The 72089-nt window shown below is 32.2% G+C and overlaps 3 protein-coding genes across 5 annotated transcripts; all 3 read left to right on the forward strand.

The window, feature by feature from the left end:
- The first annotated feature begins 2429 nt into the window (after positions 1-2429).
- Positions 2430-22456, forward strand: LOC134277291 (monocarboxylate transporter 10-like). Of its 3 annotated transcripts, XM_062759608.1 has the most exons (8): positions 2430-2610; positions 2815-2849; positions 11611-11897; positions 15857-16464; positions 19315-19681; positions 20740-20846; positions 21225-21306; positions 21588-22456. In XM_062759608.1, the coding sequence occupies exons 3-8, from the start codon at positions 11624-11626 to the stop codon at positions 21827-21829; spliced, it is 1680 nt and encodes a 559-aa protein (XP_062615592.1). In that variant the 5' UTR covers positions 2430-2610; positions 2815-2849; positions 11611-11623; the 3' UTR covers positions 21830-22456. The 3 variants fall into 3 exon arrangements, with proteins under 3 accessions (XP_062615592.1, XP_062615594.1, XP_062615593.1); XM_062759610.1 differs by lacking the exons at positions 2430-2610; positions 2815-2849 and adding an exon at positions 3902-4191; XM_062759609.1 differs by lacking the exons at positions 2430-2610; positions 2815-2849 and adding an exon at positions 11109-11365.
- A 4185-nt stretch (positions 22457-26641) lies between these two features.
- Positions 26642-32297, forward strand: LOC134277282 (monocarboxylate transporter 10-like). Its single transcript, XM_062759597.1, has 7 exons — positions 26642-27022; positions 27681-27967; positions 28177-28648; positions 28730-28784; positions 29982-30230; positions 31068-31434; positions 32185-32297. The coding sequence occupies exons 2-7, from the start codon at positions 27694-27696 to the stop codon at positions 32295-32297; spliced, it is 1530 nt and encodes a 509-aa protein (XP_062615581.1). The 5' UTR covers positions 26642-27022; positions 27681-27693.
- Positions 32298-54619: 22322 nt separating this feature from the next.
- Positions 54620-58204, forward strand: LOC134277283 (monocarboxylate transporter 10-like). The gene is made up of 6 exons (XM_062759598.1): positions 54620-54893; positions 55116-55723; positions 56552-56918; positions 57348-57453; positions 57580-57656; positions 57992-58204. Exons 1-6 carry the CDS (start codon positions 54620-54622, stop codon positions 58180-58182), a joined length of 1623 nt encoding a protein of 540 aa, XP_062615582.1. The 3' UTR covers positions 58183-58204.
- Positions 58205-72089: the final 13885 nt, after the last annotated feature.

Consider the following 72089-nt stretch of genomic DNA (forward strand, 5'->3'; position numbering starts at 1 on the left):
CCGTAAAATAATAAGTGTTTTTAGAGACTTCTTTTGTCAGCAAATTAATAACCTACGAATTTCTGGATGAGTTTGATTGACAAACCTCCCTACACTTTCTCCTAGTCAACAATATCCTTAAAATGTAAGGAAAAAAGATTATATATGTCGTGCATCAGAAAATTCATAGTACATGTACTTAGTATTTGATTCGAGAAAGTGAAATCAACTCACCAGTATTGTCTGTCTGTGCTCAGCAATGTTATGATCGAACAGAACTCGAGCCCATGTTAAATTTACAAACACTGATGATGTTTGACATGTTCCGAAGAATGGCATTGTACATGGATTCAGTAAGAATATAATTTTCATGAAGTTAGATGTTTATAAAAATAAGGTTATTTTTAATTTCAAAAGTTGAAATTGAAAACTAATAAGCAATGCAACTGGAATGAGAATTCTTTTTTTTTTTTTTTAAACACATCATTGCACATGCACCAAAGAATTGATGCTATGCGCGATAACTCCGTAAATGTGAAAAATATGCAAATCCACCTTGCAAAAATAATGTGATAGTTTTTTGCATTCTTCAACCATTTACGCTTCTTCTGATATACAGTGTATTACTTGTAATTTTTGTTTTCCTATGTTCTCTAATTCTTGCTTTTTACTATATAATTCATCAATATAATTTTCACGAACATTAGCGTGATTTTCTTCCAATAATTTAAAACTTTATTAAATCAATTCTCTCTTCTTGTTTTCTCTTTTCTTTTTGATTTATACGTATGATGCATACGAAGTATTTCTGAAAGCAGAGTTTCTTAAAATAACTGATCATTAACAGTAAAAGAAACATATGCATCTGATCTGGAATATTATCTATGTTGCCAAAATTGTACATGCACACTGGAATTGCATATTGTTTCTCAACCTCTATACATTTTTAATACATATATAATCTATAGACAAATCTCGTCATGAAGTAAAGAGTCGCATTAACCTTCCATAACTCCCATAATAGCCATTAAAGCTATACAGAAAGTTAAAAGAACATTATGGAGTCGTCTGATCTATGATACATGCACTTTTAATTTCTGTAATCCTGGCAAGAGGGTACGTGAATCTCTAAGTTCACGACTTTGTTTCAGTACTGTTTACAGTGTTTCTTCTCCATGAATATCTATATATGCTCTTTTTTATGTCAAGCACTGTTTGAAATAATAATAATATATGAATTCATAAAGCGCTAAATATTAATATATGGTAAAAATTATTTAATGAAAGGGTCAATATATCAATTATTTTCGATTATTTCCAAAAAAAAATCTCTCTCTCTCTCTCTCTCTTTTTAAATTTTTTTTTCTCTCGGGTATTTGTAAATTTACAATATATATATTATTATATAATAATACAAATCTGGATTTAAAATAGATTGAATTCACAAAATGATCAAAATACTCTGTAATGCATTTCTTTGAAAATTGACAAAATACATGCATGCATGTATGATATGTATATTTTATCAGTTATATAGCATATCATCAATATGTTTTTGTCAATTTTCAAAGAAAAGTGGTGTTTCAAAATTTGGATCATAAAAAGTACATGTACATATCAATACTCCTTTAGACAGCATGCTTTAAGAAAAGTAAAATTCCCATCAACATCTCCCTTAAGTTCTGCAAGAGGTTTAAAATCAAAGTTTTTGTTGACTGATAAGTTTTTAACTGGACACGCATTCATCAATAGTTTAGGTTGGATGTTTTATTCCCCTTTGCTCGAGACTATGGTGGGCGGTGTGGATGAGGGATGAGGCCAAAATCATAGAAACAATCCAAATTCTGTTGAGGTCCTTAATTGCTTTTTGGTACATGTGCACTCAAATATGTAGATATATCTGCTATATTTTGATTTTTTTTTACTATGGGTATAAGGAATTCATTTAGATTTTAAGAAACTGTCCCCACGTACATGTATCTCTTTGTATTAATCTCATGTAGAGGCTGGGACCCGTGCCAGACGTCAGTACTAAGTACTGATTACTTGAAGTGTCCATTTCTGTTCATGTCAGTATAAAATCTTTACATGCAGTTCGTTGACTATCACTTTTTTATCCATGTGTTTGCATATATATGAGACCCAAATTGAGATTAAAGATTTATAAACAGGCAAATCACTCTTTGAAGTTATATTATTTCTGCTCAACATTTCATGAATTATTAATGAAGTTTATTAATTTACATTTTGTAGCTTTACTGGCATGGACACTTTCCCCCAAATCATTTTTGACTTCGCATGCATTTAAATTCAAGTAAAGCACTGGAATATTTTTTTAATCACATTTTTGAAGATTTATTTGCTATACATATCTAACTTGTAAGTGTTGTAATTGAAACATTTTTCCTCCGATTTTTTTTCATTACGTCGGGATCGAAATCCTTCTTTTTGCGTCTTTTGCGATATGAGCTGCAACCAAAGAAAACAAACAGAAGTGGGTCAAGATCAAGAGATGCTGAAGGGGAGAAGGTACTTTGGTGCCAAGTGTTTACAGAGCGTTAATCAACATACTGTCCCGAATTATTGTTGTCACATGACAACGCAAAATAGTCGCCGCTTCCGCTGTGAGCAGTAAGTAGGCACGTTTTGTTTTCATGAATCATATAAATCAGCTGATTCGCGTCGATTTTTTGTATCCATTGTTCTGTCAGGAGTTTTCATATTAGGCACTGTAGAATTCCATTCATGTATATACTGTTTTGAAAAGAAATTATTTCTACACCTCTGAATTTAGCGTAAAATGGAGACTAATATATATTTCATGAATGATTTCAGGCCGCAGCTGATCTAGTGCTAGCAGACGATTTTGGGTAAGTGCAATCGTTACATTGGGGTATTTTTATAGGTCATTTAAGGACAACAGTAGGTCTATTTAAAGTACACGTTTAACGGTAAAAAGTATCACGATTATGTTGCATGCTCACCATATTAACATATATGTTCATTTTATTTTTCATAAATTTATTCGAAGAACTTATAAAATTGTGGAAATGATATAGTTATAGTAATAGAAAAAGACATTTATTTGATAATCATATTTTTTTCCCTGTCAGATTTATTTAACATTCAGCAATAAATGAGTTAAAAATGTGTCATTTGAATTTAGATAAAAGGAAAAATGCATAAAAATTGATATTTTTTAAGTACTCTAGCTGTTTATGTTTATAAATAGCTTATCTTTTTATTTCCTTGTTTTAAAATGGGGAAAACAAAAGGGTTCATGCTATAGTATAAAATTACGTCAATTCTTTGGTACACATATCACATATAAACAACTGTTTATTGACCCACTGCTAATTAAAGTAATTGGGAAATAAAATTTTTAGTCATCAATAGTCTTCACAGAATAAAATGTGTATTTTTGTTAATCGAAAGGGGGGGGGGGGGTTGTAGCTATCATGTAGCTTTTCAAATTTATGAACAGTTTATAAAGTATATAGTATTATAGGTATTTTTAGGTATTATAAAAGCTTAACAGCATTTTTTTACTATCATGTCCATTTTGCAGCACTTTTGACACCTTTTTTCAAAAAAAAAGGACATCATTCATGTTAAGATATTTGTACCAAATATAAAGACTTGAAAGCACAATAATGGCCATTGAATGTCTATGTATGTGGGATTTAATTAAATATTCACATCAAATAATGGGAAAAACACTTTAAAACATAATTGATAATGACAAATGCAACCAGACTATGAAAAAGGCATGTGCATCACAATGTATTTACATATTGTAAATTTGGTTACTAAAAATGATATATACTAACAATTAATTTGCTCCAGGAAACTTGAAAAGCAAAGCAATTTTGAATAAACGTAGATTCAAAATATGTTTTTAACTATGAATATTATGCAAACAAACAACATACAATAATTATACTGAATGACATGAAATAACTGTAATGCTGTCAAGGTTAATATCTACAGTTACTGTAGAAAATTATGCACGAAACATTTATAGAGTAACATTTATGATAAAAATTGCTCGAAGATAATTGCCTTGTTATAAAGAAATGTAAATAAATATGCAATCAATGAATGCAATATTACAGCTGTATATGCACACATGTAGTAAATAAGAATTGATGGAATTCAAGGAGTGGGTTTGATAATATGTGATTGTCACCTTGAAAACTGATTTAATTAAAGGTATGTGCTAATGCATACGAGGGTTGTCCCAAAATTTCGTAGACTGAGCTCATATCTTTTAAAGAAATTAATGTATCTTTATACAATTTTCAGGGTGGATAAAGCGTATTCTTGGCAGATACATTACGAAGTTTTATCATGTTAACTTGAAAACTTTTCCAGTTACAAAATTTAAAGTGATACCAGTTACAAAATTTAAAGTGATATAGTTCTCTAACACCCGGAGCAATCTGCAACGTCAAAAAATACAAATGTCAATGCTTCAAATTTTTTGAGAAAATATTTCAATTACCAGAATCAAATTCTTAAATTAAACGAAACGGTTATAGTTATAAATGTAAAATATCTTAATTACTATGATATGATCAAACATTAAAATATGTAAACAAAGTATATGCATGAACAGGTATGAAATAATAATAATTTGAAAACGCTATATTTCTACGGGCTTTTCGTCTATTTTCTCTAATGGATTTGCAAAATGGAACTCTTGCCCATTTCTTAGCCCTGTCTTTTATTTTAATTACTGTTATTGACATGTACATAGAGAAACCGTTTTAGTCTTTTTAAATACTAAGGAGGAGAAAAAGTTTCCTAGTCTACCAAACATTTATGACTGCTATATTTCTGTAAGAGTGAATTCAGGATCAAAACACTTGATCATAGTCCAGTGCGCCGCCTGGGCCAACGCAGCCGCCATTTTTCAAAAATTCGGATTTTAACCCCATGTATACAAAACGTTATAAAATTCATATTTATTGAAGCATACACACCAAAATTTGAGGAAATATAGTTAATAAAACAATATTAAGAATTTTTATTTCCATTAAAAAAAATATAGGGTAGTAATTACTTTTCCGTAGGATTTTAAATATAATATATCAAATTTTAATTGCAACTTTTGGGTATTGCGCCGCCTTCCTACACCAGACAATGAAATGTGTCTTTTAAATTGGAATAATTTGTGTAGTTACCCCATATTTGTCCATAAATTTATTAGATAGTGTTTGTTTAATCTATATACGAAGTTTCATTCATGTATGACGTAGGGTTCCTACAAAACAATGCTTGTCTACGGAATTTTGGGATAACCCTCGTATATTTTATTGACAGATTAAGTCAGATAGATTATATTAGATTTATACTGCATATATACAGAGAAATTTTGCATTTTATTTTGGTTATATTTGCTCCTTTTGTCCTTGAAACAAGTAGGCGAATTAAGATTGGTTGAATTCAAGATTTTTGAACAGAACTTTGAGATGGGACGAAATTATTCATACAAGTGCGAAAGGTCAATAATAATATGGGGTAAAAATACTCAATCTGTATACAGTAAGTTCTGATTGTAAGAAATATTTTTTTTAATGAAAACATGCAGCCACACTCATGAAAGACATTTAAGCATGAAAAATCCAGAAAAACTCAACATTTTATACATTTGTAAGGAATCATTCCACCATCACAAATGCCTTTCCCAATGTTTTTACGAGGAAATAGATAAATAAAAAAATGTTATGCATATCGTAGTAATCCACATTATAAGGCAAAAAAAATTAATTTCTTGGTTCTCAGGCCCTCCCTCATCTCTTCCAAGGGTGCCTCATTGACCCTTTTTATTGCTAAATCAATAAAATATAAACACCAAATCACCTCCCTCATCTTTTTTTGAGGTTTTGTACAATGTAAAAAGCTGCCTCATCATGTTTTGGGGGCAATAAAAAAGAAAAAACATGCCTCCCTCCCTCATCATATTTCTTGAAAAAAGGCCTGAGAACCAAGTAATTAACTTTGCATGGCCTAAGATGAGTATATTTCAGGACTTCACAATCTGCTTGAAATTCTAAATTTTACACATTCTTATGCCGTATTTAATAAAATGTAAGTAACTAAGTACCACTAAATGTATTGTTAAAATTTTAGGACACTACCAGAACCATCATGCAAGTGCATTGTTTTCAATAATGATAAAAGCTATGACCTATGAGAATTACATGAACAAGACTTACTTTTGAAATTATATATATTACCTGAACACATGGAAGCTATAAATGTACTCTGACATGCAGATATAAATGTATATACAGATAGTAACTGGATCGAGACACATTCATTTATACATTTAACATGCATGATTAATTCTTTTATTATTTTTTTTAATTCAAATTTTACTTGTTGAGAGATTTTTTAGAATAGTCTGGTCCGATTTATAGAAAATAATACTTCTAACGGCAAATAATTATTATTTGGTCCAGCATAGTTTTTTAACCTATTTTGAGTATGCTGAATCCGAAAAAGTATGCTGGCCTTCATGAAAATGGCGTTAAGGAGGTCAAAATGGCGATTCAAAATGGCGGACATAAAATTTTTCTAATTTTCTCTTAATATCGTTCAAAAAGGAGAAATAATGTGTGAATATCTCACTGAGTGTAATGCAAGTATAAAAATTATAATAGAATGCTAACATTATTAGTTTAACTCAGAAAATTTAGTCATTCCTACACTTAATTCGAAATTTCTCTGATTTTTTGTCTATTGTTCTATATTCTTCTTTGTTCAAGATTTTACATTAGCAAATATCCATACACTGCAGATTTGTAATTTTTTTCCTCTACATCTCACAATTCTACAACTGAATAATGGTGCAGCTGCAAGTTAAAAGTCAAAATGGCGATTCAAAAGAGCATCTTTTTTTCAAATTATTTCTTAATGTCGTTGACATAGGAGAAAGGATTTGTGAATATTTTACTGAGCGTAGTACAACTATGTAAACTGCCAACAGAACACTAATTTGATCACTTTAAATCAGAAAATTTAGTCGTTTAAATTTAAAATGTGTTAATGTTATTTAGCTCAAAATGGCGATTCAAAATGACGTCTTGTACACTTAAATTTCGTAGAAACTGCTTAATTCTGAGTCGTTTAGCAGAAAATAAAGTACAGTTTGTTTTTAATTTATATAGAATGTATAGTAGATTGATTAGTCCATTAGATATGAACAAACAAAAAATACTTGAAAAGATTAATTTTTCTGGAAATAGTTAAAATAAACTCGACTTAAGAGTTTCCAAATTTCCCCCTTCGTATTTGACCGTGTTCCAAAGCCTTTGAGCCCCCGTCCACCTAAAATCACTCCTGAATCCTGTCATTATATGTATCAACTCGCACTTCTACCTCAACATCCCTCGGCACACCATCAAATATAACTGAAGAAATTTTGGTATTTTCAACACTTAAGTAAAATGGTGCCCCGTGTCAAGGATGACAACCCCCTCGGCACGTAAAAAATCGTTTCTCTGTAGTTCGAAAAAGAGTAAGCTCACTGGGGGCCGCGAGAGAAACCAAAATCCTTCAAAAACCAATTAGTTTAACTGATAGTCCGGCGAAACATGGCTGAAAAATTGCCGACTCGGCGTTAAACAATATACAATCAATCAACCAACACTCAAGGAGCAACACATTTATGTTCAAATGTTTAAAGTCTATTTTGTTTTCCAAAACCTTATGCAAAATGAACTAGAGGCACTGTGAGCAATTAGCTCACTAAATGATACCCCCGTCTCCCATATAAATATAATGAAAGTGTCCATGTTTTGCTATGGGAAACCCTCGGATCAAAAAGTAAAATAGGAGGTCACAATGGCAATATGTAATAAACATTCTGTGAAAGTTTCATCCAATTTCATTCAGTGGTATGAGAGGAGTTGCGATAAGAGATAACAGACGGACGGACAGACATACCGATTACTCTATAACCTCCCGCTTTTCAAGCGGGGTATAAAAAATCTCTGATATTCAAGACATTTAGCTCTTTATTTTGAGACCTCTTTATAGATTTGTTGTCTTTTAGGGTAGAAAGGTCATTCTTTTAGCTAGAAAAATCTCAAACTTTATCATCTGGAATCACATTGTGTGCATATTTTGGTGAGAAAACTTGTAAAATTATGCAATTTAAGAGCGCCTGCAGATTCCTCGTGATTCCTATCACTTACAAGCTTTCGTACCAATAGGCCTAAGCCATTCTTGATTTCGATCTAGTCAACACTTCTCTGGACAACATTTTCTTGAACACTTCAATTAAGAACTTTTCAAGGCAACTTGATCCACACTTCTTTTTTAGGATACTTTAAGGTTGTGTCAAGAATCGAGGGGGATTGAACAAAAACATTTTCTTCTTTCAGATTTTGTAAATTTCAAAACTTTTAAATTTATATATACAGTTCAATACAAAATTATCCGTTCACAGCATGTAATATTTGAGAATGCAGTTGAATTTTTGACTGAGAATAACAAAATGCGAATGTAGGGACACGGAATCAGAGCTGGACAATCAAGAAAATCTATGGTTTACGTATATTATACTGATAATTCTTAATAAATATGTTTTTATTTCGATATTATAATATATTCAGATTTATATGATGTAACAATCACTAGCCCTCTAATTTGTCGTGGTCAATCATTTTAAAAATCAAAAGTTATGTTGCACTAGACCTTCCACATAAACATGCACATTTATTTTTTTTTTAAACTATGGACTAAAAATAGATCAAGAATTTCCAACAACTGATAGTTCACTCGCATTAATGCTCGGGGAATACTGCTCTTGGGGTAGCTTAATTTTCATATTGTCCTCAAAACAGCAATTATTGTATGATATTATTAACTTTTTATATGAAGAAGCATGGTGAGACAGGTAATAGGTAAAATGTCTTCGGAATTGTCGTCAAGAATTTATCTAAACAATAGAAGTAACTGAACAAAAATCCGTGTTATAAAAATCCTAAGTCATTAACAAAAATATCATCCAACTTTCATTGCATATTTGAACATAATTCATAACTAAAAAAAAACAAACTGTAATTTATTTTCTGCAAAACGAACCAGAATTAGGCAGTTTGGGTATTTCACGAAATTCGAGTGTATAAGATGGCATTTGAATTGCCATTTTGAGCTAATTAACAAATTTTTTTAAACGACTAAATTTTCCGATTTAAAGTGATCAAATTAGTGTTCTATTTTCATTTTACATAGCTGTACTATGCGCAGTAAGATATTCACAAATCCTTTCTTCTTTGTCAACGACATTAAGAATTAAATAATTTGAAGAAAAAGATGAATATCCGCCATTTTGAATCGCCATTTTGACTTTTACAGCTGCACCATCATTCAATTGTAGAATAGTGAGATGTAGAAAGAAAAATACAAATCTGCAGTGTATGAATACTTGCAAATGTAAGGTCCTGAACAAAGAAGAATATAGAAACAATAGACAAAAAAATCTGAGAAAATTCAAATTAAGTGTAGAAACGACCAAATTTTCTGAGTTAGACTAAAAATGTTAGCATTCTATTATATTTTTTATAGTTTTATTACACTCAGTTAGATATTCACTCATTACTTCTCCATTTTGAACGACATTAAGAGAAAATTGGAAAAATTCGATGTCCGCCATTTTGAATCGCCATTTTGACCTCCTTAACGCCATTTTCATGAAGGCCAGCATATTTTTTCGGATTCAGCATACTCGAAATAGGTTAAAAAACTATGCTGGACCAAATAATAATTGTTTGCCGTTAGAAGTTATTTCTAGCCTTCTTTTTAAAAATCAGGACCAGACTAGAAGCATATCTTTGGATATTAAAAATTATACAGTTGGTAAATTTACTGAATGGTTAACCTAGCTAAAAGTGCAACTTAAAGAAATAATTGCTTTAAATTTGATATTGTATATATGATTTTTTTATGCACATCATGATATATATAAATATATGTCATGTAATTCTAAATAATATTATTCATTAAAAAAAAATAAAACGCTTTCTTTGGTTGTTAGTACTGGAATTAATGTCGCAGCTGTTGCAGATTAACAATACATAAGCCGGGTTATGTATTTTTTTCCTGCAATAGCTGCGACATTAATTACCATGCTAACAAACAAAGAAATACATTTCAAACTGTTTATATTTACATTCGTATGAAAAAACATTCAAAGTAAAATGAAATTTATTGATGAATATGTCATCAAATGCATAATTGATGGAACAGTGCTGTTTATTTCAAAAACAATTTATTAATATCATAATTGATTTATTATATTTTATATGCTTTTTAAATTAATTAAATAACATGGTTAATTGTGTGCACATTTACATGTATATACAAATGTGTTTATTAATTAGACATACTCCTAGAATGTAACACTAGCATGTTTTTCATTGAAGGTATAATTGCACATTTCCATTTTATGATTATCATTTTTTTTAATTTTCTCCCATTTCCTTGCTATTTGTACATTTTTAAACCAGTTAAGTCACAATTTATTAGTTGTTTATTGTCTAACTTTTTGTGACATTAACTTGATTTTTAATGAAGTATCTGCAATAACAATTTGGTTAATTAAAATGAAGCCAAAGTCTTTAAGACATCTACAGGTGTTAAGGTAATTTGAAGAGGAAATAATTTTTTTTTATAAATATCAATGCTAGTATTTGATGGATTTGTTGATTTTGATCCTTTGAACCAACCCCCCCTCTAATATTCATCCTGTTCATATAAGGTAGTTTTTAAACACTATAACAGTAATTTAAATATACATATATCATATGTTGTCATATTGTACAGAGGTACATGTAGAATAAAAACTTCTCATATGCAAGTTTAAATTTCAGATGTAATTAGCATTAAAGTAGATGTTTGATTAACTTGTAATCATACACAACTGCAAATGTTAGAAAAGTTTGTAACTTTTTCTTTTTGAATCAAAGTGTGACTAAATTAATTTTAAGGATTTGTAATTTGCTTCAAAACTTCATGTTTAGAACATAACCAGGTTACAAGTAAACTAAATTTGCCATCCTTTAAGATGTTCTCTGAAAATTTCTTTAAATATTACAAATAGCAGTCCTACAATGGGAACGGGGTCTCTCCCCCAATCCTCAGGTACTGTATGGTTTGTTTGTTATCATTGCTTTATGTACCTATATACTCCGGATACTTGACACAAAAGTGTCAGCAGTATCTACTGTTTGAACAGACAGGTATGTAGCCTTAAAGCTCTCTTTCCTCATTTACCTGAGAACAGAGCAAAAAGCATGAGCCTTCTAAACCTCAAATTGTTTATTTGCTAATGCTGCAGATCACTTTGAAGATTGGATTTAGTTGTAATTTACCTGTAAACATTATTCATCTTTTGAAGCCTTTTGTATGGATGAAGTTTTTCTTTGTCAGTAAGGAAATGCAAAACACGATGACTGTTGTTGTGCAAATATGATTCAAAACTCCTTTTCAAATTTATATTTTAAATTTTGCTTTAATTTCCTTTTTGGAACATTGTGCTAAGTTATTCAGAAAAAAAAAAAAAACTGTAAGAGAATATCTTAGTAGTTATTTTCTAACCAAAAAGATGTTTTGTTGCAGGAAAAAGTCCAAGATGGCCAAGGATGAAAATAAGGAAAAAGATCCAAGGATTGAAATTGAATTCACTCCAAAATATGATACATCCAGAGGTACAGATCAGCCCCCCAGGAAAGGTCCCCATGAAGAGGAGTTTGTCCCCCCTGATGGGGGCTGGGGGTGGGTCGTGTGTTTCACGTCGCTCCTGACTAACGGAACAGCTTTCAGCATCCTCAACACTTTTGGCATAATATATGTTTATTTGGTCAAGGAGTATGCGAAAGGAGATCATGCAATTGCCTTCAAAACATGTAAGTATTAATGGTTTTTATGCAAAGAATTTTTTTTTCTGGATTTTGCGTATTGGTTAACAAATATTGAATTCAAGGTGAAATGGTTTTAAGTTTGCTGAAAATGCATTTATTTATATAATTATATAGGAGTTAAAAAAACTTTTTAAATTTGATTTTGAAATACTGTTTTATTTATTTCAAATGAAGGTAAGATAGTGAAATCATATATATTTGTTTTTTATGTACTCGACTATTGATTCATGTAGTTTTTGTGAAAATTTCTTTAAACTAATCTTGCAAGGTATTGAGCTATTTAATTCTATCTACAAAGGAGTGCAGAAGTTTGATACGTGAATGCATTTAAAGAAGCCAAATGTGTAAATCCCTTTCCTAGTAAATTAATTGTGGAGGATTGGTTTACATTATATGTATGCATTGATTGATGCTTCAGTGCAGCATTTATGATAAACAACTTCATTGAAATTCATATATATAACACTTGATGAGTCATAAACTTCAAAACAAAACTTTATTAAATTAAAGAAGACTCTCTATAAATATCATATTCAAAACTTCTTAAAGTAATCACATGCACAAAGATTGCCTATATTGTGGCTAACAAGTGTTTTTTCATTTCCAAATTTTTATTGAATTTAAGTTGTATTTTGAGTAAGGGCACATGTACACTAACGGCTGTTTTATTTGAATGTTAAAAATTTGGAATCCTTTTGTGTTTCCACTCAACAAGTAACCAAAATTGCATAAACAGATCATAAAGAATGAGTACATTTTTGTAAGAATTTTTTATTCAACACATATTTCTGTCACCTGTGTGGATGTGTTGTGTGCCCTAACTAATAATACTTTTATTTCATATTGGAATCATTTTAAAGTTCTTAATAGTAAATTACTGAAATTTCAGCTTATTTTAATATCAAATCTGTCAAAATTTTCATTGGAAAGAGTCAGCCATACAAACGATCTTAAATAGTTATCCAATGAATACTGGAATATACCTTAGATCTCAAGTGTATTCAGTTGAATAATCTTCAAATAGTTCCCAAGATATAAATCAGTTTTATAAATTAGACCAATGCATATATTTTACATAAAAGTTCAGAAAGAAAGGCATTATGCAAATCACAAAGGTCACTGATCTAAAAGACTTAACCATTTCCAAATTGATATTGTTCTATCAATATTTGTGTAAGGTTGGTTTATATACCTCTGTTTTTCAAGACATTAAATAATTGTTAATATGGCTCTTGGTATTAATGACAAGAAGAGATATGATGCCATTTTACATTTTAATGTGAACATTCGTTTGATTGAAAATTTATGTCAGATGTTTTTTTACATAATAAAAAGATGAATAATGAGGGATCATGGATATGAACCCCATTTAGAGTTGGATGGAGAAAATCAACTTAAAACTTCTACTAATATGACCATGAAATATAATCTGTACGGTTAAAATTACACATTAAACTGACATGTGCTTAATGTTCTGCTCAAGACACAAGGTTTTGAACATACCACACGAGGTGAAAATTTAAATACAACTAAACATTCTTGCTATGCTACAACTTTGTTAAAAATTTCTGCTCAATCAGCATCTGTGACCATAGTACTACATTTAGTCAGATTAGTAACAATATCTAATATGGGGTACTTACTCCCTTATGACACCTGATCCATGATCCTTTTTCAGAGGTCCTTGTTGACTCGACTCTATTTATGTAGATAAAGAGTAAAGAAGAGTTAAAACACAAAAAAAATCAAATTCTAAATAGTCTCTCAGAGAATATTTCAGTGATTTGATAGAATCAAGGTCTTAGTAAGTGAATTAAATGCTCATGTTTTTCTTTAATTTAAACAAAAAAATAACAACAAAAAAATGAATTTTCAATAAAGAAATATGCATACTGAATTAAAAAAAATCTTCAAGGACTTTCGTTATGATATTCAGCTGATTTACGCAGTTTACTGTTGAAACACTTGCATCTATTGAATTATACCAATGCTTTGAGTGATATATGAATTAGTCATTTGAATGTTAGTAGGCTGACAAATATATAAAACTGACACATGACAGTAGACAACCCCGTTTGATACGATATCCTCAGCAAATTTATGATACCGACCCTTTATATGATATGTGAAATTGACATTTGTTCGCAACCGTGAGAAATGTTTTCTGTGTCTTCTGGGTATTCTGCGTCTTTTCCTTCTCTTAAAGTGGATTTATTTTAGTAAATAATAACTGTTTAGATGGTTTTAGTGCAAAGAGGTCATATTAAGTTAAAAATATACAGCAGTATATAGGTTAATAGAGGCACATGCGAAGTGTACTTTGTATTTCATGATTTATATAATATATTACAAACTAAAATACTTCACCTGATTAAATTATTTTTATACACATTTAGGATGTTCCCCCTTTTAGTGCACAAAAGTTACATGTATATTTGATTTAAAATATACCTTTAATTGTTGTTATAATGGAGATAAATTCTATTTGAGTATGTATTGTACATGTATCTTAATGATCAACAATCGAGTTTCCTTTTAGACTTTAATTAATATATTCAGCATGTTTACAATTAAACATGCATTATTTGCATTATTTGTTGAGATTTTGTTATATATATTTCTTCCTTTTTTATGACAAATTTTTATTATAGCTAAGTGTTTTAAATAAACAGATACATAATATACATATAAATGTTTACCGGGTCACTGTTTTAACCACAAAAAAGTTAATAATTTTATTGGATTTCTTGTCTGCTGTGAATACTTTTAATTTCATCCATCAGATTTATTTGCTTCTTCAATAAAGTTAATTTGAGAAAAAAAAGTACCTGCTTTTTATTTAAATTTGTTCCATTTTCGTTATTCACTTTTATCAGTTAGTTGGGGAATTTTTATTGATTAAAGCAATCTATAAAAGAGAAAATATAGTTTTTATACATTATAAAATATTCGAGAATTGGTATGGAACTTTCAGATTTTCAGGAAATGAACTACGGAAACAAGTCAATCGTATTGCACAGTAATATAGCATGCTGAAATCCATAACACGTCAATATGTCCCAAAAATTGTTTGCCAAACTGGTCACCCACATTCAGTGCATGTTGATTATCTTGCAAGGAAAAAAACGTTACCTGCATTCTTCAAGGAACTATAGTTTATTCAAATACTCAAAATTTTTATTTCACACTGTAAATCATCTGCAATCTTACAAAAATGTTGAAAATTATTGGATCAGTAAATGATCAGAAAGAATACATCAGAAATCTAAACATTTGTCTAAGGTCAATTGTTCCGCTGACACTAATCTCACCTGTTAACTGGAGAACAGTTTATACCACTTGGAAGAATCGGAAGCGTCGGTGTCAGAGTTATGTCAACATACTGGAGTGGGTCGTTTGGTCGAATTACTCAGTCCAATACACTAAAAATATCTGAGGGAGGTAGTAAAGTACACCTTTAATCCATGTGCAAAGCATTTGGGTTAATCCAATTAGAGCATATTCTTCTTGTGGAATTTGTTACAGAAAATGATAAAAACAGCCTCTGGCTTGATATTTGCTGATGTCTATCTTGAAAGTTCCAAAGTTAATGTCGCTCTAACTACTCTCATCTTGCAAAACTGAATCTAAAACAATAAAAGAATGGCATTGAACAGAACTATTTTGTATAGAATATTTACAATATTGTAAGTTGATGAATACACAATGTTTTTTCATACAATATTTGGAATTGGATAAAAATACATTTATATTTATTGAAAAAAAATATTTTTTCCACCCATTTAAAGTATGGGTGTACATGGGTCGGTAAACATTCACGAATTAGCAAAAAATGGCTTAGACAAAATATTAATGGGAAAAAAAAATCCTTTTTAACATTTCTTTTCATTGTCTCAAATTTGTTTCATGTTCAGTTACGTATTATATTTCTTTTATTTTTTCAGCATGGGTTGGATCTGTTTGTACAGGAATTACTTTTCTGATGTGCATTTTTGCCAGCATTTGTAGTGACAGAATTGGTATCAGACCAACTGCATTTTTCGGCGCGGCTTTGGGCGTGATCGGACTTTTCTCCAGTGCTTTTATTACGCAACTGGAACTTCTGTATTTAACTTATGGCCTGTTTCTTGGAATCGGTGGAGGATTCGTCTACTCCCCCTCTTTAGTCATTATTGGTCACTATTTCAAAAAGCACATGGGCATTGTGAATGGAATTGTAGCTTTTGGAAGTTCAATCTACACAATCATCCTGTCCATTGTTTTACCGATTGTCCTGGAATCGCTGGGTATCAAGTACACTTTTATGATTCTGGGAGGACTATATTGCATGCTTCTGTTATGTACTTTAACATGGAAGCCGCTTTTTCACAGAGAAACCAACCTGCCAGAATTGGCACTGTCAACAGAGAGCATTGTACAACATGCTAGTGACTGTTGCTCATGGACTAGAAAGTACCTTAACTTGAAGATATTCAAAAATCGAGCATATCTCATTTGGTTTTTGGGACTTGCTGTAGCGCTTTTCGGGTACTTCGTGCCATTTGTGCATTTAGTAAGTATAAAATCATCAACGTTATATTTTCCTGTAGAATCAGTTTGATTCGGGAGGGCCAATGTTCGTGGGCAAGCAAAATTTTTCTTGTTCATGGGGACGTGTAGTTGCGTTGGTAATTCGTGTATACGGTAAATTCAATGAATGAATAATGTTTTTAAACATTCAAGGATATGTACATTTGTGGGTAAGGATGACCTATGAAATGGAAAATTGTTCCCACACGAACACGGGTGATTTCACAGTAGTTTTAGTAATTAAAACACCTGTCATCGGCTGTCCACGGGATTAGCTATCTGCTTGAAACAAACACGAGGTTAACTTAAAATGACTAGAAAGAAAAACAGGTTTGACCCCCTTCTCTATAAGATAACTAAGTTATGCTAATGTGACTCAACTCACGAGATTTAGTCAAGTGATCAAATTGGAGATATAATTGAGATGTGTGTCATTTGCAACATGTTTCAATCATATCAACACCGCCTTTTTTTCTCAAATGTTTTGATGAGTAAGGTATTTATTGGGATCTGTTACCAAAATTATAAGGAGCATCACATTCTATTATTATTTATACCATCAGAATGTTGCCTTATCTATGAATATACGTTTTTCGTCAAACTTCTTTTCTGAACTATACCTTAGGAATTTTTTTTTTTAAAAAGACCATACATAAAGCAGAAGTATTGAGTGTAGCGTTTATACAATTTAAAAGAAATAATGGTTTGAATGCATATGAACAGCATCGGCCTCCAATAGAAACAATTTTGTAATGAAAATTGACAGAAGAAAAACGCATGTCAATTGTCAGACACGTAGTATCTTGTTCAATAGTGACGATGGTGGTGGTTAAACAGGATGCTTGAGAAAATTCTATTACGAGGTGAATGCATATATAAATACTTCGTGTCGTTAGTGTACACTGAGATAGGGCTTATCATAATGAAGTTATAATCGACAGATAGTGAATCAGTACATGTCTAGCAAAGTCAGGATAATCAGCCATCCTAAAGTGATATCATCATTTATTATGATAACGGTCAATTTTTGTCAATGACATTTAGATACAACTTCAAACTATGTTACACTGCATTAATGCGGTGAACGTCTTTATACTCCTGATTTGTAGTGATTGAATGGACCTTTGAGCTTAAATACTCTTTGTTATCTCCATATATACATGTATTTCATATTTATTTATTAAGGTATAATATCCCTTTTATAAGAGAGATAACTTTCCAAGGAAACTATTCCAAGCAATTCGTTAAATTGCCTTGCCAGAATTTAAAAAAATAGGACCATTTTATAGTCAACTCATTCGAATTTGATTTAACGTACAAATATTGGTTTCTATTATTTATTGCCAATATTTATTTTATTAATTACTTATAACATTTATACTCAGTTCCTTTAAACTGTGAAATTTCAATTTATTGATTTATTTTCTTTAAATTAATTTTACTGAGTGAAAGGCTATCTTTGTAAATATATAGTGTTTCGATTTTTTAATGAAAAACATTCGTATATTAAATATACAAGGGCTTAGCTGAAAGAAAATTCACTATTACGTATTTGATTTGTTTTAGACGTAACACTTATATTCAAGATAACATTATTGAACCAATTGAAGTGCATTTACCCGAATTTTTAACTGATGTAACTTTATAAACAACAAAAAGATTATTTGAAAATTCCTGTAATTACTTTTATGTTGTAAAAGGAGGTTATCAAATTTATCTGTTTAAAAAATAGGTGTTGAGCTCTAGATGTTACGAAATGCTTTGTAAGAGGAATGTGAGTTTTATCTGGGTCAGGGCCACTGACCTGATTACATTTGTTTATGTAGCCTTGTCAAACCTACTATAAATTATGAAGTATCCTAATACTCCGTATTTTTTTTAATACTGTTATTTTTTTTATATATGTAAATCTAGATAGTACATTTGGATATTAAAGTGATTCTAATTCAAAGTTAGAAACAATTTCAGGATGCAAGATTTTTGTTCAACGATAATTTCTTCTCATTTTATGAATGTTTTCAATATATTGAACAGTATACAATCAATATGTTAAATATAAGAGATTTATTGAATTTGTGCAGCTCGAAGAGCACATTCAGTCCATCTTGTATATAATTATAAACTAATAAAACATTGAACAAAATATAAGTAAATATTTTTTACATCAATACTTGCTTTTAGACCTTAGGAGATTTATTTTATTTTTTTTTCGAAAATGAAATATGCAGATATCGAACAGTAAGCAAATTTAAACATCAGTTGAAACAAAACATATCGGAGCGAAGCAAACACGGATCTCTAAAATGTTACACCAGAGGTTGATCTGGTGCCATGGGGGAGTATGCATCACTTGTTGACCGGTCACACCCGCCTTGTACTACTTTTTATTATCGAACAAACGAAAAAAGTATCTAGAGAATTAATGTTTAAGTAATGGCTTCAAATTAGTACGGAAAACGGCAGTCAACATATAAAAAAAATGATGCTGGCAATGTCATTTTTAAAAAGATTTATTAGCGGAAGCACCAAACTTCGATGAACATTTGATTTCGTTGATTGCCTCAACAACAAAATCCACGAAAATTGTTGGAACCACAGTATCTATGTTAAAACTTTCTAGCTTAGAAAGGTTTTTATTTATAATTGTAATCAGAATTAGCCGGTTAAAAAAAAATTGACAGGTGAAATTTTGGAATGCAACATCAAATTGCGTATCAAAAGTATGTTATGTACATGAATTTACTGTTTAAAATTCAAAATACTTAAATGCAGCCAAACAAATTATGTAGCAGAGGCACTAAGATTGTTTTTTTTTTAACTTTCTCCATTGTAGGTCAAACATACTCAGGACAACTTTCCCGGTTCAAATGCTTTTATTTTGATCACTTGCATGCAAGTGACTTCTGGAGTAGGACGAATCGTCTTTGGAAAGGTAGCGGATCTGGCATTCGTGAACAGAATCTACATGCAGCAATGTGCATTCGTTGTAATGGGCATAGTAACAGCTTGTATTCCTTTCTCTGCCAGCTTTGAAGGTCTTATAGCTATCTGTCTCATTCTCGGAATCTGTGATGGTATCTTCGTATGTTTATTGGGTCCCATTGCGTTTGACATAGTTGGTCCCCTGGAAGCCTCACAAGCCATTGGTTTCATGCTTGGAGGATTTTCTATTCCATTTACTGTTGGTCCACCTATTGCAGGTACTTTTATATAACCTTTATAAATAAAAAAATATGATATGAGAGAAAATGATTTTATGTCATATATTTATCCACTATGCAATGTAAGACATAAAAGCTATAGATTGAATGAGCTTATGTGTCAGTAACTTGTCTTTCGTCTGTATCTCTAGATGTTTGTTTGTCTGATGTTTTTATTATAAACTATAATATTCTTCTTACAGTACACAATTTTGTATGTCGTGTATGAATTTTATAAAGTACGATGGTCCCTCAAAATTTAAAATATTTGTGAGAATTCATTCTATTTTCTTGAAGTTTAATCTCAATTCATAGAAATTGATTCACAAGTTTAGACATACAATTTTTATGTTTGTTCAATAAATATATATATTATCTGTTTTTCTAATTTGTATGCCTCCACAATCGAAGATTTAGAGGCACATATAGTTTTTGTCCTGTCCGCCCATTTGTCTGTTTATCTGTTTGGTTGTCCGCAAAAATGAAACCTTGCCTGTAACTTTTGAGTGGGTGGGGCTATGACTTTCATATCTAACAGGTATATCCCTTGTGTCAAAACCTTTCTTTGGGTATCACCAAATTTGGCCTCTTAACCTCAAAGTTTGGTGCATTTTTTTCCAACCCCCCCCCCCTCACACACACACACACACTCTTTAACCTTCGCCATAGCAATTGATAACTCCTGAACAGTTGGTTCAAGGACTTTCATACTTCATCCATTTTCATACTTGACCTAGGAAATTGATTGCTTTTTTTTAAATTTAACTGTGCCCATAACATGAACACTATAGTTTTCATATTTCACATGTGTAATGTATCTAATAAGACCTTCTTTTAGATACCAACTATTTTGACATTTTGACCTTGGCCTTTGGAGTGTGACTTGCATGTGAGAAAACCTGACCATCAGCTGCGATACGGGGGCATCAGTGTTTCACAAACACATAAGCACGTGTCTTCAGACAGAGAAGAAACTATTTTTGCCTACTGCTATGATGCGATTTGAATAAATTAGTCATCTCTTTATAAACTGGTCGGTTTTTTTAATATCATTGCAGGGTTTCTTTACGATCATCTACACTCATATGAAATAGCGTTTGTAGCTGCTGGTGTCCCACCAATCGTGGGGGCGATCATGATGTGTTTAATTCCTAGAGTCCAGCAGGTAGGACATTTTAAAACAACACTGTAAATATTACGTTGTTTTCATTTAGAGAGCTCAGCCATGTACCTTTCAAAACTATTTTAAGGAGGAAAATTGCTACTCTTCATTTCTGAATCGTCGGAAGTTAAAATACCGGTATTATGAAAAAAAAGATTTAAATTCTATTGGCAATCTTTTAAGAATTTAAAAGGAGTTGAGGTACTGGTTCGTTAATGAAACTCCTTTACAAATTTTTACATTTCGTAGATGAGGTAACTGCAAAATTTACATGCTATCTAGTCCCCCCTACCAAATAAATGCGAAACGTGCAATAAGATTGATAATATGATGATACTATTGTTGTACATATAACTGTACATGGAAATATATCTATTTCAGAGTTACCCTGCTGCAACAGAAACCCACACATTTGCTTCGATCTCCATGTTAGATGTTTACCATGCTAGTACAAGTAGATCAGGTATGATATATTATAAAAGTCCTGTATCAAGCACTAGGTATCCTATTATCACATATATTTCTTTCTGTCATTTAATTACTTTTGAATTTTTTATTAACTTTCAACCAAAATGATATGACTGTTTATTTTTTAGGTGGACAATTTCAGTCGACAGATTTTTCAGTCTGTTATCAAAATTTGTTTTGTGTTGTCAGACTTAGTTGAAATTCGAGGGGGGGGGGGGTTCTCAGAAATTTGGCATTAATGTATGAATATTAGAAGAATATTTTGTTTTGTTTTAGGTCAGTTGAATCAATTAAATCAAGTAAACGGTGTCAGAGGTCATTCAGGAACTACTTCCGAGCTAGAAGTAGTGCGCATTGTAGAACTTCCAGATCCTGCTGATGTAGGACAAAAACTTTTAGATTCGCAAAACAACGATATCAAATTCAGGAGCAACGGTTCTAAAAGGTCTAACGACAGTGAAGGTGACACATCAGAACAAGATTGTGAATCACTATTAGAGAAGGAATCAAACAGCTGATTAGCGATGTTTGTTGTTTTTGTTAAAGTGCTAGTGGTCCTAGTACATGGATGTTCAAGTGCTATAGAATTGTTAATATGAGAGGCTTAACTGAGTAGATTGGCCAAAAAATAAATGTATACATAATTATGTATACGTAAGTCATGCAAGACGCCAAAGAAAAAGCTTTACATACTTTTTGTTTGACCAAAAAGATAACTGCTATTTTACACATGAAACAGTCCAAGTTTGAAAAAAATTAAGTTTCCAGTATTCAGTCAAAATGGATTTTAGTTGCTAGTATATTGTTTGAAAAAAAAAACAACAAAGAAGTAATGTTAGATTATACAATGTAAGTCTAAATTCAGTTTAGAATTTTAGTTGTTTTAAGAAAAAAATTATTTTAAAGCAATTTTAGATTTATTTATCTAAATTCAGTGATTTTAAAACATATGGTGTGAGTTGTGTATTTCCTCTTTCAGCAGGTCTGATAAATCGTTGTTACTTGTGAAATTGTGTTAACGTTGTCATTTATGACACACAAATGAGTTATAACATTTGAAAATTTTAGAGTTGTTGAATGTTTATAAAGAACATAAATGCACAGACAAGTGTATTGCACATTTATTAAATAGATGACAAAAACTATTTGTGTCTATTATTTAAATCTATATCTTAAGGTTGCTTACATGCATTGAGAGTTAGGAATAGGTTTTATAAAATGTCATTCCTTATTGTAGGATTCTTCTCTGTTTTATGACTAGATGAAAAATTCAATGTGCATTTGCTTATATCTATTATATATTAAGATGTAAGAGATCTAAAAAATAATAGTTTTCTTTTCTCATCACAATTGTACAACTTTGAATAGATATGGTTAACTGAGTTTGAAATCCAGTAGGGAATATATATTTGGCGAAATGCGGGCGTATAAAAAAATCTTCTTTTCTGATTCTCAAAATTATTATAGAACAATGAATTTGATTATAATTTTTACATAATCAGACTTGAAGAATTTTTCATATGTAAGTTAAGGATTTAAGTTCTAAAATATATCTAATGTGATTTTCCAAACAGTCTGCAATTATATTAGCTTTTAAAGGCTTCCAATCTAAATGCAGAAAATCCATAGAGTTTATTTCTGTTATTGTATCAATTTGTATCTGAATATGACTTCTTAACCATATGTAAGAATAAGAAAAATTTAAATGTAAGGTGCTTAAAAATAACTAATATATATGCAGATAAACAGATAAACATTTAATCTTTTGTAATTAGTATCACATGATTGGACGCAGTAATGTTTCATTCTTAGTGTCCAGGGAAAAGTTAATGACCTTGATATGACCTTTCCTCTAATATAAAACGGTCAAAAACAATCCAAATGATACCATCACGTAGTAATATTGTCTTGGTTCTGTGAAAATTTCATTTATTTTTAAATACAAATGTACAAGAAATACATTTTTATGAGAAGAATCCTACACAGTAGAACACATTGTTTTTTTTTATCTTGTTCGAATTGTATATGCTAGATCAAATATAAGCTTTTTGGGAAATTCAAATTCAAATTCATTGACCAAGGGAGAGAATTAGTATTATATTTATTAAAATTATGAATTTTAAGAACAGTAATGAAAATATGTGAAGTGGACAGAAAATTATATATTATAAAGATGTAAATACTGAGACTATAATTTTCAAGATACGGAATCTGCCATTTACCCCAAGAGAATAAATTGAAAGACAATATAAAATGATAAATACGAATCGCTGTAGCTTATTAAAATTGGAAAAAAAAACATGCAATTGAATGAATGTACGATTATCCTTGCGCAATGAAATGTTATAATTCTTTGAACTGATTACGTATATGATAATGTGCTGTAGATTAAAGTTTATTAAATTTAAAATTGAAAGACACATTACTTTTAACTCCAAAAAAGTATACCATAATAAGCAAAACCTTTAAGAGTGCAGTGTTTGATAGTTGTTAAGACGAAATACTAGTAATCAAATTTGAAAAAAGAATAGAACAAGGTATGACTGAATACTTTGTAATTTGCATGCATATAAAAATTGCTGATTTGCTGAACGCAATTCATATACATGGACTGTTAACCCCATGATATGGAATTGGAATCCGTTTAAGATCGGCAATTCAGGTTAAATGCATGAACACGAATAGATTGACGCATTAGAAACAAGTTAATTTGTTTAAAACATCAAAGCCCAGCGTAGATTTTCGAGCACAACCTATGTTAAACCAAACAAAAGGTTCGTGAACGAAGTCCCCCCCCCCCCCTACACCATGCCACTTATACAAACGGTAATTGACTTATGTATTTAAAATTTAAAACCAAATTTCTTCAATTGTCCAATTGATTGGAATACGTTTTTGTAATTTTTTTCATAAACCGTAATTTTCCCCAAGATTCTCGAGTATTTTTTTTTCTTAATCTATGAATGAATTAGTCAGTTTATGCACATGCAGTTGAAAGGATCAGAGTACTAAACCGGTCTTTTCTGGAAACATGTCCAGGTACTAGTATCTCTGTTCTGATTTTTTTCTTTGTCGGTTATTATTTGCAGATTAAATAATGTAAGTTTATTGATTTATGATATCTTATGTCAGAGGCACATCCCCTGTCAATATAAATATTAAAACAGAAGTATGTCCAATTTCTGAACTGTCTGAAAACTCAGGAAAGGGTTAGCACTTTCAACTCATAGTCATCATTTTCGTATGTGAATGTTTTACTACACACTGAATTGTCAACGGATTTTCCATTATTTCTTGATCAAGACATGGAGCACACGGCAGGGGATGCTTACTACTCTTTGGTACCTAATCCTACCTACGATGTTTTAGAGGTCCGTGTGCGTTCTGCTCCTATTTTTTATTGTTTAATGGACTTTTGAGCTTGAATTCTTTAATTCGTTATCTCCATATGTGTCATTCTATTTATTTGACCATCGAATAGGGGTTTATTTTACATCGTTTCATTTACAGGCATATAAATATTTCGTTTTTATTTTGTAAATTCATTTTCTAAATTTTATATAAATTTCTTGCGTTTATTTTACATGAACATTGATCAGTTTGAAAAGAAAAAGTTACAGATGTTAACAGTAATTTAACGTCCTCTAGAGAACTTTTCACTCATATGGAGACGCCATCATCATTTGCCGATGGAGAGCTCCAAATTTTGTTCCATACTCGGCGCTTACGGTCATTGAGCAGTGGGGGATCTTTTTCGTTCTAACATCGATCTACTGTGGCATGGAACTTCGAATTAGGTTTATACAGTCTCATTCGAAGTACCGGTGTCCACGTCCCATATATATAGTGGGATTCCAACCTGTCACATGGAGGATCAACTCCTTAATTCGCCACTCCAGAGCAAATGCTCTAACCACTGCGCTTGTCTTATATTTTTGGAGTTTTTTAAGTGAAAGGAAACATGCCAGTAGCACGTTCAGTTTACAGGTTTTTTTTTTTTTTTTTTTTTTTTTAATAAGCTATTCTTGTAAGATATGCTATTGCAATATTGAGAAATGTCGTCAATCATATCACTGAAGTATAGATACTTAGATCACGTGTAATTTTACCACATCTTGTGATTTAGGTTGATCTAACGCCAAGTTTCCATTCAGATGCTGTTTCAATAAATATCGGGATTAAATTTTCATAAGATATACCTTAACTTTATTGTGAATTAGGTTTTTTTTTCTATTTATGTACATGTTGTTACGGATGCTTTAGGAAAAACAACACGCAACTTTCTGTTTTTCTGATTGGATCTACAGTTTAGTTACCCGAGGATTTTCCTAATTCTAAGGTATAAGCTATGTACTTCTTTAAAAACTGTATTAAGGAATAACTGTCTTATTATTCGATTTCATGATGTGATCAATCGATGGGCTTGCATGATAATTTGCATAAACGCCGAAGGCGAACGCAAGCCAATCGATTGATTATCGTCAAGAAATTGAAAAATCTGACAGTTATTCCTTATATTTACATGCTTTTGATTCCGCGAATCCACGTGCTGCAAGCCCTGCTTCTGTCTAGCTATTTGTCCCGCCCTCCACGTGATTCTTTTTTTAATCGCGCCTATTGATGAACTAAAACATTGATGGGGAAATAAAGTACATTTACAATTTGTAATTTTATCGTGAACAAAGACATTTGAAATGTTAATATTAATTGTTATTTATACTTTCCTACGTACGTTTTAAAATATTTTAAATAGTTACTGGAGTGAAATATTGCATTGCTAGCAATTTTGATACATGAATAACAGTTTTTTCTTTAGTTATGAAAATTGTTTAAAATTGACACGCAATTAAATTTTTTTGAGATAATTTTTATAGAGGCATATTCTGAATGCAGGTTACATAATAATTATTAAATCCGACCCAGTGATGTCTAACTCATATCTTATCTACCTTAGTGTATAATAAAAACAAGGTTACGTAATTCTATTTCGCTGAATTTTGTCTTTTAATTCATGCAAATACAACATTTTTTTGGCAAAAACAGGTTTACGTAATGAAAATGTTGTACATTTGAAGCAACTCAAATAACTTTGTTTTTTTTTTTTTTTTTAAATTTCGTTTTTAGTTATAGAAATGCACATGTACATGTAGTATTAACGGAAAAGTTAAAGGTCATGGAATTAAATTAAATATAATACTTTTCTTAATCTTCCATCGCAATATTGAAGTAAAATCTTTCTACTTCGATACCTTATGTGATGGTACAGAATTTCATTTGAAATTTTTTATTTTTAAACAGGAAAATAATGAAAAAGTGGAAAAAAAGATCTACATTTGACAAGTTAAAGTATAAATTGATAAATATGAATCATAAAAACTCAATTAGTTGTCCTAATCGTTGGTTACCAATAAAATTTTAAATACTGCAGTGTAGACGCTTGCACCTAGAAATAAAATTGTTTAATTTATTCAGGACATTTAAACTAACAATAGACGTAAGAATATGTGTTCCGTGGTGTTCTTGAGTGTAGATGTGTTGGTGTGTGTAATAGTGCATGTTACTCGATCCGGTCTTATAACAATGCTTTGTAGTATTTAAAGGATTTTGAATACGAAATACAAGGTGAATGTACCGAGATTTTAAGGATAAATCATTGAAATGCACATCTTGGGGTTGGAAGTGGAGAGTTCAGTGAAATGGGTTTGAATTTTGTATGAATATGTATATTATGTATATGTTTCATAATGGTTATAAAATATGTGTATTATCAAGGGCAGTTAGATAATAATTATATGCAAATTAAGTAATTTGAATTGTTTACAAGTCTGTTTTACAATGATTGTACACGTGGGGATACCACACTGAAAGATTGAAGACCGTTTGGTGAGTTGCTTAGTCATTAATATTCAACAACTGCATATGTAAAATTGCGCTTAAGACTTAAAATACTATAGGTTATAAAATTTGTACTAATCCATTTTTAGTCTATGAAGGTTAAAATTTAATTCATGTAATTTTGCTTTTCCTCAATAAGGAATATTTATTTGTACACAATTTTATTCTTTGCAAGGGTAAAGGAAGCCATATTTTCTTTTCATAGAGAAGATTTGTTGTAAGACAGACGCATAATTAAAAGAGCAGTAACTCTTTAAGTAGATTGTATAACAATTTTATTACTCTTTTTTCAGATATATGAATATTTTAGGAATGACTCTAATTCTTGGCTAAATTATTCGATTGTAACCTGGTTTTGATCTGTTTACGCTTTACAATCCGCAAAAGATTAGATGAAAAGAAATTAGATTGAAAGTTCTTTTTTCTATTAAATTATATTTGCAACGATTAATATAACATATGTATTCATAGCAGAAGATAGTTCAGCATGTCCAGTAGTGAAGAGAAAAAGGCACCTCCAGAAAATGAACCAGTATCTACACCACAGTTGAATAGCGAGATTAATGAAGTATTGATACCTAATGAAAGGGCCATTGAGAAAGAATTTATTCCCCCCGACGGTGGCTGGGGTTGGGTTGTTTGCGTTACGTCCCTCTTGACAAATGGTACAACTTTCAGCATGCTCAACACTTTTGGCATAATATACGTGTATCTAATCAAGGAATATGCCAGGGGAGATCATTCAGTTGCTTTCAAAACATGTAAGTAACAAAGTTTTCACTAATTAAATTTATAAGCAAATCACATAGCAATTAGGAATCCGATGTGTTTAACCGTTATCGTCAAAGAATAAAATTGGTTTTTCCAACGCTATTTTTATTAAATTCATTCTAATTTTTGTAAACATTTATAACTGTATATAATTTTAAATACAACTTTTAAATTTTTTTTATTGACTTTTATTTCACAGCATGGGTAGGATCAGTCTGTATAGGTGTAACATTTTTGATGAGCACGTTTGCCGGTATATGCAATGACCACATAGGAATCCGACCAACAGCATTTTTTGGAGCTTGCTTAGGGATGATCGGCCTCTTCTCTAGTGCTTTTATCACACAACTGGAGCTCCTATACCTTACGTATGGCCTCCTCCTCGGGATTGGTGGAGGCTTTATTTATTCAACCTCTTTGGTCATTCTTGGACACTACTTCGTAAAGCATATGGGTATTGTGAATGGAATCGTGACGTTTGGAAGCTCAGTCTACACAATAGTTTTGTCTGTTATTCTGCCAATTGTTCTGGAATCGTTTGGAATCAAATATACTTTTCTTTTTCTTGGAGGGTTATATTGTATCCTTTTACCATGTAGTCTAACTTGGAAGCCATTGTTCCACACAGGAAGAAACAAGACCTTTCAGTTAAAACTGAAAGGCGGCTTTCAGTAACTTTTAAGTGGCCATTCAGCAACTGAATGGCACATACATTTCAGTGACCTTTCAGTTGCCTTTCAGTCACATTTCAGATACCTTTCAGTCACCATTCAGCGGACACATTTCCGTCAACTTGAAGAGAAAAAGGCACCACCAGAAAATCAGTGACCTTTCCATCAACTTTCAGTGAAAAGTGACCTTTCTTTCGACTTTCAGTGACCTTTCTGTCGTCTTTCAGTGACCATTCCGTCGACTTTCAATGACCTTTCTGTCTTTCAATGACCTTTCCGCCACCTTTCAGTGATATTTAAGTCTCAATTTAGCAATTTTTTCACTAGCGTATTATTTTATAATCAGATATTTTTCCTTAACAAGGAAGCAATATTTTTAATAAAGATTTATTATTCAATCTTAATTGTGTTTTTTTTTATATCGTGATCAAATCACCTTAAAATATATCTAAGTAATTATTTTAATTTTATAAAATATGTGAGACTTATTCAAAATGATTTTTTAATTTTCTAGTTACATTTAGAAAACAAAAATTCTTCAAGTGATAAAAAATGATGATCCGATAACCGATTAAAAATTTAAATATATGCATAACATTCTGTAGTGCTTATACGTGTATTTTTTCATGGAAATATATAGTTTTGATTGATGAGACAGAATTTATATTATTTAAACCATTTCTGGAAGATGGCAAGTATTACTGACCAATTTCGTTTCTTAATTATGTCATTGTCAAAACTGCAGGATATTTAGTTTCTGAAAGACATTATTTTAAATTCATTTTTAATTACAAGAATAAATAAATCGTTTATACATGCCTCTTGTAGAAAAAAATATAGTAGATTTTAGCTTTCTAAATGATATTGATTTAATAAAATCATTCTACTAAGTTTCTAGATAGAGAATTTACAATGAAACAGGAACAGGTGCCCGTCGCTGATAATTGTCATCATCCCGATGGGAGATGTGTAATTTTAGTCTGTCACACAATCCGCGCAACTAACATAGAATATACAAAAGATATACAAGATATATACACATCGTAGCTCCTCGATACAACAGGTGAACTGATTGTTTCATCGATTTCTATAAATTAATTGATTTTAAATCCTCATTTCTCAGCAAGAAGTTGTAGCGTAATCGATAAGGTCGCGGACACCTAAGCAGGAGATCAGGGTTCCATTCTGGGCGTGGGAGCAATTTTTTTTTTCTTGTATTAATTTTTTTCCTATTTTTTTTTATTCGGAATTAGATACATTTAATGCTATTATGCCAGGAAAAAGTGAAATAAATTTTTTAGGTAAAAAAATAAGCTGATTATTCAATAAAAAGATTCAACTGAATGAGAAAGGGTTATATTGTATCCTTTTACCATGTAGTCTAACTTGGAAGCCATTGTTCCAAAGAGAGACTAGAATTTCTCGTGTAGATACAAACGAAAGAGAGCAACATGGGGATGGATGTTGCAATTGGGCAAAGAAGTACTTGAATTTGAACATTTTTAAAAGCCGTGCATATCTTACCTGGTTTTTGGGATTCGGCATAGCTTTATTCGGATACTTTGTGCCCTTTGTACATCTAGTAAGTATAGTCTTTGTACAGTGAATACTATGTAAAGTACATCAGTGCTTAAAGTCTGTATTTTAATGATTAGTTTTTTTCTAAGCAGATCATAACTAAAGCACAGTTTTTTTAAAATATGACTTTTAATATTGAAATGAGATAATAATATTCCTCTTAAACGAATGCGGTGTTTTGTACAAAGATTTTGTGACCGTTACTTTATGGAAAAAAAAAACGTTCTTAGGCCGACTACATCCCTTCTATATATTGGTTGCAGTGTGGTCAAATTTTCTCACATTACTGTACCGAAATGTGTTTTAGACAGAAAATTAGAGTGGATACCGCTCTTTCTTTGTAAGAATTCGTGAGTTTTGAAAAACTTCTATTTGTCAATATTTTTTGAATTTGGGTTCTCTTTCCCCAACCCCCCTCTCCTCGGAGATTTCTTGGGTGGGACATAATTTCGTAAGTTCCATCCGAGTAGAAGATGTGTCGTCCAGGCATCATTTCTACATTTTTTTCGGACATCATCAGCAAGTTCAAATTATCTTGCTCCTAGAATCTTAAACAGGAGTAAAGACTCTGATTTCAGAATTTAATAATCAATTAAGGTCACTTCACGAAGTTTGAATTTAGTCAGGAATGAAGGACATAATTTTGAGTGAAATAGGAAGTACAGATCTTGTGAAGTTAAGGCTTTTATTTGCCTTTACATGATTGTGTACTAACATAAATTGAGTATCGATGACATATTATCTTCTTTCATTTAACATATAGTCAAAAATAATTGTTGATACTATGTTTTAAGGCCAATGTCTTCACTTTTACTTTTGAAAACCTATTTATTAATTTTATGTTAAACATACTCAAGACGTCTTTCCCAAATCCAATGCATTTATTCTGATCACTTGCATGCAAGTTACTTCGGGTGTTGGAAGATTAGTGTTTGGAAAAATAGCTGACTTGAAATTTATAAATCGAATTTACATGCAGCAATGTGCTTTCGTAGTGACAGGCTTCGTAACAGCATGTATTCCATTTAGTGCCAGTTTTGAAGGACTAGTGGCTATTTGTCTCATTATGGGCATTTGTGACGGAATAAGTGTATGTTTATTAGGTCCTATTGCCTTTGACCTTGTTGGTCCGCAAAATGCTTCACAGGCTATTGGATTCATGTTAGGTGGATTTTCTATTCCGTTTACTGTTGGCCCTCCTATTGCAGGTAAGAAAACATTATGTCTGTAGGTATGTGAATGTATTTGTATTTGTAAACTTTAAAAAAAAAAAAACTCTGAATTTTTAATATTAATAAATTCATCATAAATTCGTTTATTTAACAAAATAAAGCTAGCTTTACCAGGAATAATTTTCAGCCATAACGTTAATCTTTCAATGACCGTCATGCAAACCCAAGCAAAATAATATAATTATTTCTTTTACTTTTACAAAATAAATTATCGTTCTCTTTTTTAACTCATCGAAAGATTAAAATATTTGAAGTGTTACTTAGAATCGTACTCTATATATTTCCATTTATATTTACTTTCTCTGTGATAACTCTTTGGAAGTAAGTGGAGTTTATACCTTGATAATTCTACGAATATGTAAATCAGGCAGATCGATAGGTCAAGAGCTAAGGAGACCTTAAATGAATGTAAAGCTCGTGCACGTCTGTCTTTGCGTCTGATGCTAAGTAGGCAAAATATGAATGAAAATCTCTTGCGGTTGTCTTTGTGTTTGAAGTCAGTGGGTGAAGTCTATTGCAATTGACTTGGGAGTCCTCGTGTAATTTAATCTATTAGTCTAGAATTTTAAAATGTAATTAAATTTTTCCCGTACTCTGTTTTTTAAACTTTAATGTGTGTTTTGATATGATTAAAAATATATGCTTGTAATTTATGAAAAAAAACCAAACGAACAAACACAAACAAATACAAACAAAAATATCACAGTACATGTATCATTCTTGTAGGTTTGCTCTACGATCATCTACACACATATGACATAGCATTTGTCACTGCCGGTGCCCCGCCCATAATTGGCGCGATTGTTATGTGTTTCATCCCAAGAAAGGCAAGATTTTAATATTCAATTAACAAGTTATTAATCTAAAAGTCAATATTTCTTTTCTTTTATAAATATTATGTGTTTCATCCCAAGAAAGGCAAGATTTTAATATTCAATTAACAAGTTATTAATCTAAAAGTCAATATTTCTTTTCTTTTATAAATATATTCGAAAGACTGGTACATTTATGCAATAGTTTTGTATAAAGCAGTTTCTTTTGCAGAAAAGTTCGGAGACAAAAGAAGCACGCGCATCTTTTATTTCCATGGCGGATGTGTATCAGGCCAATATAGATAAATCAGGTGAGATAAATGTACATCAAGAGTAAGGCCATTAGATTCTGTTCTCCTTTTGTATTTATTATCCTATATGTTGTTACATAACATCATATAATCATTGCAATGTTGACCATAATATAAAATGCTATATTTTCTGACAATGTATATCATAGAAGTGAATATATATACACAAGTTCGTATTCAATTTCAAGCATCAAAATAATATTTTGTTGATGAACCTATCCACAAAATTTTTTCTAGAACCTAGAATAATTTGAGTAATGATACATGTAGTGACTGTGAAAGAATTCTCCAAATATATTCTAATTTCACATTACAATATTTATCTAGAATTGGAACTAAAAGTTGGAGCGTCCGATCAGATAAGAGACGAATTGCATGAAGAGGAAAAGAAGCTTTTAGATTCATCAATCAATGATGTAATATTAAAAAGAAAAGGTTCTATAGGATCTAATGAAAACATAGACAGCGCATCAAGACAGAATTCTGAGCTTTGTTTAAAGAATGGATTTACACCTTAATGGGAGTTAAGGGAAGTTGACGAATGAAAATATGTTATTCTGATTTCTATTGCAAAACTTTGCGCATTTGAATCAAAGGACGTCAGGTTTTCAGGTTAGAGTGCTAGTAATCTTAGGACATGGATGTTCAAGTGCTATATAATTTTTAATATGAAATGTTTACAGAATAGATTTGTGAAAGATTAGTGAAGTTGCTAAGATGCATTGAGAGGAAAAATAAAGTTTTATAGAAATGATATTACTTAAATACATGAGAAATAAATTTTGTTTTTATTTGTAAGCTCTCTAGCCATTTAGGAAAATAATTCACTATGTGAAAAAATTCTTGTTATATTGAAACTGGTACATTTATCTAAATTATGAATTTTTTGGAAAGTGACGAAGAAAATGTAAAAGTATTGATAATTGATAAGTAATTAATATTGACAGTAGTGAAGGAAAACCTCCAAGAGTATTGTGCAACAATGTATTCAGGAAGTGGTGTGAATCAGATGTGGATACTCAAAAATTCCAAAAAACTCTTGGACAATTTGAAATCACAAGATTTTACAAAAATCAACAGCTTAAAAACTTACCACTTTTCAACTTTATGCACAACCATTCCCCACGATAAATTAAAGTCCAGGCTTTTTGATATCACCGACAGGTGCTTTTTCAATAAAAATGGTCCTCGTAAATTTACTTGTCTGGTCATTGGTCATTTGCAAAATTATTTTGTTAAAACACATTTTGATTGCACACACAAGTACTGTGAAATTGACATCGAAAAGATGCTCGAGTTTTTGATTGACAATATCTGTGTGGTTTTTGGAGACCAGGTTTCCAACAATCTATTGGAAGGTCGATACAATATATCCTGTTGAGCTTGAAATAAAAGAGGTAGAATAATAGAAGTCTGACACATCTGTTTCATACTTGGATATTTTACTTGACAAAGACGTTAATGGTAATGTATCAACCAAGCTCTTCCTGATAAACGATATGACTTTAACTTTTCTATTTTCAACTTCCCTTACTTATGCAGCAATATACATTCATCACCTGCATTAAGACGTTTATATATCTCAGTTGATTCGATACGCAAGAGCCTGCTCTACACATGAATAATTTCTAAAACGAGCTAAATTATTGACAAACAAGTTGATGAAACAAGAATATTAGCAGTCTCCTTTAAGGTCATCATTACTCAAGTTCTTTGGTCGATACAATGACCTTGTTCGCCAATACAATTTATCATTGAGTCAAATGCTGAATGACGTTTTTCATACTTATTGTTAGTCAATTATTTATTCCTGAACTGACGACGAATTTTTCCGTTATTCCCCGATCATGACAAGGAGCACACGGCGGGTGTGACTGGTCAGCAGGGGATGCTCACTACTCCATGGCACCTGATCCCGCCTCCGATGTTTTGGAGGTCCTTGTTTGCTTTGCTCCTGTTTTGTATTGTTTTATGGACTTTGATATTGAATACTGTTCGTTATCTCCATATTCGGCATGTATTACGGAATAAATCTATCCATTTAATACTGCTTCAGGGTCAACCATGAGTTTTCCTCTTATTGTTGAACCCAGATTCTTTAAAACCTCAAAGTCAATAACACGAGTCACAATTGTGTAGTTTTATATAGATTTATCATGGATTTAACTTTTACATGAGTTTGGGATGTTTCCACCGCTGAAATCTGATTCCAACTGACAGTAATTTTCAACAAAAAAAAAAAAAAAAAACATAAATACTGAATGAAGAAAGAGGAATATAAAACGATTCACATAATAACGTATACCAAAGTATAAAAGGAAGTAAGTATCAAACAATTATTGAGTGAATGGTAACATTTTAGTGACATGTATATATTAGAATTAAAAATGAAAGATCAAGTGTCAATGAATATAAACAGAGGTCAATCAAGAGATTATAAATGAGATCAATTTTTGACTCTGCTTTAGGTAGGATTAAGGATGTACAGTATTAACACTAGACAAAATTGCTAATGCACCACTAAATAAAAGTACTATTTTACTTTTAAAACGTGTGCAAAAAATGAAGCAATTAATGTCAAAATTCAATTATAAGTACAGTGTTGATTGAAGCGTGACCATTTAAAAGAAGAAATGAAATTTGGAGGAATAAATTTTTATTTTTTTTCGTCGGTATTTTGTAATTTTGAAATGTATAGATTTGTTTTTGTTTTTATTTAAATATTGAACTGATGCAGAGTTGCCTGAGAAACTATTTATTATTTTTGGCCTAAAATATTTTAAACCTTTTTTAAGAGAAAGCTAGAAAACAAACATGCACCCCAATCCCCACCCAACACACACACCCTCCCTCACACACAGAGATCGATCGATCGATCGATCGATCGATCGAGAGAGAGAGAGAGAGAGAGAGAGAGAGAATCTAATTCTTTATGATTACATTGAATAAATTTTTTTTTTATTTCAGCAAACCCTACATATATTCTTTTCTTTTAAAACACAGATATAACAGCCTTTTTTTTTTTTATTAATATCCCCTCTTAATTGAGTTGTAGCCGAGGGGATGACACAATTGTGTGTGGGTATGTTTGTTTGTGGGTGATCGAGTTATTGCTGAGGGAAAGGAAGCGACGTAATTTGCATTGGAATTTGATTTTGAATTCTGCTTTGATTAATCATTTACAGATTCACTCTTTGTGAGTGCTTTGTGGTGCCATTGTTTTCTTTTAAAACTGTGATATTGCAGACTTTCCTTATTAAAAAAGAGAAAAGAATTAAAGGAAAACAAACACAAGCAGAGAGAGTACTTTATTATGCTAAGACAGGCGCGTATTCAGAATGTTTTTTCCTGAGGGGGGAGGGGGGTCCGCCCCAGTCAAAAAAATTTTTTTTTGAAATTTCTTGACAAGCAAAAACAAAAAAACAAACACCTAAACTTGCCCAAACGTCAAAAACCTATTTCGTGGCGGGGAGGGGGGGGGGGTCTATGGCTTCTATTGCCTCAAATCTTTCACTTTTCACACCTATTCGCGTTCACCGGGGGGGGGGGGTGGTCAGCGTTTTCCAAGGGGGGTCCATGATAACTTTTTTCTTGCTTCAGTATATACATTTTTTAACCTTGTAAATTCCAGGGGGGTTCTGACCCCCCCCCCCCCCCCCCGAACCCCCTCTAGATCCGCGCATGTAAGATATATCCATTACGAAGTGTCGCAATAGATAGTAAAAGTGACTGGTTAATCATAATGATCCATGCAATGCATATACATATATAATGCAATATAAACTGGTTACCATGCAGTTGTATTAAAGGCTACAGAAAGCACATAGCAAAGGTTGACTGATGATCAAAAGATGTATATTGTCTTAAAGCAAACAAGAGTGCAAATTAGAGGAAATAAAGAATGACAACATTGAACATTTACATGAATTATTGACTGTGCAAAGATAGATGTCATTAATAAAAACAATTACATGAGGTATTGAGGTGCACACAGTGTAGTATTTGTAAAAGGATTAATTAAAATAAGACTTTAATCTCATTATTTAAAAAAAAATGAAATGATAGTGATACATTCCACGGATGATTTGTTCATGCTTTATGAGATGCATATAATTCTGCAATCTATAAGTACTGAGTATGTGTGAAATAAAATCAAAATCCTGAAAGTACTGGGAAGCGCTAAGCATATTGATTTGAAATCCATCAGAATTATTTTGATTTAAATTTCCTGTTGTATTGAATTTTAAGCAATATTTTGACAGTGTGACAGCGCTTGGGTGAGCAAGTTGTTTGGAACATAATCAAATATGTTAGTCCTGAAAACTTCGCGTTGGATTATGAAATTCAACATTGTCTTATGTCTTTTTTTCTTCAGTCAAAAAATCAATCAATATCACATACATGAAATTGCAAGAAGATATTTCTCCGTGTAAAAATATTTTCTTTCCCCATCGCCTTGTAGGAATCTATTAGAGGTAATATTTGAGTATAAATTGCTATTTATTGGAAGGGAGATGGTAATCGAGTTTTCCGATGAAACTTTTAGAGTTTAAATGTAGCGATACAAATGCTGGAAAATGTATAATTTGAAATAAATTTGAACACTTGAAAATGTTGCTAAAATTCCTCTCATTTGCAGTCAACACTGAAAGCTAAAATCCTCTGGTGATTATTTTTAATCACAAATTCATTCCGCGTTTACGAGTGTTTCAAATTGAAGATTGGCAACATGTTTGTAACATCGTCATGTGACAAAACTCTATGTAGATGAAATGAGCATCCGTAGAATTAACGCTCTTTTTGTCAGATACATTTAATAGGTAAATAAACATTTGAGTATAAAACTGCTATATTGATCTTTCGTCGCTATCCTTTAATCTCTGATTTTCAAATACATGATTTATGGCGTATTTGCAGTAACATTTGTGTTGATATCACAACATGTTTACTCATTTGTAAATATTACTCTTTTAGAATACAAAAATTTACACTTTTCTTCCCTGAAATAAAAAAAATCACTAAACCCCTAAAGCATTTTTGACTTTTGTTAAAATAATTTAAAATGCTTCAATATTTTTTTTTACGGACGCTTGATGCTTTACACCATTCTTTACTTGGTTACTATTTGAAAAGGAATACGGAAAATAATTGCTCATTATTTTTCTGCTTTTTCAATGATAACTAATTCAAGAGACCAAGAAAGAAAATATATGCAAGTATTGATCTCAAGTATTAATAAATCTTCATGAAGATATACAACATTGTTTTATTCTGTTTTTATTTAGTCTTCATTAAAAATCGGCAACACAGCTGAGATACATTTTTACATAAGCTATTTCTTCCTTATAGTTTCCTACTACAAGTATTAAACTGTTTGCTTAACATTACATATGCCCTATTCCTGTCTAATGCATACAAAAAATTAGGTCTTTTGAAAAAACTTAAGTTTAAAATAAATCGAAAAAGCCTTTCACTTATGTATACTTCATTTATCCGTCCCCAACTTGAGTACGCTTCAGTTGTATGGGGTGGTTGTCTATCCATCGATTCTGAAAAATTAGAGAAATTGCAACTACACGCAGCTCGGATTGTTACTGGACTAACTATGATTGCCTCTAGAGACTCTTTGTATTTTGAAACAGGCTGGGAACCACTCAGCGACAGACGCAAGATCCAAAGATTAAATACCATGTACAAAATTCACAATGATTTAGTACCAGATTACCTATCTGAGATTATACCTGATATGCGATGTAATGCTTCTGCATATACAACAAGAAACTCACAAAATTATAGTATACCTGTATGTAAATTGCAAACCTACAAATCATCATTTGTACCAACTGTTATAAATGAGTGGAATTCCTTACCGTTAAATACCAGACTTTCGAGCTCTTTGTCTGTTTTCAAAAGTAAAATTAAACAAAAAATAACAGAAGCTCCGCCATATTTTAATTTTGGTAAAAGACGCAACAATATACTGCATACACGGCTTCGGCACAATTGCGTGCTAAACGCTGATCTTTATAGATGTAATATAATATCTAGTTCATTATGTTCCTGCGGTAAGGTAGAAAATACACATCATTATTTTTTCTCGTGCCCTAACTACAACGAGGCCAGGAAAGAGTTTTTCGATAAGTTCTTGAGATTTAATAAAGTCCATATTGTTGACATTCAGACTTTACCTTGGGGGGATACATCACTCAGTATTGCTGAAAATGAATATCTATTTTCTATTGTACATTCTTATATTCAGCATTCTGGTAGATTTAACTGATTGTACACATTTTTAAAAAAACTATTTGTATAAACAATAATGTAGCAGTCTATATATGTCCACAATGAGAGTTTATTTAATTTACTTGATATTTATTTTGTACAAACTGTTGAACACTTCTAATTCATCCTGTTATAATATCTCATGTAGGGAGAGGGCGATTTAAGTTTTTAGAACTTGTGCCCAATCCCATTGTATATATTTTGTGCAATAAAATATGTTCAAAATCAAAAAATCCTGTCCATTGCTAATTAAGAACGTTAATTAAGGCTTTAGCATTTTTCGCCATATCCTGCAAACTACACACACAGTTTTAAAGTACAATATTCCGAGAAATAAGTTCTACTATTTGAATGGATTCGTTGAAAACACAACCACCACATGCCCTACATGTCTGTACAGTCACTGCCTTTGCAGAAACTGCCTTTCCTTTCGAATTATTTACATAATATGTTTTACTCATATGATACAAGTATAGAGTACAACACAAGTAAAGACATTAAAAAGACAGTCCATGAAAGCATTGCAGTCTGTTGCTAATTGATAATTGATACTTAGATGCGAAAATCAACTTCACTGATAGCTCTCAGCATGGTGCAAGGTGTTAAAGGAAAGCTTGTTTTAGTTACATTGCCTGCCTAGATCGCATGACTATGTTGGGTCAACATTGGCAAAAGGTTGTATGGTTGGCGTTGGGGGAACAACGTTGGACCAACGTTGGACCAATGTTACCATGCCAATCTTCTCGACCTTGACAGAATTCCTATGTTCGCCCAACGTTGGTCCAACATTAGCAAATTCCATTCATTTTACTTTCCAAGGAAGGAGGGATGTTGATGTTGGCCCAACGTTGGCCCAATGTTCGTAATACACCCTTAAAGAAAGTGTCTTTTAAAGTTGGTAGTAGAATGTTGGCCCAACGTTGGTCCAATGTTTGTGATATATCCTTAAAGAAAGTGTCTTATCGAGTTGGTAGTAGTATGTTGGCCCAACATTGGCCCAATGCTTGTAATACACCCTTAAAAAAGTGTCCTATCAAGCTAGTAGTGGTATGTTGGTCCAACGTTGGCCCAATGTTTGTAATACACCCTCAAAAATGTCTTATCAAGTTGGTAGTAGTATGTTGGCCCAACGTTGGCCCAATGTATGCACGAATGTTCTTTTGTTTAGGTGTTTCAAAGATGGGATATTTATATTGGGCCAACGCTGGCCCAATTATTATACAGCCAACTAAATGATGGTATCAATTTTAGCTGCTGAGCTTTGCGTTGGGACAACGTTGGTTTTACGTATTAATTTAGATGCACATTCTGAAATAATTCAGAGGACATTCTATATCCATGCTTTTAATTTGATGACTGTTTTGTTCAGATCTGATATTTTCAACATTTTAACTTTGAACTTAAGTGATCACAACACCAAAGAGTGTTTTATTATATTTTTTGAATTGTGCGCATGCATGCTTATTTATTTGAAATAAAACCCTTAAAATTATGATTTTTTTCATGAGCGTTTGATTCATGAGAATTTAGAGAAGACTGAATAAGTTCTCAGGAAAGATGTGAATGAAGCCTACTTATACATAAATCAAAATGACACAGCTTTATAATTAAATTGAAACATGATTTAGGCGTTCGCTAGAGTCGCGCGGCGATTAGAACACCAAACTGTGGAGTGAGCTGTCAGATTCAATTGCTCACAGGTGGTGATAGACTAAAAATGCAGGGCAAGTAAGAAGAAGTTAAATTCAAATTTGTTGATTATACAATTGCTATAGCTGCTTTTAGAAGCGATGTAAGTATATTTATTCTTATTTATTCAGGTTTACTGTTAAAATTGATTTGGAATTCATTCTTTTCAATGACATGTTTTTGCACACAAGCACTGTAGGGTTATGTAAATACAAATACATTTATATGTGTATACAGTTTGCAAATACATGTATTTCAAACTTTATTCACAATAACGTCTAGAGCTCATTAAAATACAATGATAAACAAGTTAAATAAGATCTTGCAAGTTGTTTCTATCTTATTCTAAAATGTCTATTACAGACACAATTGTAACAAGAAAATGAAGGTTTATAGATCAACATGCACTAAAAGTACAATACATCATTTTCTTGAAAAAAAATTCATTTGAAGTATTATTTATTAATTAGTTGGACCAGTAATTGTATTGTTTCTAGATTCTAATATCAAATTATTTTTGTACATTGTATTTTCAGTCAGAGACTGCAAGGAAAACAAATGTTGATGCAGTAAATACATTGTAACAATGAAATCGAAGAGCTGAATGAACATGATGAAGTACGAGTACGTATGATAAAGATCAAGATGAAGAAAACGGGAGGCGACGAAGGGAGGGAAAAAAGAGCGGGAATACAACAAAAGGACAGTGAGCCCTGATTAAGAATTTTAAATTGATAATTTGATTTTCATACTTAACCTCTATTGTCTATTTTAAAATTCATATTTGTAAATTAAGATTGAATTGATGTATATAAAATATTTTCACAGTGAATCATTAGTAATGTTTTCATTGAACATGTTCATGTATGCATAATGAATGGAAGTTGAATTGTGTATTATTTTTTTTTAAACAGTCATAAAATAGGTTTATGTAAAGAATCACTTAATCAACTGCAAATGTTTCTGTGTAATAACTACGTTGGCCCAACAATTTGCCATCTGACATTTCAACATAGGGCCAACGTTGGGCCAACCTAACCAACCAGTTGTTAAGGTTGGCTGTTAGTTGGCATACACTAATAACTTCGTTTGCCCAACAATATGCCATCTGACATTTCAACAAAGGCCAGCCAACGTTGGGCCAAATTAACCAACCAGTTATTAAGGTTGGCTGTTAGTTGACATACATTTGTACTTATGTTGGCCCAACAATATGCCAACATGTTGGACCAACGTTGGGCCGATGAGCAAAATTACCGTGGGCCAACGTAAGGTTACTAACTGTGGGCCAACGTTGGGAAAATCAAAGTACTGAAAGTACTGCTACGAGTTGATGGTATTGTTTGTACGTTGTTTAACATCCCTCTCGAGAATTTTCACTCATATGACTAGGCATCACCACTTGCCAACGTAGAGCTGCAAATTTTGCCCTATGCTCGGCACTTTACGGCCATTGATCAGTGATGGATCTTTTTTGTGCCAGCACATACTGCGACACAGGAGCTCGATTTATACGTTCTCATCTGAAGGACCGGTCGCCACGTCCCATAGTGGGATTCGAACGCACGATGTAAGGATCAGCTACTTACTGTTAAAATGAGTTGAGGTTACTGATACATATTTGGGTTATATGTGGTATGTGCTCTGATGAAAAAAATAAATAAAGCAGCTTTTCACACAAATATTTCAAACTAAGAGGACCAACCTTCAACAATATTAGAATAGGGAATTATAACTTACAAAGAGCGCAAATGAATAAAATCATTAAAATGCACAATAATATGCACATCAAATATTTTCACTATTTTCATAAATTGACATTTTCATTGCACATCAATATGTTTTATTTCTCGTGATTAAGCCACTCTTAAATTTCAAATCCTCTATTTTCATTGATATGCATATTACAAAATTCAAAATTTTGATTTGTTTAATATGGTTATTGAAATTCGGCTCCTCGTCTTTCAAAATTTGCATGTATATTTGATATTTTCTTGATTTAGCCTCTCGTGAAATTCAACTCCTTGTCTTGTATGGTCTTTGATATGCAAAAGAAATACTCCAATTCTCCCGATTTAGCTGCTCTTAAAATTCAACGCTTTTTGACTTTTAGTTGAAATGAACATTTTAATTTTATGTTTTTTTCGTTTGGTTTAGACACTCTTGAAATATATCTACCTGACTTCAATTCATTGATTTGCACGTGTAATAATTGAGCTCTTTTGTAATTCAACTACATGACTTTCATTGATAAATTCATGAAGGATTAATATTTTTATTCTTTTTGGCTTTTTGACTGAAGACTAAAACTTTATCACAATGGCATGGTATATTAATCGTTTACATAATATATTTGAATTTTCAGTCTCTTGATTAACATTTATAAACAAACATTTCTCATTTTATTTATGAATAACACCCGATTTAATCTTTCTGTATTTTTTTTTGGTTATTATTTTTTTTACTGTCTTCTGTACTTTAAATTCACTGTATCACATTGCCAGCATCTGATGGTAAGACACAGCTGTATATAGCAAAGGAACTCTCTTTCTAGAGAGACAATAAGATAAGAATCACAGGCATGTTAAGTGACCTTTACTGTATTTAAAACTTGCTGTGATGCAGATCTAAATTGTGGAAGACAGTGGTTCTTTTATTGTTTGCACAAGAAGTAATGGCATTTACATAAAAATATTTTATCAACTGGTACAGCTCATTTCTTCCCTTTCAGATTAATATTTGATTTACTTCGACTATCTTAACTAGGTGTTTCTCGCTTTGTTCAATGGCGTAGCATCGTTTTTGAAAGTGGGGGGGGCGCCAGCCAGAGAAAATTTTTTTTTACTTACCTGAAAAAGTTGACAAGCAAAAAAAAAAAAAAAAAAAAAAAAAAAAAAAAAATTAGTCGAAAATCCTATTTCGGGGGGGGGGGGGGGGGGGGGGGGTTGGGGGGGGGGGGGGGTTGGGGGGGTTAGGTGAACTTTTTCTCAGTGTCACCTACTTTAATTCTAATACTACATTTCCAGTACATCACTAAAAATGGGGGGGCCAACCAGGCTTTCAATTAACATTTCCTATAGTATAAGTAAGATTGGTGAAAAAAGTGGGGGGGGGGGGGGGGCAGGCCCCCCCTGGCCCCCCCGGTTGCTACGCCCCTGTTGTTTACAAACATAAGTAGTGTTCTATATATGAACACTTCATCACTAGTTATCGCGGGAAAATTGCACTGGTCATTAGCATACTGGATCAGCGCAAGGATTAGTTTATTTATATACCACTAACACGTCAGTCTTGTAAAAATAACCTGGTTTGTACAATATTTAATTGTGTAAATTTTCTTTCAAAATCTATTTTCAAATTACTTAAAATAAGTTGAAATATTTGAGAATAGTAGTATTTATTGACTTAAAATCAAAACTTTGTTTGCACGACATGTCGCACTTTTTGACTGCATGCCCCTTGCAGTTTTTTTCTCTCGCGGATTGCCACAAATTCCAAAAAAAATAAAATAATAAGTATTTAAGTTTATAAACACTTCAAATCATATCAGGAAACATATTCTTATTCTGTAGATCATGAATATTGTAAATAAGCCAATATTATACAAGAATCTGTATGCAAAATACTCAAACGAAAATGTAATTAGTTTCGATACATGGGGAATCCCTTACCAGTAACATAACTTGAGTTGATGCCATCAACTCGTAAAAATGGGACAACGTTGGCCGAACTATGTCTTGCTATCTGGGTGAAGTAAGGGTCTAGAAGAAAAAAATAATAGTTTATATGGATATACGTTATAAAGAACATATCATATTATGTAAGTAGTACATTGTTAATCAATTTTTTAAATAATGAATACTAGTAACACGGCGGAGAATCTACGTCATCGTATGGGATTAGGACACACAAAAATGGAGGACAAATGCTCCGCTTCGATGTAAGAAATTGATATTTTTGCACTTATAAGAATGGATATTAAATCAGTATCCTGCCTAAAGTATGCCAAAGAACGTCAACTACAATATATATTGTACGTTTGTTCGTGATAGTATCTTATTGCTCCAAACACTTCGACACAGTTTGAAAACAAGTGAGAAAAACCCGGGATATGGAGCACACATTTTTAAAATTCGACCTATTATTCGCATGTCCAGATGTACTAGACGATTTATTCTTCCGCTTTTACACTAGAACTAATATTTTAAAAAGTCCAGATTTGTTAAATAGTTTATTATGCTTTAATTATCCAAGAAAAAAGTATAAATCATTTTGTTTTCAGAAATGATGTAGGGCACACCAACACTAAAACGGATATGGGACACACAATAAGTTACTTTCAAATTGAAACATCGAGCAGTCATATCTTATTGTTTCAATTTAAATGACTGCTGTTTGGTAGTATATGAACAATGACTCTTCCACTGTATCATTCAGTTATTAAAGCTATGCTAATTTACTGGTTTCGACTAAAACATTACATCCATCTTTTGTTCTACTCAAAGAAGCATACTCCGTCTAAAAAACGCCTCTTTTTAGAAATTAAACCATCTTGGTTTGCATCCATTGAGACAATTTTGGGTCATCTAACTGCTTTCAAAAATATTGACTTATCAAAATATAATACTTGTTCATTTGAAAAGAAGTCATCATGTATATTATGAGACAATATTTTATAAAACAATGGTATAGAGAAAATAGGCAGCAAAATGTTGGTAAACTAAGAAGTCATTCCATCTTCAAAACCAATTTTGGAAGAGAACACATTGTCTATAACTATGATCAGAGGAAAAATATAACTAAACTTCGCATTTCTGCACATCAATTAAATATTGAAAGGGGAAGATATGCAGGACTTCCCCCTGAATCTAGAAAGTGTTCTCAATGTAATATACAGGAAGTTGAAGATGAACAACATTTTTTGCTCATTTGTCCAAAATACAACAATGAAAGGTTGCAATTAATGAAAACAATATCAAAAATCAACCCAAACTTCTCTTCTTTGACACCTACTGAAAAACTTGTATGGATATTGAATAATAAAAATAAAGAAATTTTATGCTTACTTGGAAAATTTATTTCTGAAAATGGTAAAAGAACCAATGTATAAATACGTAGATTCTGTCATCATGTTTATGCATGCTAAGCCATTTAAATTTATACATGTATAGCATCACATTTTTGTATTGTTTTGTGATCATTGACATTCTTCTGGACACTTGTATTATGTATGATCATTGACACTGAGAACAATATTATTATGTAACTTGGTCATTTATATAACTGTTTAAAAAAATTACATTGTTAAAAAAAAAGAATGTTTAAATTGTACATTTATGTATGTTGAAATGCCCCTCGGGGCCCTTGATTGGTAAATAAAATATCTTGTATCTCGTACAACACATCTTTGTAATACTCATCCAAATATTTGATTTTCCCTTGGTTTGCTTGTATCCATACAAAAATTCAAATATTATAAGTTGAAATGGCCTGCGTGATCCTCAACAAAAGTTGCCAAAATGAATTTCAAATTTTGACTTTTAATAAATATCATATTGAAAGATACTAGTATATACATGTGCGGATCTAAAAGGAGGGTTGAAGTATATGTATATTTTACGTACTCTACGATATTTCTGTGTTAAGTAACACGACCCAGACCCTATTGAATACACATGAAATAGCTTTTTTAGGTTGATTGTTTAATTTCTTTGCTTGTAAAAATATTTTGGAGTCAGAACTTTTTTTTTAGTTTGTGTGGAACCCCCCCCCCTTTCGAAAAGTTTCTGTATTCGTATATTCAGTGTTTGTATTTATTAGATCTTTGTCGGCAAGACTCTAGTATGTCAGCTGATAGGAAGCGGAGATTAAGGAACTTTTCTAATGCTCAACTATTTGCAACAGCTGACAAACTTGTGTCAAAATTCTAATAGTTTATTACCGACTCCATATTTGAGAAAAAAAGACAAAGTTGAATATTGTACTTCGAAGGTGGTAAATCATCGTATTGATTGAAAAAAAAAAACAACAATAATTATTGTTTTATTATACATGTATGAATCAGTGATTAAATATTACGTACTCATAAAGCAGTTCATGCCATCGTATTTACATTTGGTGGAATTTTAGCCAAAAGCAATAATAGGAGCAGAGTTAAATAAATAATACTATAGCAGTATAAATTGGGATTTTTTTGTAAAAAGTACTTTAGTAGCTATACAAAAAAAAAGAAATAATGTCAAGCTCTTTTATGGGATAAGTTTTGGAGGGGGGGCATTATCAGAGAAAAGTGACAGCTAAAAACCTTTGATTAGCGACAACGAAAAGACAATTTTTAACTTCCATTTTTGTTTTGGCCCTCCCCATTACTAGCAACCACTTTCATACATTCGATTACTAATTTTATGTTCACCTGAGTGCAAGTTAGGAGCAAATAAAATAGCTTTCCGAAACTATTTGTTTCAATTTGGAATTTCCCGATCTATCTATCAAAAGGCGTAATAACGCGTTTTAGAAAGGCGTAATAATGCCTTTTAGAATGGAAAGGCGTAATAACGCCTTTTAGAAAGGCGTTATAACGCCTTTTAAAAAGGCGTAATAACGCTTTTTGGAATGGAAAGGCGTAATAACGCCTTTTTTCGCGTTATTACTCCTTTTCGAAAGGCGTTACAACGCCTTTTAATTTTTTTTCTCTCTAGATAAATCCGAATAGGCTTTCGTAATTAATAGACCATTGTAGCATGTGTTGGGAAAAAAATTCTTATATTCACCTGGAGGGTCAGTTGTTGCAAATATTTGAGCATAAGAAAAGTTCTTGATCTCTTTCCTATATTAAAAGACATGCTAGTGCCCAAGATCTTATTATTAATATCAATATGCAGATTTAGGAACTTTTTTCGGGATGAAAAAAGGGAAGGGGGGGGGGTCCACACAAACTCCAAACTATTTTGACAAGCAATAGAGTAAACAATCAATCTAAAAAGAACTTATTTCGTGAGTGTGTATGTGTATGTGTGTTTTTATTTTGTTTTTGGTTTTTATTGGGGGGGGGGGGGGGGGGGGGCGGATGTGGTGTAACTTTAATAAAATAGAAATATCATAAAATAAACACAATCTCCAGACTTCGGTGCCCCTCTTTCTATAGTATAGATCTGCACAAGTGAACACCGGTAAATTTCTACAAGAAATTTAACAAAAGTCAAAATTTAAAATTCTTGTTGGAAGCTTTTGTTGAGGAATAGACCAGCATTTTCAATTTATAATTTTTGTTTGGGTACAAGCATGAGTATTACAAAGATGAGTTTTACAAGTTACTCTTTATATACTTTCTAACAGCAGTTATTTAAATGGAAACAATAAGATATGACTGCTCGATGTTTCAATTTGAAAGTAACTTATTGTGTGTCCCATATCCGTTTTAGTGTTGGTGTGCCCTACATCATTTCTGAAAACAAAATGATTTATACTTTTTTCTTGGATAATTAAAGCATAATAAACTATTAAACAATTCTGGACTTTTTAAAATATTAGTTCTAGTATAAACGCGGAAGAATAAAATCTCTAGTACATCTGGACATGCGAATAAAAGGTTGAAATTTAAAAATGTGTGCTCCACATCCCGGGTTTTTCTCACTTGTTTTCAAACTGTGTCGAAGTGTTTGGAGCAATAAGATACTATCACGAACAAACGTACAATATATATTGTAGTTGACGTTCTTTGGCATACTTTAGGCAGGATACTGATTTAATATCCATTCTTTATAAGTGCAAAAATATCAATTTCTTACATCGAAGCGGAGCATTTGTCCTCCATTTTTGTGTGTCCTAATCCCGTACGATGACGTAGATTCCCCGCCGTGAGTAACTCACTTCCACTTAGAGATTTACAGCTGTATAAGACTTAATTATCTAAATCCCATCTGAGTTTTGAATTACATGTATGTACTTATTCAATCGCTATATTACATGTACAAGATTAATAATATACTGCGTTTAATTAGTGATTTGCGCAGTAGATGCAGCAATTATTAGCTACATGATACAAAAGCAATGTGTGCCGACATGATTTAAATGAACTACAATGTGTAGAGAAGAGCATGATAAGAACTGCTTTTATCTACTAACTGTGAAATATCCCTTTACCATACTAATTGCTTCCTATTTTTAGAAATACACGTAATGCAGCAATACACTAAAATAGCCGAAAGAGAGTCAGGGATTTTCAGTTGCATATTTTTAGAATAACAAGAGAGGAGTTATCTAACTTGCTTATAGTGGCGCTGGTTAGTGAACGGAAGTAGATTTACGCTGACAGAAAGCGCTTTGCGCTGCGCTTAGCGCTTAAAAATGGGAAATGGATAATAACAGTTTGAAGCCAATACTCCTTTTACACATTGTACATCTACAATTACAAGGAGTTGATTCTTTTCCATGGATACTGTACAGCAGGAAATTAATTCGCGGAGTTAATTTTCGCTACATTCGTGGAAAAAATTTCGCGAACTCAACATACAGTGAATGATTCTTTAGAAGATTTTAAGGATAAATTGAAATTTTTGTATTATCTGTGATTAGATTCTTTACAACTATTTCAAATTGTCTTTCCGTACAAACACAAAGACAGTAATTTACATATCCGAGATGTAGACTGTCTTTATAATTATGCGGGTGTATGGATCAATACATTGTCAAACACATTCATGTGGTTGTTGGTGTTTTTAAAGTTTATTGATTGTTAGATTAATTTTTTTATTGCTAACGATTAATTTTGCCATCTAGTAGACGTTCGATGTAATTATTCAATGAAACATGCTTGTTTAATTTCACCTGTGCGCATCTCTCAGTCTCTTTCTTTATTCAAGGCACTTACGTAGTAAACATCTTAAAGACCATTAATTCATTTCAATTATAAATATGATTAAAAATTCAACATTTTGACTACAGTACATTTATTTCTAATTTGGACCCGGAAATTAAAAAAAAAATCTGAATGTATAACTCTGTTTTGACTTCAAATCGCGATCAGTCCGGAGTTTCGTTATTATTCAATCGGGCTCAAATCTAGTTTCCTGTCTGATATGCGCGTTATACATGTACAGACTTTGAAGTTTCGTAAGAAAGAGACGGGGAAGACCAGTCTTAATAATATATACCTAAAGAAAAACCCTTACAAGTCTGATTTTTCCTTTCCGCGAATTCAAACGACCGCGCGCGATTTGCTGAAAGAATGGACGCGAACAAGGCAAGGACAGTCCCCCGCTCTGAGAAAAGACATTTCTCGATTTTAAAATTTATATTTTTCAAAATTATATTGTTTATATAATCTTTTACACATTTAATTCTGTATTTTATTGTTTTAATATTTTGATGATAATTTATTTTTCACTCATGCTTTTAAGATATGTGAAAACAAAAAAGAAAAAACTTCACGTATGATTCGAACTCTCTCCATAGCGTAGGGTTTGGTCCAGGACCGATCACTTTAACCACTACGCTACGAAGTATATGCATTATCGACGTCGGTCAGTGTGATTTAAATGAACGGATTTGTTGAAGCGTATATTTTTTCAGAAATTTTCGATTTTCATATAGAATGGGTTCACATTCCATTTTTGGACAAATGAAATAGATTTTTCATTTACGTTTCCAACATTTAAGCGTTAACGAAGAATGGAGACTTGACCCATTCATGTTCAAAATTCATTTTTTATTGCTCTAATAAACCCATTTTCCACTAAATATGCTTAACTGTATACTTTTAAATAAAGATTATCAAATAAAAGGTCGTTCAGTAAAATTAAATGATAAAATGTTTTGAAGATGACATTACTGAGAACATGATTTTAGAAAAATTAGAATTTTGAAAATTGAGAAAAATTTTGTCTCATAGCGGGGGATTGTCCACGCCTTATACGCCCTCTTTCTTTAAAAAATCGCAATATTTTCTGCTTTGTTGTCTTACTTTATTTATTTTTTTTTTAAATAATCAAATGTTTGGCACAAAAATAGCTCTAAGTTAAGTGTCAGTCATATTGTCCAGTGATTGGTGTATACGATGAGAAACCGATGTTTTTTGTTTTGTTTTGTTTCTTAAATAAATATGGCTTGGTTGCCGGCCGGACACCTTTAGTTATTGGACGACAGTGACTTAGAAAGCACTAATCATCTCAAATAGAAATTCTCGGGAAAATCTGGTAAATTTTTCCTAAATAGTTGAATTAAGGCATAGTTTGATGGATTATCAACTATTAACATTCATGTGTTACCTTCTATAGATAATGTAACGTCATGGCGTTATAATATAAAACGTCATAACGTTACAATATAATGTAAAACGTCAACGTTATGACGTTCTGTGGTATTCGCTTGGAATACAATACCAACTTTAAACGACGGTAAAAAGAAAACTAGAAAAGATATTTTTAAAAGGTAAATTGTACTATAACCTACAAATCCTTGAGTTTTATTTGAGAGAGTTTCATTTATTTTGGTGACTAGGCCGTATTTGGGACTCCGTGGCTTATCCTCTTTCTGTGAAATACTCTCAAAAAATGCTACTCCTCCAACAGTTTTAGTCTGATTTCAATATAACTTGGAATACAAGTAGACTAAACTGAGATACACAATTGTCTGTATTGTTTTTTTAATGAATGGTGTTGCCATGGTAACTAAAATTGAAAATACTATTGATCCTTGATTTTAAGTTACAAGGATCAATATTATATTTATTGCTGTTGTAAAGTTTCAAGTCACAAATGCTACTTTTCCTTTGTTATGAGTACAAAGCAGTAGAGCTTCAGTCTCAACAGAGACTTCTGGTTTAGACATATATTGAGATTGCTTACAATCATTGAGAGCGAGGAATAGTTTTTAGAAAAATGCCATGGCTTTAATACATGACAAACATATTGATTGTTAGCTCACCTTGACGAAATCAAGATGGTCTTATGATATACGGTTAAAGTTTTCGAAGCAGGTCCATAACCATGTAATAATAAGCCCTTCCTAGACAAAACTTCATGAATGATGCATATAGGGCTGGACACTTACAAAGTTGCTGCGGATGCTGGATCCGACCTCGATTTTTAGATGAGTGACCAGATTTCGGCGCAGCTCCATTACCAAGTAACTATTCATGTACGTCCTACCTGGACCAAATTGTGGAAAAACTGCAAAAAGACTATCGAGAGCGAGGAATAGGTTTTAGAAAAATGCCATGGCTTTAATACATGACAAACATATTGATTTTTAGCTCACCTCGACGAAATCAAGATGGACTACTTATTTATGGCCTGCTATGATTACATTTGCTTGGATGTTGAACCTTAGATTGGTCACTTCTAGATCTAGACTTGTCTAGATGTTTGAACTAATTGACCTTTTTCTTCATAAGTAAATAAGTTAAATATTTTGAATCAGGTCCATTCTCAAGTAATTATAAGCTTTAATTAAATCAACATTACATGTTATATGAACATGAATATCGAATATCGATCTCGGGATACACTCATGCACTCGCTTACTAGACAAATAGATGTGATATTGCCTTACTAATAGATAATATTCGTCGAGATTAGCTTCGTTATCTTCGATTATCTTTTTTATAATCTTTTTAGAATTAGACATGCTAAATCAAATATTTCAAGTTCTTTTGGAAAATCATTGACCAGGTGAGACAATTTGCATTACATTTAAAAAGCTGAATTTATTAGATTTATCAATTTTTAGAAAGTAATACAGAAAATGTCAAAGAAGAAATCACTTCATAGCTTTAAAGGAGTCTGTAATCTACATGTTAAAATGCAGATAAGTTTTTTTTTTTATTGGAAAGTCATTTACATTATTTTTTCAATATTTTAAGTGCAATTCTTATATAAATATGTGAAACGGACACTGACATAATTATATATTATTTAGATATTAATACTATAGTTTTTATTTTCAATGAAGGAAATCTGCCATTTTCCTTAACGAATTTAATTGAAAGGTAATATAAAATGATGAATAGAAATTGCTGTAGCTAATTGAAATGGGAAAAATACATTCAATTAATGTCCGATTATCTGGGCAACTATTGAACTCGGAAATGTCTGAACTGATTACGAATAGGGTAATGTGCTGTGGATTAAATTTAATTGAATTTAAGAATAAGAGAAACATTACTTTAAATTTAACTGTAAAAAAAGTATTCTATGTACGCAAAACATTTATGAGTGCAGTATTTGAGGATTGTTAAGACGAAATTACCAAAAGTTGAACAAAGAGCACAAGGTATGACTTTGAATACTTTGTTCTTTGCATGCATACAAAAATGGCTGATTTGCTGAACGGAAAACATGCACTATTAACCCCAGTTATATGGAATTGGGATCTGTTTTAGAGCATTTCTGATAAAATACAAAAACACAAATACCTTCGTATTGACGCGTTAGAAAACGTTAGAAAATATTGTTATTGTTAACAAAGTCCAGCGTAGATTTTCAAGCACAGACTGTGTAAAACCATACAAAGGGTTGTGAAGGAAGTGCCTCCTCTCCTACCCCACGTCGCTCATACAATCGATAATCGATTTTTTTTTTTCATTTTTTCAATTGACCGAAATACTTTGGTTATATATATTTTTCAATAACCCTTATTTTCCCCAAGATTCTCGAGTTCTTTTTTTTTTTAAATTCTGACAATGAATGAAGTAGCCAGTGTCTACACATGCAATTGAAAGTATCAATGTACTAAACCGGCGTTTTCTGGAAACATGTACGAGTACTAGTATCTCTGTTCTTTTTTTCTTTGTCGGTTATCATTTGCAGATTAAATTATAAGTTTATTGATTTATGATAAATCTTATGTCAGCAGCACATCCCCTGTTTATGTAAATTTAAATTAGATGTATATCCAATCTTTGAACTGTCGTAGTATGGAATTAAACATACGAAGATAAAGAACAGTATTCAAGATCAAAAGTCCATAAAACAATAAAAAAAAGGAGCTGAGTTGACCAAAACATCAGAGTGGGATCAGGTGCTATGAATAAGTGAGCATCCCCAGTTGCACCTAAAAACAAAATTGTTTAATTTATTCAGGACATTTAAACTAAACAATAGACGTAAGAATCGGTGTTAATTGGTGTTCGCGGGTGAGGGTGTGCTGGTGTGTGTAATGGTACATTTTACTCCGGTGTCATTTCAATGCTTTGCTTTGGAATGCGGAACACAAGGTTAATGTACCGGGATTTTAAGGATAAATCATTGAAATGCGCATCCTAGGGTTGGATGTGGAGAGTTCAGTGAAATAATTTTGTATTATGATGATCTGTCTCATAATGTGGATAGTTGTAACACGTACGTGTGTATTATCAAAGGCGGTTAGATAATAATTAAATGTACATTAAGTTATTTAAAAGTGTTTAAAAGTCTGTGTATGAGTGTATTGTTGGGATACCACGATGAAAGATAGAAGACCGTTTAAAGAATGGATGAGTTATTGAGCATTCAGCATCTGCATAGGCAAAATAAGAGAAGAATTAAACACTTAAAAAACTTCGTTCTGAGTCATTTCTTACTCTATGAAGGTAAAATTGATTCATATAATTTTGATTTTCTTTAAAAAGGAATACTAGTATTCATATGTACACAATGTAAATGTTTGGGGAAATGAGATGATATTCTCGATTCATAGAGAATATTTTTTTTAATAAAAAAGAAGCATATAAATTCAAAGAGCAGTAACTTTTAGATAGATTGTACAACGAATGTCCAATTTTACTTTTAATTTCATGCATGCAAATTAATCAAATTTATATTCAAAATAACTCTTACACAGTCCTAAAATTCATTTAATATGCTTGGAATAGTAGTTTATTGTTTACCATAAGCTATGTTTTTTCCTTCAATATTAGTCTTCGTAATATCTATGCATATAAGAAATTTTTGAAGTTTGGATCTCAAGAATCTCAAAAATTCAAAAAGGATCAGTAAGAAAAAAACAAGAATGAAAGTTCTTGTTTGTATTCAATTATATTTGTAGCGATTAATATAATACATGTATATATATAGCAGAATATAATTCAGGATGTCCAGTTGTGAAGAGAAAAAGGCACCACCAAAAACTGAAACAGAATCCGCGCTAAAGTTGGATAGCAAGGTAGATGAGGTATTGATACATAATGAAAGGGCCATTGAAAAGGAATTTATTCCCCCCGACGGGGGCTGGGGTTGGGTAGTTTGTGTTACATCCCTCTTGACAAATGGTACTACTTTCAGCATGCTCAACACTTTTGGCATAATATACGTGTATTTAATCAAGGAATATGCCAAGGGAGATCATTCAGTTGCTTTCAAAACATGTAAGTAGCAAACTTGTTTCATTTTAAGTTTTCACTAATGAAATTTATCGGTAAAACATGTAGCAATTAGGATGTTTTCAGCTGTTATCGTCAAAAAATAAAAAAAAATTTTCTACTCAACACTATTATTATCAAATTCATTCTAATCTTTTTTATAAACATTTACTGTATTTAATTTTAGATGTATCTTTTTAATTTTTTTCTTTGACTCTTATTTTACAGCATGGGTAGGATCATTCTGTATAGGTTTAACATTTTTGATGAGCACTTTTGCCGGTATATGCAATGACCACATAGGAATCCGACCAACAGCATTTTTTGGAGCTTGCTTAGGGGCGATTGGTCTCTTCGCTAGTGCTTTTGTCATTCAACTAGAGCTCCTATACTTAACATATGGTCTCTTACTCGGGATTGGTGGAGGTTTTATTTATTCTACCTCTTTGGTCATTCTTGGACACTACTTTGAAAAGCATATCGGTATTGTGAATGGGATCGTGACTTTTGGAAGTTCAGTCTACACAATAGTTTTATCTGTTATTCTTCCAATTGTTCTGGAATCCTTTGGAATCAAATATACTTTCCTTTTCCTTGGAGGGTTGTATTGTATTCTTCTACCATGTAGTCTGACTTGGAAGCCATTGTTTCAAAGGCAGACTGACATTTCTCGTGTAGATGCATCTTTGAACAAAAGAGAGCAACAAGGGGATGAATGTTGCAATTGGGCAAAGAAGTGCTTGAATTTGAACATTTTTAAAAACCGTGCATATCTTACCTGGTTTTTGGGATTCGGCATAGCTTTATTTGGATACTTTGTACCCTTTGTACATCTAGTAAGTATAGTCTTTGTACAGTTAGTACTATTTAAATTACATCAATGCTTAAGTGCGTATTTCAACGGTTAGATGTTAAAGCAGATTATAACTAAAGCACTTTTTTTTTCAAATATGACTTTTGAAATGTGATAATACTATTCCAGTAGAACCAATGCGGTGTTTTGTACAAAGGTTTTGTGGTCGTTACTTTATGAAAAGAAAAAACGTTCTTAGGCCGACTACATCCCTTCTATATTGGTTGCAGTGTGGTCAAATTTTCTCACATTACTGTACCAAAATATGTTTTAGACAGAAAATTAGCGTGGATCCCGCTCTCTCTTTGTAATTGGTCGTGAGTTTTGAAAAACTCTTTTTTGTCAATTATTTTTCAATTTGTGTTCTCTTTCTCCAACAACTCTCCACCCCCACCCCCTCTCCCCGGGCGATTTTTTGGTGGAGACACAATTTCATAAGTTCCATCCGAGTAGAAGAGGTGTCGTCTAGGCATCATTTCTACTTTTTTCAAATTATCTTGCTCCTAGAATCTTAAACAGGAGTAAAGCCTCGGATTTCAGAATTTAATAATCAGTTAAGGTCACTTCATGAAGTTTGAATTAAGTCAGGAATGAAGGATATTGTTATGAGTGAAATGGGAAGTACAGATCTTTTGATGTTAAGACTTTTATTTGCCTTTACATGATTGTGTACTCACCCAAATTTAGTATCGATGACATATCATCTTCTTTCATTTAACATATAGTCAAAATTAATTGTTTATACATGTACTATGTTTTTAAGGCCAATGTCCTTCCTTTTACTTTTGATAGCAGATTTTTTCAATTTTAGGTTAAACATACTCAAGAAGCCTTTCCCAAATCCAATGCATTTATTTTGATCACTTGCATGCAAGTTACTTCGGGTATTGGAAGATTAGTGTTTGGAAAAATAGCTGACTTGAAATTTGTAAATCGAATTTATATGCAACAATGTGCATTCGTAGTGACAGGCTTCGTAACTGCATGTATTCCATTCAGTGCCAGTTTTGAAGGACTAGTGGCTATTTGTCTCATTATGGGCATTTGTGACGGAATAAGTGTATGTTTATTAGGTCCTATTGCCTTTGACCTTGTTGGTCCTCAGAATGCTTCACAGGCTATTGGATTCATGTTAGGTGGATTTTCTATTCCGTTTACCGTTGGCCCTCCTATTGCAGGTTAGAAAACTAATGCCTGTTGGAATGTGAAATATATCTGTTAATAAACCTTTGAATTCCCGAATGATAATAAATTCACAGCAAATTAATGTATTTGATAAAATCAGAAACTGGTTTGCCAGGAATGATTTTTAGCCATAACCTTAATCTTACAATGACCGGAATGCAAACCCAAGCAAGATAATATATTACCTTTACAAATAAAATCTCACCGTCTTTCTATAGCTTTGAATTATAACATTGTCGAAAGATTAAATGTTTTAAGTGTTATTTAGAATCTGACTTTATATAAAGCTTTTCTGCACGCCATTTTTGTAACTTGAATATGTGGTTTGATAAGATTAAAAATACATTATTTATGAAAAAACAAACAAACACAGATTTAAACAAACAAACAGAAGTATTACAGTTCATTCATCATTCTTGCAGGTTTGCTCTACGATCATCTACATACATATGACATAGCATTTGTTACTGCCGGTGCCCCTCCCATAATTGGTGCGATTGTTATGTGTTTTATACCCCAAAAGGCAAGGTTTTACTATTCAATCGGCAACCAAATAATCTAAAAGTCTATAATTTTGTCTTTTCAACATATATTCAAAACATCTGCACATTTATTCAATAGTTTTGTATGAAACAATTTCTTTTTGCAGAAAAGACCGGAAGCAAAAGAAACCCACGCATTTTCTTCTATTTCAATGGAAGATGTTTATCAAACGAATACAGATAAATCAGGTGGGATAAATTTACATCAAGAATGAGTTTTTGTCCATTAGATTCTGTTTTCATTTTGAATTTATTATCCTATATGTTGTTACAGTAACATCATACAATTACTGCAATGATGACCATAATATAAAATGCTATATTTCCTGACAATGTATTTAATAGAAGTGAATATATATAGAAGTTCGTATTCAACTTCAAGCATCTAAATAATATTTTGTTCATGAACCTATCCGCAAAAATCTTTCTAGTGCTTGAAATAATTTGAGTATTAATGATACATGTACAGATGATGAATGATATCTCCAGATATATTCTAATTGAACTTTACAATATTTATCTAGAATTGGAACTAAAAGTCGCAGTGTCCGATCAGATGAGAGAAGAATTGCATGAAGAGGAAAAGAAGCTTTTAAATTCATCAAACAATGACTTCATATCAAGAAGAAAAGGTTCTAGAGGCTCTACTGAAAATATAGACAACACATCAAGACAGAATTCTGAGCTATGTTTAAAGAATGGATTGACACCTTAATGGGAGTTAATGGAAATTGAAATTAAAATATGTTATTCTGATTTCTATTGCAAAATGTTTTGCATTTAAATCAAAGTACGTTGGATTTCCGTAGGAAAAGTTTGGTTATAATTAGGTCAACAATGGACATTCATACTCGGAACAAGATTGTGAACTACTAATAGAGAAGGAGTCAAACAGCTGATTAAAAATTTTTAGTTTTCAGGTTAGAGTGCTAGTAACCTTAGTTCATGGATGTTCAAGTGATATAAAATTATTAATATATGAAATGTTTACGGAAAAGATTGGTGAGGTTGCTGAGATGAATTGAGAGTGAGAATAAGGTTTTATAAAAATGTTGTTACTTAAATACATAATAAATTCATTATAAGAATTAAAGATGTTCAATCAAATATTCAAGTCATTTTGAAAATCAATCACCAGGTGAAAAAATTGTATTTTATTTAATCCGGTACTTTTATCTGAATCATGAATTTTAGGAAAGTGATACAGAAAATGTTTAAAAAAGCAAGGACTTTGTAGCTTAAAAGGAGTCCATATCTACATGTCTGAATACAGATCAGGTGGTTTATTAGTAATGATAAGGCATGAACAAATTGTTTTCAAATATTTCTAGGACAATGATAAAATATGTGAAAAGGACATGAAGATACTTTAAAATTATAAAGATGTTAATTTTCGTTTTCAATGTATGGAACCTGCCATTTTCCCAAAGGAAATTAATTGCAGACAAAATGAAAGGTATATATAGCTTTACTTTATTTAAATAGGAAAAGTACATGCAATAAATATAAAATTATCTTGGCAAAATTAAATGTTAAAAATATTTGGATTGATTACGTATAATCTGTATAGGGTAGAGTGGTGTAAATTTAAATTTATTTAATACAAGATCCAAGCACACATTACTCTAAAACAGTACTCGTATACCATGTAAGCAAAACATTTAAGAGTAAAGTGTTTGGGGTGCGTTTGAAGGAAAACATCAAAATTGATAAAAAAAAAAGGAAAAGAACTAGGAACGGCTTTGAAGATGTGAAACAGTATTTATTATATACCTTACGTGCATCACTCATTTTACTGTTGATTTTACGCTATCACCTGACTTCGTGATCCGACGTTCTGGATCTCCACACTGTGTTTTTCTGAATCCATATCACCACTCTCTGAAACTGATGACGTAGTACACAGAAACATGACGTTATTTTTCTTGCGCATCGAAAAGTCCCTTGTTATTACGCCTTGTTTTATGGATAGATATTATACAATTGATCTCTAAATTTTATTTTGCTATATTTTGCTAGTTATAAGAGGGCATATAATACATTTATTATTATAACAGTAATTTGATCCGAAGAGCCGTATCACGTCTCGTTGACTAGCGCGGATAATCAGATCAAACTCGACGCTTCGAGTCTCGCTATATCTGATGATCCGCGCCTGTTAACTCGACGTAATACGACCCTTCGGATCAAGTTACTGTTATAATAATATATATTTATTAGATAATATATGTTTTGCAATCGCAAATAATTTTTTTCAGTGTTAAGTATAGCTTACAGTTCTGAAACATAGATAATCGCGTTAACTTTATTTTACAGATGCAAAATATAAATTAACGTTTTTTATCGATTGTGAAACTATGTTTAGCTCATTTTTGTGAATTTGGCCTGACATACATTTTTCTATTTTCTTTTTCATTCAATTAGATGAAAGTTTTCGTAAAAAGTCACCAAATAGTGAAATTAAAAAAAAAACAACTTCACTATCCAGGTTGGTCTAGGAAGTATTAACTTAGATTATTTCTTCACATTTCAATACCTCTCAAATTACGATATTTAAGAAATCACTGTTTAGTTAGTATAATATGCCAGGGCATCAACGATAGTGGGAAACATGGGATAATTTGCATATAATTAACTACGAGCAAGGCCCATTATGCAAAAATTACATATAATGTATATTTTTATTAAAATCAAAATATTTGGCAAAGGTGCATTGTTGCACAAATGACTACATGAAATTAAAACGCTGCACAAAGTCATGCATACTCGAATTTGACTTGGCCTCGGTAAACAATTTACTCAAAAGGTTTATTTACACAGTAATTAATAATAAGTCCGAAAAATTATACCTAACACCGTAACACATTTACTGTTAAGGACAGATAATATAAACAATTTTTTTCTTTGAAAAAGATTTAATATCATGTCACAAGTCTGTCCTTAGAGCTTATGATGTAGAATTAGGATATTTTTATATCAAGAGTTCTAGTTAAAAATAAATGCACTGGTATTAATGTGTAAGAAACAAGTTATTGTTTAAAACATCAAAGTCCCACGTAGAATTTCGAGAACACTCTGTATAAAGCCAAACAAAGGTTTGTGAACGAACCCCCCCCCCCTCTCCCCCCAAGAAAAACATGCTGCCTATATATATTTGTGTTTTTTGAGATCACTTCTCTTCAAACAATCTATTGAAATTCCATGGGTACTAATTGCGCTCCGTTATTAGAAGAACTATTTTTGTATTTATATGAAGCAGAATTTGTGCAAAATCTTATGCGTGAAAAAAAGAAAACACTTGCTGTGGTCTTCAACTCGACATTTAGATATATCAACGGCAGATTGTCAATTATTAATGGTTATTTCCATTCCTATATCGATACGATATATCCTGGTGAGCTTGGGATGTGGGATCCCACAGAGTCTGACACATCTGTTTCATACCTGGATATATTTTTTGAAAAAGGTGTTAATGGTTATCTAACAATGAAGCTCTATAATAAACGTGATGACTTTAACTTTTCTGTCGTCAGCTTCCCTTGCTTGTACAGCAATGTGTTTTCATCATCGGCATACGGAGTTCATGTATCTGAGTTGATTCGATGTGCAAGAGCGTGTTCTGCTTGTGAACAGTTTCTTAAATCGAGGTAGATCATAGACAAACAAGTTGATGAAACAAGAATATCAGAAGTCTCGTTGAAAGGCGTCATTTCGCACGTTCTGTGGTCGATACAATGAACTTGTCAGCAAATACAGTTTATTATTGAGTAATATGCTGACTGACGTTTTCCATACAAATTGTGAGTCCATTATTTACATTGTATGCACTGAATTGACGACGGAGTTATTGCGATCATGACAGGGAGCACATGGAGGGTGTGCAGGCGATGCTCACTTCTCCATGGGATCTGATGTTTTGGAGTTCCGTGTTTGCTCTGTGCCTATTTTGTATTGTTTTATGGACTTTGATATTTAATACTGTTCGCTATGTCCATAATTTATCCTTCATCTACACTCGTACAAACGATAATCGACTTATGAAAGTTAAAACTTAAAACCAGATTTGTCTAATCTTCAATTGATTGGAAAACCTTGCTTTTTTCATGAACCGTAAATTTTCCTAAGATTTTTGAGTCACCTTTTTTGTTAATCTCTGAATGATGAAGTCAGTCAATTAAGGCACACGTATGCAGTTGAAAGGACCTGTTACAGTACAAAAAGCTGTACATGTAGCTTTGTGTAAACATGTATGTTTGTTCTGATTTTTTCTTTGTCGGTTATCAATCGCAAATTTAGTTTTACGCATCTTATTCATATTATGTCAGCAGTATATCTTTTGAGATAATTATTAAGAACAGTCGCATACTCAATCTCTGAATTGTTTGAGAAATCAATGAACGGTTAAAATCTTTCAATCCATGATATTCATTTTTGTGCCTAGGTTGCTTTTTCATCTTTGAATATAGAATAATTTCATTTTGTTAAAACAAGCAGTGTGCAAAATAGGTGTAGTGTTTATATAGTAAATTTAAACTTTTTGTCAAGTTTTATCTACACTATTGGTTTGATGGATAACTAAAGAATCAGTATGCTATACAGGAAAGAAAAACTGCTTAAATATTTTAATAAAGTTCAGACGCATGATATTAATGAAATCAAAACCTCTACTAATAATAAATTAAAAACTATCAAGATTTTGATACTACAGCAACACGATGACAAGTGAAATGAAAGATCACTAAATTTAATTAAAGACATATTGTAATGCATCGAGTTAGATATAAAGCTCTTTTATCTAGGTATTTAATCGAATACTCAAAGGGAGGTTAGCCAATTCCTCTTAAACCAAAGGATTCTTATTGCTTATCCTTTTTGACTTATTGTTTTCTTTTAAACCAAAAACAATACTGCAAATAAAATCCTTTACATACCGTTACCAACAAATCAATGTCTAAAAATAACAGTTTTCAAGTCAAGATTTACAAAAATAGAATATTATATCTTACCGTAAAATCTTAATTTTGAAACTACACATAATTTAGCACAATTTTAATAAATTTTTTTAAAAAATGAAAATCATATATCATTATGAAAGTGAACAGAATTTAAAACACAACGGATAAAGAACTGAAATTTTCAAGAAGTGAGGTATGACACATTTGAATTAAACTCTACACCAAATGGAAAAAATCTACATATTTTTTGCATAAAACGGTCTACCTTCTTGCATATTTCCTAGATTTTAGAACCTATGTAAACTAGATATGAAGGTAAAAATAGAATTGAATTGCTCAATTGCTTTGAGTGCTGCGTACATGTATAAATAGTTTTCAGTAAGCCCAAATTAGCTAGAGTTATGTCCTGTTGGTATGGTGGCATATTTCTGCCCCTTGTGTGCAAGTTATTTTTCTATCAAATATGTCGACATGCAAGATAAATATGTTGACATGCAAGATAGTTATGTCAACATGCAACATAAATATGTTCACATGCAAGAAATTGCGATCAAATAAGTATTATAAAAAAAATCTTTGAAAATCTTAAATATCGCCCACATGTGACATCCAACATTTTAAATGCTACTTATTTATGTTAACATGCAAGATAAATATGTTGACATGCAACTTATTTATGTCGACATGCATCTTATTTATTTTGACATGCAACTTATTTATGTCGACATGCAACTTATTAATGTAAACATGCGACATATTTATGTTTACATGCGAGATAAATATGATGACATGCATCTTATTTATGTAAAAATTCGACATATTTATGTCGACATGCAACTTATAAGTTGCATGTCAACATATTTATCTCGCGTGTCAACATAACCAAGTTGCATGTCGACATAAATAAGTTGCATGTCGACATAAATTAGTTGCATGTTAACATATATAAGTTGCATGTCGACATAAATAAGTTGCATGTCAACATAAATAAGTTGCATGTCGACATAAATAAGTTGCATGTCGACATATTTATCTTGCATGTTTACATAAATAAGTAGCATTTTGCATGTTGGATGTCACATGTGGGCGATATTTGAGATTTTTGAAGATTTTTTCATAATACTTATCTGATTGCAATTTTCTTGCATGTCAACATATTTATGTTGCATGTTGACATAACTGTCTAGCATGTCAACATATTTATCTTGCATGTCGACATATTTGATAGAAAAATAACTTGCACACAAGGGGCAGAAATATGCCACCATATGTTGGTCACCATATTGGATGTCAATATGTTCATATTCCTTCATTTTTCAATCAAATTTAACTTTTTATACTGGCCATTGTGAAGTAGGATATTTTGTTTTTTTTCTTAAAAATATGCATCTGTTAGAGCCAAAACTATTTCCTTGTATTTATTCCATTGGGTTTTCCCCTAAATATTTCTGCTATACCCTCTACAATTTGGTGTGACGAAGAAGAAAAATTAAAAGGTTTTACCATATAGATGACAATCAAGGGTAATAAATCGGAGAGAGAATACATGTACATAATATGAAAACTATCTATACCCTTTCCACCAAGACACTGATTATCTTTTCATTGCCCTCACATTCTTTTGCATAAATATTTACAGAACATTAAAATAATTTTTACGGAAATATCTCTTCTATATATGCACTAACCATAAAATAAAAAATACACATAAAAACACAAGAGGCCCATGTGCCACATCGCTTACCTGAGAAACTTTGACCATTCCGTTGTTTACCCCTTGTAATACAAATTATGGCCCCACCCTTTCCCACTGATCATAATTTAGACAATTTGAAATCTACACTACCATAGGATGCTTTGATTCCCCATTGTGGCCATGCCCTACCCCGGGGTCATGATTAGAACAATTTAGAATCTACACTACCCCAGGAGCGTTCGCTTCGTGATCGGGAGGCCCGGGTTCGATTCTCGATCGCGGCGCCGCGTCATACCTAAGACGTAAACAAAGGTAGTGACTGTTCCTTCGCCAAGCGCTCGGCACTAGAAGTGAAAGTCACGGGTCTTTCGGATATGACCTTAAAAACGTAGGTCCCGTGTCACGGTAGGCGTTGGCACGATAAAAAACCCTCACTGCTCAATGGCCCTGAGTGCCGAGTATAGGTCTAAATTTGAAGCCCTTCACCGGCATCGGTGACGTCTCCATATGAGTGAAAAATTCTCAAGAGGGACGTTAAACAATATACAATCAATCAATCAATCAAATATTTGTTTTCATAAATTTCTATGTAAAACTTTGATTTCCCATTGTGGCCCTGCCAAACCCTCAGGGGTCGTGGTTTTAACAATTTCGAATCTTCACTACCCCAGTATGCTTCCACATAAGTTTCATGTTTTTCTGGCCCGATGATTCTTGAGAAGAAGATTTTAAAAGATTTTTCCTATATATTTCCATTTTAAACTTTGATTCCCCACTGTGGCCCTGCCTAACCCTCGGGAGTCATGATTTTGACAATTTTGAATCTGAACTACCCCAGAATGCTTCGACATAAGTTTCAGCACTTCTGGCCCAGTGAGAAGATTTTAGAAGATTTTTACCATATATTTTTATGTAAAACTTTAAAGTAGGACACAATAGATAGGCCAACTTTTCCCTCAAATCAAATTTTCCGGAACCTTTGATATTTTGTTCTAGGATACAAAATCTTTCTTTATATATGATATGAAAGAAATTCAACGGCCCATTTTTTGCCCACCTAGTCTGAAATATGGGTTTTCAGACCCCTGTAAGAAGATTGTGAAATCAGACATTAGACTTAAGAATGAGCCTTAAAGCTGACATGAATTCTTAAAAACACAACATTTTCATCTATGTACGACTTGTTTCATACCAACTATAGCCGTATTCCGCCATATTTCTTTCAGATACATTGTCTCATTGTAACGATATATACCCAAATGCGGTTGTTACACTTGAATGAGTTTTTGGCTTGGGTATCGACTTGTGCACATCTCCGATGGTAAAGAACATGAGAACACATTAGGTGATCGAGACATTTCAAAACCACAACAAACAACATAATAATCATATTTCTGAATAATTATTGATTTGAATAAAAAGGAAAAAAATGCAAGTTTGGAAGAGAAATTTAGATGCATGAGTACGTATTTTACAGTGCGCAAATTTATGCAGAATAAACTTGAAACAAAAAGCAGTAAAATCTGCAAACATATTTTGAAATTATATCATTTGAATGGAACAAAACAACCTACGTCTTTGATTTGCAGGTCCTAAAGATGCAATTGATGCATATCGAGAAAACGCCTCGAACGCTGTAAACGTACCCATACCTGGAAATAGGTTACTGCATCGGTTCGAGGATATGCACAAGTCAAGTGATATACACCCTGAATCCCATTTATTGAAATATGCATCACAAAAAAAGAAATAAACTCCATAAAAGCTCAATAGTAAAAACACTGTCATTACTCCGTACAGTCGATACACTTAGTCCGTGCTGATCACATTTTGGTCAGGGAAAATATCACAAGTGGAAAGAGAAGGTATTTGCGCGGCTGAAAAGGGGGGGGGGTTAAAGTATTATAACAGCTGTTCATAAGCTATAATTGTGAATTGTCTATCTACATGTAGTTCTAATATACATTCTATACAAAGTCATGTATATAGTCTGCAGTTGGTTTGCATCGCAAAATTCATTTGTCAATTATAACTGATTGTTTTAGTACTAATCTCCAATCGAAATCAAGTAATTTTTATGTGTACATCTATACGTTCTTTAACACACACGGAGAAAGGCCATCCCCTGTTCAATTTCACATTTAGGCATTTGATTCTTTTAGGCGCGGGGGGGGGGGGGGGCATGCAAAAATAATTGACATGACCGTTATTTAAATATTCTTGGAAGACTGACATTTCTGCCGAATTCAATTTTGAGATTTTTTTTAAATGGGTCACTCCGACCACAAAGTATATGCATTTTGAAGAATGTAACTGTATTATGTTGTTACAGTGAGTCTTTCGAGACTTCAGTATTCCTGCTTGATATTCTAGCTATTTTTTTGTATAAAAATTATTTCTTTAGAAGTATTTGAGAGATAATTTTAAGAGCTAGGGTAGGGATACTTGACACTGGTTGAATACGGATAATTTTTTATTAATTCTTTTGTATATTGAACTCTCTCTCTCTCTCTCTCTCTCTCTCTCTCTCTTTTCCCTCTCCTATCCATTAGGGCAATAATAGGTATAAGATCCTACGCACTTTGTGCTGTACCATTTATTAAGCCTTAGACCTGATCAAGAATTTTTCTCAGGCGGGATGTCAAAACGTAAATTGAATAACGATTTTGATTTGGACAAGAAATTAACCCACACGCCCAAATTGATATAGAAACAAGAGGTATTGTGAGCAATGAGCTCACTAAATGATACCCCGCCTCCCATATGATTATAATGGCAAAGTCCATATTTTGCTGTTGTCGCTAAACCCAAAATATGTGTCGAATCAAAAAGCAGGCACGTAGCACCGTAATTTAAAGTGTTGGCCAGGCAGAGATTTTTTTTCATTACCTGAAAAAGTTGACAAGCAAAAAAAAGAGCAAAACAAAACAAAACCACACCTTCAATTAACATTTCCTATAGTATAAGTTAGGTGAAGGAAAAAAGTAAAATAAGATTTGCACAATGGTAATATGTAATAAACCTAAGATTCTGTGAAAGTTTTATTAAAATTCACCAAGTGGTACAAGATGATTTGCGGATAAGAGATTGGTACCCCAACGCGTATGAGACAGACGCACGGACAGTAGGGGTGGGACGATATACCGATACACCGAAACATACCGATATTTTCCTCCAAGATACGGTTTACGATACAAGCATTCAAATATCGGAACGAAACGATACACGAATGACCTATCCAAAAATTGAAAATGAAAGTACCTGTCCTTGGGAAATGGCGGCTTGTACGAAGCGAAGATATTATCTTGATATTGAAAACACACTTTAGAACTAATAAGGGGTAAAACGTTTTCACTTTAAGCAGGCTCGGAAGTTTGGACAAGTAAATTTCAGTATGAGATGCGTGCTATACACAGAAAATATCGTTTCCAGAACATTTGATATTAATTGTTAGTCCATCTCATACTTTTTTTGTAATCTCATCTTGGCTACAGACTTTCAGCAATGAATTAATAATAATGTAAATGTGATCGATGTTTTTACATGAGTTTTAGTCAGTGTTCTCTGATGAACTATACAAATATTTGTAAACAACTTCTGAAAAGTAATTTGGCATTAATAGTATGTACATGTATTTTTTTTTTAAGTTTTAGTCAATGAAATTGATAAACTTCAAGTATTAATTTCAAAGCAAACATGATTTGATATAGAATAATTTGTTGATTTAATCACGCCTGCTAATCGATCAATTGCACAACCAGCAGTTGTGTCTAACAATCAAAAGAGATCGATTTCCGGTTGTGCAATTGATGCGAATAATTCCAGTACACAGGTAGTAAATGGACCCGATTCAGGCAATAATTGATATTTTTATTAAAATATGAGAATGTGATTCCATGAGCAATTTATTTTTCTTTAATTTTACACTCTCATAAAATGCAGTGATTGTCGATTAGCGACAATATTTGTTTTGAGGCAAGGGCTGGTAGAGCGAAAACGCTGATTGAAAATAGTATTCGCCGACTAAAATTCGTTTTAATCTCAACTAACCTTGAAAATTCAATGTCCACCATGAGTATGCTACAAGTGCATCCTATCCACCTAAATTGGGACTTCGATATGTGTATAATTTGACAAATATTCGTAGAAAATAACATTGTTTATGCATGCGACCATTCAGTTGTGAAAGAGATCTCGGGTTATGCATGAGATGAAGGATAAAAAATTACGATAGTATTACACAATCTCCATAATTCACCTCTTAAACTATTCTATTTTGGTAATTATAAAATTTTAAATATTGGCTATAATATGAAGACGTTGCAGTGGCAGATCCAGCAATTTTTGAAAAAAAAAAAGGGGGGGCGGGTGTCCAGATGTTCCAACACTCTAGCTGCAGATCTGTAGCATTATGGTTTTTTTATATTTGTCTTTGACCATAACGCTACAGATCCCGTAGTTCAAAAAATATGCAATTTACGACGCAATATTTTTTGCGCTCTTTTGGGGAGAATTTCTCCACTTTCTAGCATCGGTCAATCAACTACCTTTCAACTCCTTATTCTAGACACATTATTTAACTAATCTGTGTATTTTATCCATCTCCAAACCCTTTATAGTCGTCTATACAAATGATCGACTCGCTTGATGAAAATTATTTGTTAGATAACTGAAAATTCACTTTAAGCGAGTTTATTGCCTGTAGAGACAACCATAAATGGTTGGGAGGTGGATAAACTATATATGTTGGCTTCTAAATGTGTCTAGTGGACTGGACACCCCCCCCCCCTTCCGATATTCAACCCCCGAACTTGTTGGACACTGTTTTTTCTCACAAATTATATTAATTACATTTATTCATCATGTATACCATAGGGGAAAAATCGTCAAAAAAAAAACAAAAAATAATCGTTCAATAAAAAATACCACTATTAAAATATCCAAATAAAATTGATGCAAAGCATCAAATCGGCCGCAAAGTTTATAATTTCAAAAAATTACTAGTACTTTCTTATTTTCAAAAGCATCAATGAGTCATCAATGAATCAATAAAAAAAAGTCAATGATGAATGATAAGAATGTATGAATGAAGATGTAGACCTCTCAAGATGAACCACATGCTGAAACCCTGCGAGGATCTTTGCCTGACACGTGATAATACCCATGGTTTCTGCAGAATAGGCTACTCAAGGCGCGTAGTATGATGGAAAAAATGTAAGAAAAATCTTTGTTGTCACATCTGTAGCATATTCAAAACAATTTTTACTACAGTGTTGTTGAAAAACTTTTTATTCACCTTGCAACTTTTACCACTTCATTATTATCCGGAAAATCACGACGATTTCCTTTCATATCTTGAACACTCCCTGGTTGGGGAGCACCTATTGTACGAACTCTTTCTATATAACCATATATTATTAATATCCAATTAGAAATGACAATGAAATTGAAACAACAACAATAAATGCTCAGTTTAAAGCAATTTTTTAAAATTAAGATTATTTTACAGAACTGATGAAAAGTAACGTTTCATTTCCCTATAATAGAGATCAGCCGCTGCTGCTGAAAAAGTCAAAATGTACTTGCAAAAAGGACTGAACATCATTGGCGGATCTAGAAGGTGGTTCCTGGGGTTGGATCCCCCCCCTTGATTTTTGCAGAGAGAGAGAGAGAGACTCAGAGAGAGAGAGAGAGAGAGAGAGAGAGAGAGAGAGAGAGTTATGTAACATGGATATTTTATTACGTCTTATATTTTGAATAAAATAAATTCTTTGAATAAAAAAAATATTTCGAATAAAATAAATACACTGTACATGTTGTTAAATCTCTGTCCTTTCTGATCGCTATAAATAGAGTTCCTTCGTTTAATATACTTTCCTCCGAGTACCGTCACATGACATGCAATCCCAGCCCTGGATGGACTACCAACACGTCCTATACAATGTTTCACTTTGAAACCAATGGAAGATCCCAGCGAATGATAGCTACATGTATATCTACTGCTTGCTTGTTTGTGTTTTTGTTTTATTTGTTTGTTTGTTTGTTTGTTTTTGGCTTGTCAAAGTCCCTCATAGAACTGTTGAAAACTCAATGTTGCCAGGTTTGAAGTGCCTATATGCATGAGTGTTGGACACCTGGACCCCCCCCCTTTTTTTTTTCCAAAATTGCTGGATCTGCCACTGCAACGTCTTCATATTATAGCCAATATTTAAAATTTTATAATTACCAAAAATAAAATAGTATAAGAGGTGAATTATGGAGATTGTGTAATACTATCGTAACTTTTAATCCTTCATCTCATGCATAACCCGAGATCTCTTTCATAACTGAATGATCGCATGCATAAGCAATGTTACTTTCTACGAATATTTGTCAAATTATACACATATCGAAGTCCCAATTTAGGTGGATAGGATGCACTTGTGGCATACTCATGGAGGACATTGAATTTTCAAGGTTAGTTGAGATTAAAACGAATTTTAGTCGGCGAATACTATTTTCAATCAGCGTTTTCGCTCTACCAGCCCTTGCTTCGAAACAAATATCGTCGCTAATCGACAATCACTGCATTTTATGAGAGTGTAAAATTAAAGAAAAATAAATTGCTCATGGAATCACATTCTTATATTTTAATAAAAATATCAATTATTGCTTGAATCGGGTCCATTTACTACCTGTGTACTGGAATTATTCGCATCAATTGCACAACCGGAAATCGATCTCTTTTGATTGTTAGACACAACTGCTGGTTGTGCAATTGATCGATTAGCAGGCGTGTTAATGTCAAAACAAAAAAAAAAAGAAATAAAATACTAATTCTTTTGAATAGTTTTATAATTTATCATAATATCGAGATACGTATCGTATCGTGCCAATGTATCGAGATATGTATCGTATCGCAAGATGCGTGTATCGTCCCACCACTAACGGACAGACGGACGGACATAACGGTTACTATATACCCTCCCACTTTTCAAGCGGGGGATATAATAAACGTGAAATATACATCACAGGAATGGGAACATTGGGAACTTTCTCAAATACCTTCTCAAACGTACGTGTCGAACCTGGACCTGGACAACAGATAAAAAAAGAAAATTTGTAAAAAGCTAATTGTAGGTACAATGTGGAATTCTCATGGGGAGTTTGCTCTCTCTTCTTATATGTTTTTTTCTAATAATCATTAATTATTTATGTCTAGAAATTTAATTCACATTAAATTTTATTTTCATTATCATTGCACCACAGAATCAAACTCATTTAGTATACCCCTCGCAAAAAGTTGCATGAGTGTAACAAACTAAATTTAATCCCGTAGGATACCCCTATTGCGTGAGTGTTAATATTGTTATTTATCCTGTGGGGAGCCCCTCGATGTGTAATTTTATCTACAAGAGAGCTCGTGTTCGGGTAGTACCCGGGAAGTCACAGCCGAGATAAGACCTGTTTGGCTTGTTATGATGAAGTAGCCGGGGCGGGTACTCAAACTACATCAGGTATTTGAAAATACAATTTGTAAAATATGTTTTCTTGTGTGAGTCTACACGTTTAGTATGGTTGTTTTATTATATTTTTCCCCAGGGTCCTATTTCCTCGGGCTTTTGTCCCGTTTCGTAATTAACAGGTCTTGGGCGGGGTACTACCACTTATTACACTGACAATAGCCCGTCCAGGGTGAGAGGGAGAAGCTTGTATTGCTTGTGCAGTTACTACCGCGTATGTGAGAGAGAGTACGACAGAGTACGGCAGCCCTGTCGGACACCTCGGGACCAGCAATTTCAAGTTATGTGGTGATATTGAATTAAGAATTCACCTTTTTGAAATATATCAATTCAATCCAAAGTTATTCCAGGCGGCATTGTGAAAGTTTAAAAACACTAAAATATGTGATATTTGTGAAATTATAATTATTCAATTTGATTGGTGAAAGAAAATATACGTTTACAAAAGGAAAAAAAAAAACCAGAACTC

Source organism: Saccostrea cucullata, unplaced genomic scaffold (genome assembly GCF_032062105.1).
Source record: "Saccostrea cucullata isolate Sc308-1 unplaced genomic scaffold, CSIRO_AGI_Scuc_v1 ctg373, whole genome shotgun sequence".
NCBI lineage: Eukaryota > Metazoa > Mollusca > Bivalvia > Ostreida > Ostreidae > Saccostrea > Saccostrea cuccullata.

What these genes read in the sequence shown, in the direction of transcription:
- LOC134277283 (XM_062759598.1), top strand. Translation starts at nt 54,620, where the DNA reads ATGTCCAGTTGTGAAGAGAAAAAGGCACCACCAAAAACTGAAACAGAA. An exon ending in CGTTGGCCCTCCTATTGCAG is followed by an intron (nt 56,919 to 57,347) that starts GTTAGAAAACTA and finishes TCATTCTTGCAG; the next exon opens with GTTTGCTCTACGATCATCTA. An exon ending in TTTATACCCCAAAAGGCAAG is followed by an intron (nt 57,454 to 57,579) that starts GTTTTACTATTC and finishes TTTGCAGAAAAG; the next exon opens with ACCGGAAGCAAAAGAAACCC.
- LOC134277291 (XM_062759608.1), top strand. Translation starts at nt 11,624, where the DNA reads ATGGCCAAGGATGAAAATAAGGAAAAAGATCCAAGGATTGAAATTGAA. An exon ending in TGCAATTGCCTTCAAAACAT is followed by an intron (nt 11,898 to 15,856) that starts GTAAGTATTAAT and finishes TTATTTTTTCAG; the next exon opens with CATGGGTTGGATCTGTTTGT. An exon ending in TCGTGCCATTTGTGCATTTA is followed by an intron (nt 16,465 to 19,314) that starts GTAAGTATAAAA and finishes TCTCCATTGTAG; the next exon opens with GTCAAACATACTCAGGACAA.
- LOC134277282 (XM_062759597.1), top strand. Translation starts at nt 27,694, where the DNA reads ATGTCCAGTAGTGAAGAGAAAAAGGCACCTCCAGAAAATGAACCAGTA. An exon ending in TTCAGTTGCTTTCAAAACAT is followed by an intron (nt 27,968 to 28,176) that starts GTAAGTAACAAA and finishes TTTATTTCACAG; the next exon opens with CATGGGTAGGATCAGTCTGT. An exon ending in TGTTGGCCCTCCTATTGCAG is followed by an intron (nt 31,435 to 32,184) that starts GTAAGAAAACAT and finishes TCATTCTTGTAG; the next exon opens with GTTTGCTCTACGATCATCTA.